Source organism: Grus americana, unplaced genomic scaffold, assembly GCF_028858705.1.
Source record: "Grus americana isolate bGruAme1 unplaced genomic scaffold, bGruAme1.mat scaffold_778, whole genome shotgun sequence".
Lineage (NCBI taxonomy): Eukaryota > Metazoa > Chordata > Aves > Gruiformes > Gruidae > Grus > Grus americana.
The window spans coordinates 2,157-65,834 of record NW_026561988.1 but is presented as its reverse complement, the minus strand read 5'-3'; the positions used below and the strand labels follow the sequence as shown (position 1 = coordinate 65,834).

The 63,678-nt window shown below is 51.9% G+C and overlaps 5 protein-coding genes and 1 pseudogene across 5 annotated transcripts; 1 reads left to right on the top strand and 5 right to left on the bottom strand.

Annotated features, from left to right (window-relative positions):
* Positions 1–12,441: 12,441 nt before the first annotated feature.
* Positions 12,442–12,903, bottom strand: LOC129201116 (olfactory receptor 14J1-like; the record flags this gene model as incomplete). The annotated part of the gene is made up of 1 exon (XM_054812279.1): positions 12,442–12,903. A coding segment is annotated over one exon (462 nt), but the record flags the coding sequence as incomplete, so codon positions are not given.
* Positions 12,904–20,436: 7,533 nt separating this feature from the next.
* LOC129201094 (olfactory receptor 14A16-like) lies at positions 20,437–21,381 on the bottom strand. The gene has a single exon (XM_054812260.1). The coding sequence runs from the start codon at positions 21,370–21,372 to the stop codon at positions 20,437–20,439; it is 936 nt and encodes a 311-aa protein (XP_054668235.1). The 5' UTR covers positions 21,373–21,381.
* Positions 21,382–27,430: 6,049 nt separating this feature from the next.
* Positions 27,431–31,939, bottom strand: LOC129201093 (olfactory receptor 10AG1-like). Its single transcript, XM_054812259.1, has 2 exons — positions 31,005–31,939; positions 27,431–27,536 (listed from the first exon to the last, which is right to left on the bottom strand). The coding sequence occupies exons 1-2, from the start codon at positions 31,937–31,939 to the stop codon at positions 27,431–27,433; spliced, it is 1,041 nt and encodes a 346-aa protein (XP_054668234.1).
* Positions 31,940–40,636: 8,697 nt separating this feature from the next.
* On the bottom strand, positions 40,637–41,578 carry LOC129201112 (olfactory receptor 14J1-like). The gene has a single exon (XM_054812275.1). The coding sequence runs from the start codon at positions 41,552–41,554 to the stop codon at positions 40,637–40,639; it is 918 nt and encodes a 305-aa protein (XP_054668250.1). The 5' UTR covers positions 41,555–41,578.
* A 2,450-nt stretch (positions 41,579–44,028) lies between these two features.
* LOC129201092 (olfactory receptor 10AG1-like) lies at positions 44,029–45,061 on the top strand (annotated as a pseudogene).
* Positions 45,062–59,759: 14,698 nt separating this feature from the next.
* On the bottom strand, positions 59,760–60,755 carry LOC129201121 (olfactory receptor 14A16-like). Its single transcript, XM_054812285.1, has one exon. The coding sequence runs from the start codon at positions 60,723–60,725 to the stop codon at positions 59,760–59,762; it is 966 nt and encodes a 321-aa protein (XP_054668260.1). The 5' UTR covers positions 60,726–60,755.
* Positions 60,756–63,678: the final 2,923 nt, after the last annotated feature.

Here is a 63,678-nt window from a genome sequence, read left to right as displayed (position 1 = left end):
ATAGAATCATAGAATGGTTAGGGTTCGAAGGGACCTTAAAGATCATCTAGTTCCAACCCCCCTGCCATGGGCAGGGACACCCTCCACTAAACCACATTGCCCAAAACCTCATCCAACCTGGCCTTAAACCCTTTCAGGGATGGGGCCTCCACAACCTCTCTAGGCAACCTGTTCCAGTGCCTCACCACTCTAACAGGAAAGAATTTCCTTCTAACATCTAATTGTCCTGGTTCTGGCAAGGACAGAGTTAATTTCACAAGGAGCCCGGACAGGTGACCCAAGCTGGCCGGGGGCTATTCCATACCATGTGACATCATGCTCATCATAAAAGGGGGTCTAGTCGGGCAGGGGAGGGGTGGCGCGGTTTTCGGCGTGGTTCCGGGACGGGCTGAGTGTCTGGTGGGTCGGTGGGTCGGTCGTTGGCTCGGTAAATTGTTCTCTGTTATTACCCATTGTTAATATCTGTTATCAGTACTGTTGTTGATTGTTTTCCCTCTCCCTTCTTGTCCCCGTAACCTGTCCTTATCCCAACCCTCGAGGCTTTGCCGTTGTTTTTCCATTCTCCTCCCCATCCCACTGGGGGAGGGGTGAGTGAGCAGCCGCGTGGTGCTCAGCTACCAGCTGGGGCTAAACCACGTCGGTCTTTTTGGCACCCAACGTGGGGCCTGAGGGGTTGTGATAAGGACAAGTCTGACCCAAGTGTGTTAAAGCAAAATTGTTATAAGCATTTATAATGTTATTGAAACAGTCACTGGTCATAATGATGTTCTGTTTGGTCACATGGCTCTGGTTTGTAAACCCATGTTTACTCTATGTAATCCCTGCGGCACTGTTTATCATCTCTGGGAGAGGGGTTCCTGTTGTACTGTGTGATAATGACTTATGATAAGATATCATCGACAGTCATGAGTCTGAGCTGGTACTTGTACGTAGCATTTCGGTCAGGCCCGTACCTCGGTCAATATCTTTCAGAATTGATTAATAATTGCACCCAATCTATGGGGAAGACAGGGGGGGATACCTTCTCCCACTCTTTCACCTCCCCTTTTCCCTTTTGGCTGGTTACAACAATTTTTGAGAATTTTGAATACCCTTGGAACGTTCAGGCCAGTATATTCCTATTGCTAGGTCTCCTGCATGCTTTCCAAGTCCTCTTCAGGGTTAGCAAAAATTGTTTCAAGAATACCACCCAGGGATCTTCCCCAAGGCTGAATGGTCAGGGCTGGCACGGCATGTGGGAGACTATGGGCGGGTATCTAGAGACCTTCTCACCCCCAATGGTTTGGAGCTTCACTCCCGAACAATTGCAAGCCCCTGATAAAATGGTAGAATATTTGAAAGGAAAATGCTGTGGGGATTCTAAGGAGACACAACTTACTGCACTGTGCTGGGCCCTGGCCACAATCTATCAAACACTGCTTGAGAGTAGACAGCACCACCCAGAGGGAGAGAGCAGACCCACAGGCCCTGCAGCTGCCCAAGCCCCCGCAACAGGCCCTGCAGCTACCCAAACCCCCGCAACAGGCCCTGCAGCCGAGCCAAAAGATCAACCCATACCAGGATCAGTCACCCCTATACACAAAAAGAAATACACAAGGAAATCCGTTCGCTTAGTGAGAGGTGATGATGAACCGGGACCATCATGAGAACAAGAAGAGCCAGAACCAGAAGTGATCACCCGATCTCTGTCCCTGAGTGAGCTGCGAGATATGCAGAAAGATTTCAGCTGCCTTCCAGGGGAGCACATAATTACCTGGCTGCTCCGCTGCTGGGATAACGGGGCCAGTAGCCTGGAACTGGAGGGCAGGGAGGCCAAGCAGCTGGGATCCTTGTCTAGGGAAGGGGGCACTGACAAGGCAATTGGGAGGAAGGCACAGGCCCTCAGCCTCTGGAGGCGACTCCTGTCGTCAAGTGTGAGGGAAAGGTATCCTCTTGAAGGGACTTCTAAGTCCTTTCTGCAAGAGATGAGTAGTGAATATGATGAGCAGGACTAGAGGGGCCCTGCCTCCAGCCAGGTGGAGGAAAGGGACAATAGAGTGTCTTGGGCTGTGTGGATCCGATGGCCTGGCACATCGGACCCACAGGAGTACAAGGCCCTAGTGGACACCGGTGCACAGTGTACCCTAATGCCATTGAACTGTGAAGGGGTGGAACCGATATCTATTTCTGGTGTGACGGGGGGATCCCAACAGTTGACTCTGTTGGAGGCTGAAGTAAGTCTAACTGGGAATGAGTGGCAAAAGCACCCCATTGTGACTGGGCCAGAGGCTCTGTGCATCCTGGGCATAGATTACCTCCGGAAAGGGTATTTCAAAGATCCAAAAGGCTACCGGTGGGCTTTTGGAATAGCTGCCTTGGAAGCGGAGGAAATTGAACCATTGTCTAGTTTGCCCGGCCTCTCAGAGGAACCTTCTGTTGTAGGGTTGCTGAGGGTTGAAGAGCAACAGGTGCAAATTGCTACCACAACTGTGCACCGGCGGCAATACCGCACCAACAGAGACTCCCTGGTTCCCATCCACGAGCTAATTCGTCAACTGGAGGGTCAGGGAATGATCAGCAGAACCCGCTCACCCTTTAACAGTCCCATATGGCCAGTGCGGAAGTCCAATGGAGAGTGGAGGCTGACGGTAGACTATTGTGGCCTGAATGAAGTCACACCACCGATGAGTGCTGCTGTGCCAGGCATGCTGGAGCTTCAATATGAACTGGAGTCAAAGGCGGCCAAATGGTATGCCACAACTGATATAGCTAATGCATTTTTCTGGATCCCTTTGGCAGCAGAGTGCAGGCCACAGTTTGCCTTCACTTGGAGGGGTGTCCAGTATACCTGGAATCGACTGCCCCAGGGGTGGAAACACAGTCCCACCATTTGCCATGGACGGATCCAGACTGCACTGGAAAAGGGTGAAGCCCCAGAGCACCTGCAATACATTGATGACATCATTGTATGGGGCAGCTCAGCAGAGGAAGTTTCTGAGAAAGGGAAGAAAATAATCCAAATCCTGCTGCAGGCTGGCTTTGCCATAAAACGAAGTAAGGTGAAGGGGCCTGCGCAGGAAATCCAGTTTTTAGGAATAAGGTGGCACGATGGGTGGCGTCAGATCCCAATGGATATTATCAACAAAATAGCAGCCATGTCTCCACCAACCAACAAAAAGGAGACACAGTGTTAGGCGTTGTGGGTTTCTGGAGAATGCACATTCCGAATTACAGTCTGATAGTAAGCCCCCTCTACCACGTAACCTGGAAGAAGAATGATTTCAAATGGGGCCCTGAGCAACGACAAGCTTTTGAACAAATTAAACAAGAAATAGTTCATGCCATAGCTCTTGGGCCAGTCCGGGCAGGACCAGATGTACAAAATGTGCTGTACACCGCAGCCGGGGAGAATGGCCCTACCTGGAGTCTCTGGCAGAAAGCACCAGGGGAGACTCGAGGTCGACCCCTGGGGTTTTGGAGTCGGGGATACAGAGGATCTGAGGCCCGCTACACTCCAACGGAAAAGGAGATATTGGCAGCCTATGAAGGGGTTCGAGCTGCTTCAGAGGTCATTGGCACTGAAGCACAGCTCCTCTTGGCACCCCGACTGCCAGTGCCGGGCTGGATGTTCAAAGAGAGGGCTCCTTCTACACACCATGCAACCGATGCTACGTGAACTGGGTTACATTGATTACACAGCGGGCTCGAATAGGAAACCCCAATCATCCAGGAATTCTGGAAGTGATCAGGGACTGGCCAGAAGGGAAAGATTTTGGAATGTCGCCAGAGGAGGAGGTGACACGTGCTGAAGAAGCCCCACCGTATAATAAACTAACAGAAGATGAGAAGCCATATGCCCTCTTCACTGATGGGTCCTGTCGCATTGTGGGAAAGCATCGAAGGTGGAAGGCCGCTGTATGGAGTCCTACACGGGGAGTTGCAGAAGCTGCTGAAGGAGAAGGTGAGTCGAGCCAGTTTGCAGAGGTGAAAGCCATCCAGCTGGCTTTAGATATTGCTGAAAGAGAAAAGTGGCCAACACTGTACCTCTCTACCGACTCATGGATGGTGGCCAATGCCCTGTGGGGGTGGGTACAGCAGTGGAAGCAGAGCAACTGGCAACGCAGAGGCAAACCCATCTGGGCTGCCCCACTGTGGCAAGATATCGCTGCCCGGCTAGAGAAGCTGGTTGTAAAGGTACGTCATGTAGATGCCCACGTACCCAAGAGTCGGGCCACTGAGGAACATCAGAACAGCCAGCAGGTGGATCAGGCTGCCAAGACTGAAGTGGCTCAGGTGGATTTGGACTGGCAGCGTAAGGGTGAATTATTTATAGCTCGGTGGGCCCATGACACCTCTGCCATCAAGGAAGAGATGCGACATATAGATGGGCCTGTGATCGAGGGGTGGACTTGAGCATGGACGCCATCTCACAGGTCATCCATCAATGAGAAGCATGTGCTGCAATCAGGTAAACCAAGTGGGTAAAGCCTCTGTGGTATGGAGGACAATGATTGAAATATAAATATGGGGAAGCATGGCAAATCGACTACATCACACTCCCACAAACCCGCCAAGGCAAGCGTTACATTCTTACAATGGTGGAAGCAACCACTGGATGGCTGGAAACATATCCTGTGCCCCATGCCACAAAGAGCATGGCATTGAGTGGGTGTATCACATCCCTTGCCATGCACCAGCCTCCAAGAAAACGGAAAGGTACAATGGACTGCCCGCAGCAGGGGGGTTGGAACTAGATGATCTTTAGGGTCCCTTCCAACCCAAACCATTCTATGATTCTATGACTGCTAAAAACTATCCTGAGAGCAACGGGTGGTGGGACCCTCAAACACTGGGACGCACATCTAGCAAAGGCCACCTGGTTGGTTAACACTAGGGGATCTGCCAATTGAGCTGGCCCTGCCCAATCAAAATTTCCACGCCCAGTGGAAGGGGATAAAGTTCCTATAGTGCCTATGAAAAATATGTTGGGAAAGACAGTTTGGGTTATCCCTGTTTCAGGCAAAGGCAAGCCCATCTGCGGGATTGCTTTTGCTCAGGGACCAGGGTGCACTTGGTGGGTGATGAGAAAGGATGGGGAAGTCCGATGTGTGCCCCAAGGGGATTCGATTTGGGGTGAAAATAGCCAATGAATTAAATTGCATGATGTTAATAGCTATATAGTGTATCAATGGTATGACCATAAGAATCACCCAAAACTAATGAAGGGTGGACTTTGAAACTGAACAAAGTGCCACGATGATGGAACTAGCACTGACTTCAACTGGTGCCCAGGAACTTCATTGAAAATCACATCTTTGACATCCAGACTGCGAGCATGGACCATACCAGATACACCAGCCGTGAAAACTCCAGATGCAGCGTGCAACAATCCAGCAGCACACACCATTGCTCCTGCCCTGAGAGACTGTAATGGCAGATGGAACCCAAAGCCATGGACTAAATGAACTCGACAGACATTTTAGAGCAATGGCCCGTAGAGTAAGGGAATGAGATCTGTGAAATAATCTGGTCATGACGTAGATGGTATGGAATAAGGGGTGGATAATGTCCTGGTTCTGGCGAGGATAGAGTTAATTTCACAAGGAGCCAGGACAGGTGAGCCAAGCTGGCCAGGGGCTATTCCATACCATGTGACATCACGCTCACCATAAAAAGGGGCTAGTCAGGGAGGGGCAGGTTCGTGGTGGCTCTGGGACGGGCTGAGCCTCCGGTTGGTTGGGTCGTTGGATCAGTAAATTGCTTTCTGTTATCACCCATTGTGAATATCTGTTATCACCCATTGTGAATATCTGTTATCAGTAGTGTTGTTGACTGTTTCCCTCTCCCTTGCCATCCCAGTAAACTGTCCTTATCCCAACCCACCAGGCTTTGCCTTTGTTTTTCCATTCTCCTCCCCATCCCGCCGAGGGAGGGGTGAGGTGCGGTGCTCAGCTGCCGGCTGGGGCTAAACCACGTCAGTAGCATACGCTTGCAGAGCATGTTCTGTTTATGAACGTTTCTCATGCTTTGCTTTGCTTGGCTCTTCCCTCCATTCTCCCGTTTCTTTTCCCCTTACACTTTGTTCATTCAGATTCCTGTCACCTCTCCAGTTGCTGCTTTGACATCAGGGAGTTAAAAGTTTGCCTGTCTTCCAGTAGTCTAATTGTCTCCTTGGCCAACTCTTTAATTATGTTTATATCTACCTTTTTGGATCTATCTATCTACAACATTTCTCATAAGATTATCCCTTGTGGAAAGGCAACCTCGTTAGAAGAACTTGTACGTAGCATATGCTTGCAGAGCGTGTTCTGTTTATGAACGTTTCTCACGCTTTGCTTGCAAACAGGAAAAATCCTTCTGGGCCAGTTCTCTAAGGAAAACAGGTGGGAGATGGTGCAAAGGAGCTGTAACACCCAGCTGCAGAGACTGCACTGTAGAAGTCTGATGTAAGGAAAAGTCACGCAAATCCCAGGGGGACAATGAGAGAAGCGGAGGGGTTGGGGAGATGAGGAACAAGGCTGTCCATACAGTGTCAGACCTCAAGGGACTGATTATCTTACGTGTCCAGACCTTATGAGGACACCATCTGGATCAATATCAATTGCAGAATGCTTCTATCACCTCTTCTCTAAACGGAAAAGTTATAAAATACAATCTTTAAAATAAAATGTATTTTTTATTAGGAGTGCTTTAGAATCTTCCTCCTTAACTACACAATTCCCTGTACAAGTCTTGAAGACTTGAAGAAAATTACAGGAGGATTATTGGCTTGCTAGGACTTTCTGTATTTTAATGAGTCCATGGTGTATTTGGGGTTGAGTCTGTGAACCTCAGATACTGAGAGGAGATTGAAGAGACTGCTCAAGAAGTCAAAGTCAGAAGCGAAACCCAAGGTACCTTGAAGCATTAATGGTCCCCACCGAGGGCCATTACTGACAAAGCCTCCCTGTGGACTCGTTAGAGCAGATAATTGGAGGCCATGACTGCAGGTAGGCAAAGGTAATGTGCAGGCAGCTGAGATGCAGAGAAAGCCCTGCTTTTGTTTGATGAAGCAGAAGGGCCAAGGCCTGACCCCCAGGCCCAGGGAAGGCAGATCCTGTCCCTCACACGTGGCTCAGGGCTCTTCCTGGGGGGAGTCGGGTGTGAGGGTGTCACCAAAATCTGGAATAAACCTCGTAACACCAATGTAGTGTTAAAAGGCAGGCATTCTTTATTGCAGCGCTGGATGCACGGGGGATAGCTCCACCCAACGTGCATGCCAGGTGATCACCAACACACAAGTCGTAGAGAATCAAAATATACATATTCATTATTTTTCCAAGAAAAGGCAGTCCTGTGATAATCATTTCTTAGAATCCATTTCCATATTCTCCTCCCCGTCACGCATGCTCAGTGATTTGAGTCGGTGGTCCTCAAGGGTCCCTGGTGGTCATCAGTGGTCTCGCACCCGTGTCCGCTGGGTGACCCTCTACTTGCAGGCATGCGCAGTATCCTTGTTGTAGGTGCACCTGTCCATAGCAACTTACTTCATAAGATTAATATCTCCAAACCTATTGTTTGGTTTGGTAGGGACTGTGCATGGAACATAGCAGCATTGTACCTTGCCACGGTCAGTTAGCTTCATTACCTATCACCTTGGTTACAAACTAATTATCTCAACCTGATCCTATAGTTTCTGTTTCACGGCCCCTATCCCACGGTTACAAGGGTGAGCAATGCCCAGTGTAGGAAAACTGTGCAACACCCCCAGGCCTCCCCAGGCAGGGGTGAGGAAGAGACAAAGTCCAGAGCATCAAAATAACGTTTTACCTGGTAGGCCCTGGTGACAGAGTGAGCTGCCACAGCCAGGAAGGCAAATACCTCGGTCCTGTTGGGCCTTTCAGCCGTGCCAGAGTCCTTGGCCATCTCTAATGCAGTCTGTCCTACACGTTCCATGCCTGCACCTCTTTCCCTTCAGGCTGCAGACACTCATCTTTATTTCCCACCAAGGTCTCACCTCAGCATTTCTGTTACCTTCACTGATGTCTCTCTAGCCTTGTTGGCTTTTCCTTGAAAGACAAAGCCATGGGCTGATCCAGACACCCTCTGGGTGATCTCTTGCACCCCAAGGCTACCCTTTGAGTGACATTTCTTTTTCAACACAACAAGTCTGAACCTTCCAAGCTGCACTTTGTGACGGTTTGCTTCTCTTCCCACTACCAAGAAAAGCTCCATCATCTCTGAAACCACCCTTCCAGCAGTTTTCAGCTGCTACTGTAGTGCCCTGAACCTCCACTCCACCCAAGTCTCTCAGCTTCTCCACGGAGGCCCCAACCCCCTTTCCTGGCAGATGTCCTCTGGGGCTGCTCCAGTTCTTGCCCACTCCTCCAGGCTGGCAACCCCATGCCCAGGCACACAAGTCCAGATGTGGCTACACCAGCGCTGCGTCAAGGGGGGTGATAACACCCTTGCCTGGGTGGCCACAGTCCTCCTAATACAGCCCTGTGTTCAGCTGGCCTCAGTCACTGTTTATAGTGTTTGCTCCATCAAATGGCATTTTAAATGATACTTCACCGAGTCTGCGTGCCTTTCTTACGGGGGACGTAACAAACCAGAACCTCCAGGTACAAAACAACGACCAAGTCATATGCCTGCTGCTGGCTGTCAGATTCTCAGGCAGAAGTGATGTCATAGGCAACACCACAGCCATGTGTCCGCTGATGGCCAGTCACCGCAAGTGACTGGAGGTTCCAGTGACCTCACACTCACCTCCATGACCATGTGTGTCCTGCTGGCATATGAGCTTCTCAGACATAATTGATGTCATAATGATAGCCAACCCATCAGCCTTCTCTTGGCCTAACAACTGACCAGACAAAAGGAACCTCACCATTATCTTCCAAGCCACATGCCTGATGCTGGCCTTTCAGCTTCTCCAGTAAATGCAGCCAAGCCATGTACCTGCTGCTGGCCCATCAGGTACTCAGGTGGAAAGGACATGACAACCCATATCCAAGCCCTCCTCCTGGATGGGCCTACCAGCAACTTAGGGAAAGGGATTTCCACAATCAACTTGCCAACCACGTGCCTTCTGCTGGCCTGCTGGGGATGCCAGCAGATGTGAGCCTAAAAGCAGATAACCCAGCCATGAGTCAGGGGCTGACCTATCAGCTACTGCAGAAAGAAGGGACCTCACGGTCCCTTTCCCAGCAATGTTCCTGCTGCTGCCCTATCAACTTCAGAGACAGAAGTGACCTCCCAGCTGTGACCTCACAGCCACCTTCACAGCCTTGTGCCTCCTGCTGGCCCCTGAGATCCTGGAGCACAGCTGGCCTCACCATAGCATTCCCACCCATCTCCTCTTTGTGGCCCATGAGCTCATCAGATACAGGTCACCTCGCACTCCTCCTCCAACACCAGGCGACTCTTCTGGGACCTCTCAATCCCTGCCCTGTCCAAGGGGCCAGTCAGAGCAAGTTAGGGTGAGGAGGGGCTGAAGGTGAGGGGCTTAGAGCACAGGAGCGAGGGCTGTGGGAGTCAGGTGTTGAGGTTCGGGCTTAGGGATTAGAGCTCACCTTTCAGTCCTGGGGATTAGGCAAAGGCTTAGGGAGAGGGTTTGGTGTTCTGCTGAAGGTGCCTGGTTCGCGTGAAGGCTGTGGGCTGGCTTTGTGGGTTAAGGTTTTGTTTAGGGCTAGGGTGAGGGCCAGGGTTAAGGCCAGCGTTTAAATGCTAAGGGTGGAGGCTAGGGGCTAGGGGAAGCAATAGGGTAAGGGTAAGGAGTTATGGGGTTTGGATTTGGCTTAGATGTTAGGTTTGAGGTTAGGGATAGCCTAAGCTCAGTTAGGTCAGTAAGAGTGGTTTACTATCAGGGTGAGGATTAGTATTTAGGGGTAGAGTTAGGGCTTAAGGTTACTGGTTAGACATAGTGGAAGGGCTTAACATGAATGTCTTCACCGTCAATGTTTTCACAGCAACATCTCCATAACCTATTTTAACTCTTTAGTGTCTACTGGCCAAGCATGTCTTCCTTCCCCCAAGTCTCCCATTTCTTTTGCCCAGGCTCCTCCTGTCCTCCCCAAATGCGTCATCTTGTTGGGGGCCTCTTTCTGATGAAACCCATGAGCTCAGAGTATCTGTCTCCCCGCTGCTGACCAGCCAGAAGTGACCTCACAGCCAGCATCCAAGGGGGCACATTGTGCTGCTGCGCTTGAGAGGCCTCTTCACTGCCCACCCAGCAGCACTGGGGGAAGGTGATGCCCTGCACCATCCCAGAGGTTCCCTGCCTGCAAACCCGCTCATGCATCCGAAGGGTTCCTGCGTCACTTTTCCCACAGGGGTGCTTCAGTTACCACAGGGCTTCTTGGCTGCAGTGGCCACCTCTGTGCGGACAACTGCATTAAGTGCGGAATGTAAATGTTAGACAAAAGTTGAAGGCTATGCAGAAAAAGAAATCTATGTAACAACTGACAAAGTCTTCATTTCCAGCTTTTAATGATTTGTTATGAAATTTTACTGATCGCTGACCAATGCTGCTAGTATCTGGCTCCTCCTCAGACTTTGTACCACTGACAGAATTTGTTCCTGATCCTGGCCAGTCAACTTCCCACCCACAACATCGTCCACTTCTTCAGTCCAGATGTTAACAACCTGCTCTAAGGAGACTATGGGAAAGCACATCCAAGGAGGTACAAAAGTTCAGGCACACAGCATGCCCTTTGCTCCCCTCCCACATGGGCTCAGCAATCCTCTTCTGTCCAACAAGTGATGGAGGTGGCTGTAAGTGCATGTGCCCTGTCACCTTCCCAGGAAGTGAGATGAAGCTGACCAACTTGCAACACTCCCAGTCCTCCTTCTTGCCCTTCTTGAAGATGGGTTTGATATTTGCCTTTTCTGAGGACCTTGGAACCTCCCTGATCTCTCTGCACCTTCCGAGATGCTTGAGAGGCCGCATGATGACACCTCTCTGCTCCTTCTCACACCAAAAGCCTTCTTCATAGCCAACACATCCGGGGAGCTCCCAGGACATGGCACACACCAGTCCAGGTCCTCTGGATGGGTTCAAAAGAGAACCAGAAGTGATTTCTTCCTAAAGGCCCACCACTCCAATGGGTTCTCTCTGCTGCTGACAGCTTTCCTGAGCGTTTTTCTCAGTGTTTCCCTCCTGCAACTTCTCTGGTCCACAGGCTGTAGATGAAGAGATTGACCAGGGATGTGAGGATGGTGTAGAAAAAGGGCTTTGTCAAACTGTCTCAGGAGGGCTGTTCTGGGCATCACACACCCAAGAAAGTGAGTGTTGTAGAAAGCAGTGGCACTATTGAGGTGAGAGGAACAGGTGCAGAAGGCTTTCTGGCTGCCCACGTTGGATGGGAGAGCTGCCCCAAGGTGGCAGCTCTGGTGCACACGGGAAGGGAAGGATGGGATCGAAAAAGCAGGCGATGAAAGCAAAGAGCATGAGTGTCGCAGTGTCACTGCGTGAGAGCTCCAGCAAGGGGGTGAAATCACAGCAGAAGTGGTCCGCGCCACTGCAGCCACAGAACTACATCTGGCACACAACTGAGCTGCTTGCTGTAGATGACAGAAGTCACCCTAGCGAAGGGGCAGCTGCCCTCTGCAGACAGACCTGCCAGTTCATGAGTCTTGTAGAGAGCAGGGGGTGGCACACAGCCCAGTACTGATGGTAGGATGTGCTCACCAGTAGTAAACACTCTGTACATGCAAAAGGTGCAGAAAACAGTACACTAACACCGTGATGAGCAGAGATGGTGCTGTGCCCAGTCATGAAGCTGGCTATCAGCTGGGGCAGGGGGGTGGTGCAGTAGCAGGTCTCCAGGGAAGACAGATGCCTCAAAAAGAAGCCCATGGGGGTGTGCAGATGCTGCTTTGCCACCATCCGCATGATGATGAGGGTTCTCCCAGGCACAAACACCTCGCAGGTCATGAGAGAGAGGAGGAAGACAGTTGTCTAAGGGCTGGGAACATTCCCCATTCCATAGGTATGAGGGACTCCATGACTGCCCCATTGCCCTTTCTCTGTGGAGGGTTTTTGGTCCTTCATTTGCTCTCTGACTTTGTAGGGAACTTGCAAGGAAGATCATTTGGTTTGGTTTTCATTGCCTGGGTCTCAAACAGACAAGTCCCTGCAAGTACATGTATTTTGTATAATTAAAGAAGGAGTAGAGCTCCTTGTTCAGACAGTTGCTGGGTCCCACGAGTGAGGTAGATAAGTAGAAGTGGGGTGTCCACGTTTCTTTGTGGACAACATGATCACAGTAAAAAAAGCAAGAAAAGAAAACAACTGACCCAACAACAATGACAACAACAAAAACTAATGCAGAAAGACTGGGCCTGTAATGAGTTACATTATGAGTCACATGCTGAAGAAGGTGGACTCTTTACAGCTTCTGGACAAAATTCAGTCCTCAGTTTCCACACAGCTTCCTTGAGCTCCTTGTTCCTCATGCTGTAGATGAGGGGGTTCATGGATGGAGGCACCACTGAGTACAGCACTGCCACGAAGAGATTCAGGGATGGAGAGGAGATGGATGGGGGCTTCAAGTATACAAATGTGGCAGTGCTGACAAACAGGGAGACCACGGCCAGGTGAGGGAGGCACGTGGAAAAGACTTTGTGCCGTCCCTGCTCAGAGGGGATCCTCAGCACAGCCCTGAAGATCTGCACATAGGACACCACAATGAAAACAAAACACCCAAATGCTAAACAGGCACTAACCACAAGAAGGCCAACTTCCCTGAGGTAGGCATCTGAGCAGGAGAGCTTGAGGATCTGGGGGATTTCACAGAAGAACTGGTCCACAGCATTGCCGTGGCAGAGGGGTAGGGAAAATGTATTGGCCGTGTGCAGCAGAGCAGTGAGAAACCCACTGCCCCAGGCAGCTGCTGCCATGTGGGCACAAGCTCTGCTGCCCAGGAGGGTCCCGTAGTGCAGGGGTTTGCAGATGGCAACGTAGCGGTCATAGGCCATGACGGTGAGGAGAAAATACTCTGCTGTAATGAAAAAAACAAACAGAAAGAGCTGTGCAGCACATCCTGAGTGGGAGATGACCCTGGCGTCCCAGAGGGAATTGGCCATGGCTTTGGGGAGAGTGGTGGAGATGGAGCCCAGGTCGAGGAGGGAGAGGTTGAGGAGGAAGAAGTACATGGGGGTGTGGAGGTGGTGGTCACAGGCTATGGCAGTGATGATGAGGCCGTTTCCCAGGAGGGCAGCCAGGTAGATGCCCAGGAAGAGCCCGAAGTGCAAGAGCTGCAGCTCCCGTGTGTCTGCGAATGCCAGGAGGAGGAACTCAGTGGTGATGGAGCTGCCGTTGGACATTAGCTTCCTCTGGGAATCGGGAACTGTTTAAAGAGGGAAAAGACAATGACAAGTTAGATGAGACTTCTCTGAGCAAAACCTAGTGCATTTCTCATAGAAAGCCCACTGAAACTGCCTCCCCTCCTTCAGGAAGACCTTTGGCAGGTCCCTCTCATCAGCTGTGGTTGGTGCTGGCTGAGGGTGCCGCAGGTAGCTGGGGGCTCTTCTGGGGTCTCTGCAGGAATCAGTTCATCCCTACAGCAATAGCTAAACAGGAACTCGGGGTCACATAAGATCAAATCCCCTCGTGATATCAAAGGACTTTTCGGTATTGTCCCTCCCAATTCACCTGACCGCAGAGCAGAGTTGAGGGGATTTTGCTTTGTGTATTTTGTTCTAGTTGCCCCACCACACCTGAGGAGCACCTGTGAGCACTGCCACTTCTGCTGCACTCCAGGTGCAATCTTGTGGGTCCTGGCAGGCAAAGGGACAGTGCCTTTGTGCAGAGTGAGGAGAGTCAGTCTGTCCATCAGCCCTGGTCTCTGCTGCCGTGTGCGGGCAGTTCTTTGAGCTGGGGGATGATTGCCCCCAGATGTTCCCCGGAGAAGGAACTGGATGTTGATGAGGACAGAGAATCCAGTTCCCAAGTGCAATCTCCAAACCCCTCACCCTGTCTCATTGTACCTGAGGAGGATCTCAGCTCTGCCCTCCCAGCCAGGGACACAGAGGGCTCAGTGCAGCTGCCCGTGCACAACCGCCCAGCAGCATTCCCATGGCCTTAGCACTGAGGTGTCTTCTCCATGGGGCTCCTTCATAACACAGACCTGCCACAGGAGAGCTGTGCCCTTGTTCAAGCACAGGATACCACCCAGCAGGGAAACAAGGAGGGAAACAAACCCTGAAGCTGGGGTGTCCTGAAGGGAGAGTTTTCCCTTTTGTATCACTGGGAGCCGGGGGATTAGGAGGGGATTGGGACACTGTACTCCCATGGACAAATCCGTGTGCCAAGACCCCCAGGGCTGGTCTCTGAGGTGCATCTGAATGCCACCCCCCATCCCAGTCCAGTGACAGGAACAAGAGGAGCAGAGAATGGAGGGGGAAAATGGACAAATGCCACAGTGCTGCTGCCGATGGAGGCAGGACAGGGACAGACGGTCGGGTATGTGATAATTTCTCTTCTTCAGGGCTGAGGTCATTGAGAAGATGACGGAGTCCCCATGGCTGTAAGGGCAGAGGCTATGCTGGGTGGGAGAGAAGAGCAAGGGTTTTCTCTGGTGAAGGCTTCTGCACTGCAGCGGATGGCAGGGAGGTGCCAGAATCCTCCCTCCCACGGTGTTTCTGGGAGCAGCTCCCTCTCCCTCCCTGCCCATTTCTCTGCTGCCTGGAGTAGTCCCTGCTGGGAGCTGCTTCTCTGCCTCCATGCTTCTCCCCTGTCAGTGCTCACAGTCCCCATGCCACCGGCTGTGTGCTCAGCTCTGCCCTGCAGACACCTCCTGGTAGCCAGGCACTGCCCAGGAGCATCCCTGTGTGTGCAGTTGTTAAAGAGCAGCTCAGGAAATGCTAACAAGAAGTGGGGTCTCAGTGCCCTCTCTAGAACAGAGAAATAATTCCAGGCTCCTGCTGCCCAACCAGGCTACCAAGCCCTGGGCACCCGTGGCTGCACATCTGGCTTCACACCCCTGCAGCCATCCCTAGGAGAAGGCAGCAATTACCCCCTGTCTCTCCGATGGAGCAGCAGGGAAGCCCTGCTCTGGAGCACAGCCTCCTCCTCTACATTAGAGAAACTGACAGAGTCCTCCTGACAGAGCCCATAAACTGTCAGATGTACCAGTTGTAGGAGATCCCTCCAGGAACTGAAGCTGCGTTGCCCTGCAGCCAGAGACTTACCACGTAGAGGGCTGTGAAGATTTCTCCCTCAGTGAGCTCTCAGCATCCTCCCGCTCCCAACTGCCTTGAAGCTCTCTCTGCCTCGCAGGTCTCCTCTTGGGGCCCGCAGGCAGTGCCCTCAGCCCTGCTCCTGGGCAGAGCTGTCTCTCTGCAGCGCTGCCCGCTTGCCATGAGCTCCCTCCATCCCAGGAGCCCAGCCCAGCTCAGCAGCAGAGGACCAGCCCAAGGCAGCACTTTCTCTGCCCCCTCTGGGCTCCCTCAGAGAATGTCCCTGGGGCTCCAGGGGAACCTGCTGTGAAACAGGCTGAAGCAATCTCTGATGTTCTCTCCTGCAGCAGGGGAGAGAGACTTCATTCCAGCAGTGTCATTTCTGCCATCTGAAAAAGAGTGATGTCCAAGCATCACCTGTTCATTGTCCCATCTTTGGACAGGACATCCAGGCAGGGACAGGGAATGATCTCGTTCACCACTGCCGAGGGAAGGGATTCAGTCCCCATTCCACGTTTCTAGTCCTGGGGCTAGAAGTGGACCCAGGTGCCCCCCACGCACAGCACAAACCCACCGGAGGTGGGATTCCTCTGGCCTCAGTTCAGGAGTGCACACAATAGGCACCTGCTTGTGAGCTCCTTGTCTCAGCTCCCGTGCTAATTAATGGGGACGGAGGCCAGGACTGACGTGTTCAGAGGCAAAGACCTGGTGACACTTGAAGTGCCAGAGGTGGTGCAAGACACGTGGAGCTGGCTGGAAGATCTAGTGGGGCCATGCTGAGAGACAGGGCAGCATCTCGGGTCATCATCATCATGGAGGCTGGAGGGGAATCTCTTTGGCCAAAGGAAATGACATCAGATGCCCACGTTTAGGATGATAGAACGTGTTTCTATTTGTTATGTCCTGGGCAGCCTACGCAGGGATTCCTCTGATGAGATGGAGTCATGTAGCATAGGGAGAGCCAAGTTCCTCTCTGCCTTTTCATCAGCCAGCTTTACTAGATCTCCACTGAGTATAATCATAGAATCATAGCATGGTTTGGGTTGGAAGGAACCTCAAAGATCATCTAGTTCCAACCCCCCTGCTGCAGGCAGGGACACCCTCCACTAGACCACATTGCCCAAAGCATCATCCAACCTGGTCTTAAACACTTCCAGGGATGGGGTATCCACAACCTCTCTGGGCAACCTGTTCCAGTGCCTCACCACTCTAACGGTAAAGAATTTCTTTCTAATATCTAATCTAAATCGACCCTCCTTCAGCTTAAACCCATTACCCCTTGTCCTGTCACTACACTCCCTCATAAACAGTCCCTCACCATCCTTCCTGTAGGCTCCCTTCAGAACCTGGTAAGCCACAATTAGATCTCCCCGGAGCCGCCTTTTCTCCAGGCTGAACAATCCCAACTCTCTCAGCCTGTCCTCATAGGAGAGGTGCTCCAGCCCTCTGATCAGCTTCATGGCCTCCTCTGGACTCACTCCAACAGCTCAATGTCTCTCCTGTACTGGGGCCCCCAGAGCTGGACGCAGTACTCCAGGTGGGGTCTCACAAGAGCGGAGTAGAAGGGCAGGATCACCTCCCTTGACCTGCTGGTCACGCTGCTGGTGATGCAGCCCAGGACACGGTTGGCTTTCTGGGCTGCAAGCGCACACTGCCAGCTCATGTTGAGCTTCTCATCAATCAACAACCCCAAGTCCTTCTCCTCAGGGCTGCTCTCAATCCATTCCTCGCCCAGCCTATAGTCATGCTTGGGATTGCACCAACCCACGTGCAGGACCTTAGCCTTGTTGAACTTCATGCGGTTCACACGGGCCCATCTCTCCAGCCTGTCAAGGTCCCTCTGGATGGCATCCCTTCCCTCCAGCGTGTCGACCACACCACACAGCTTGGTGTCGTCGGCAAACTTGTTGAGGGTGCACTCGATCCCACCGTCCATGTCACCGACAAAGATGTTGAACAGTGCCGGTCCCAGTACCGACCCCTGAGGAACACCACTCATCACCGTTCTCCACTTGGACATTGAGCCGTTGACCACAACTCTTTGAGTGCAACCATCCAGCCAATTCCTTATCCACCGAGTGGTCCATCCATCGAATCCGTGTCTCTCCAATGTAGAGACAAGGATGTCGTGTGGGACAGTGTCAAATGCCTTGCCCAAGTCCAGGCAGATGACGTCAGTTGCCCTTCCCTTATCCACGGACGCTGTAACCCCATCATAGAAGGTCACCAAGTTTGTCAGGCACAATTTGCCCCTAGTAAGGCCATGTTGGCTGTCACCAATCACCTCCTTGTTTTCCATGTGCCTGAGCATCGTCTCCAGGAGGGTCTGCTCCATGATCTTGCCAGGCATAGAGATGAGACTGACCAGCCTGTAGTTCTCTGGGTCTTCCTCTTTACCCTTCTTAAAAATGGGGGTTATGTTGCCCCTCTTCCAGTTGGCGGGAACTTCGCCAGACTGCCAGGACTTCTCAAACATGAGGGAGAGTGGCCTGGCCACTTCACCTGCCGGTTCCCTCAAGATGCAAGTCATCAGGTCCCATGGACTTGTGCACCTTCAGGTTCCTTAGATATTCTCGAACCTGATCTTCTCCTACAGTGGGTGGTTCTGCATTCTCCTAGTCCCTGCCTTCTGTGACCTGGGCAGTGTGGCTCAAGCATTTGCTAGTGAAGACTGAGGCAGAGAAGTCGTTGAGTACCTCAGCCTTCTCCATATCCTGGGTAACCAGTTCACCCATTTCATTCTGGAGGGGACCCACATTTTCCCTCGTCCTCCTCTTATCACTGACATACCTATAGAAGCTTTTCTTGTTGTCCTTGACGTCCCTGGCCAGACTAATTTCTATCAGGCCTTTGGCTTTCCTAACCTTTTCTGCGGTTCAGGGCTAAAGCATGTGCCCTGTGTGGCGAGGCTGAGGGATGTGGGTTTCTTCAACCTGGTGAACCTCCTCCAGTGAGGGTCATCATCCAAAAGGGGTAACCTCCCGAGAAATATTTTAGAGAGATAGATGCGAAATGAGAGATATAAAGAGAATGAAGGAGTGGGCTGAAGAGATAACTAGACTGCCGAAAGACAAGGGCAGGCCTCTAACTCCCTGAAGCTCAAAGCAGCACCTGGGTAGTTGAGAGGGATCTGACTGAGCAAGGAGTAAGGAGAGGGGGAGACTGGAGAGCAACAGGAAGGGCATAGGTCCAGATAGCCTGCTGAGAAATACCTTTAGACCTAGTCATTTTGTCAGCAGAGGTGGCAAGATTCAGGAGAGTAAATACACAGGATCACGGACAAAGTACTGGCAGTCCAAGTACAGGGGAAGATCAAGATTTCTTCTTCTGCAATTAATTCAAGGACTTTTCTGCTTCTCACACCAAACCACCAGAGGGTAGGCTAGGGGTGCAGAGGAATTTGGGAGGGGACACAGCCGGGACAGCTGACCCCAACTGACCAAAGTGATGGCAGGACCAGTGGGTGTCTCCAATGGCACAAAGGGCAGGGGAGGGCTGCACTAGATCCATCCCATGGGCTTTCCAAGAGAGTGTCCTGAACCACTCTCCAGTCCCATGTCCCTTTGGCTGCAAGCTCCTCACAGCCTCTCCTGGCATTGCAGGGCCCTTGTCATCCCATGGTCTCCTCAGGCTCACCTTTTCCAGTGGGACACATTACCTTGGATGGTCACTCATTTTATGAGTTGCCCACCCAGGCTCACGCACTGTCCCTGGAGATCCCCTGACTTCTGGCAGCTCCCGATTCCTCTCCAGGATGGCATCTGCCATCAGCCCCGCTGCAGGTGGGACAGTGCCCGGCAGATAAGTCAAAGACCAGTTGTTGTCTGCTTAGGCATGTGTGCCATGGTTTAACCCTGTCCGGCAACTGAGCCCCATACAGATGCTTGCTCCCTCCCCACCTCCCCCGGCGGGATGGGGGAGACAATATGAAGAGTAAAAGAGAAAACTCATGGGTTGAGATAAAGACAGTTTAGTAGGTAAAGCAAAAGCTGCACAATCCAGAAAAGCAAAACAAGGAATTAATTCACCGCTTCCCATCAGCAGGCAGGTGGTCAGCCATCTCCAGGAAAGCAGAGCCCCATCACGCAGAATGGTTACTTGGAAAGACAAACACTATCACTCCAAATGTCCCCTTCCTCCTTCTTCTTCCCCCAGTTTACATGTTGAGCATGGTGTCATACAATATGGAATATTCCTTTGGTCAGTCGGGGTCAGTTGTCCCGGCTGTCTTCCCTCCCAACATCTTATGCACCCCAACCTACTCGCTGGTGGGCTGGTGTGAGAAGCAGAAAAGGCCTTGACTCCATGTAAGCCCTGCTCAGCAATAACAAAACCATCCCTGTATTATCAACACTGTCTTCAGCACAAATCCAAACCACAGCCCCATCCTAGCTACTATGGAGAAAATTAACTCTACCCCAGGCAAAACCAGCACAATGTGCCACCAAGAAGGGAACTCTGGGTCCAGCCCTTGGTCCCTAACAGATCATCCTGGGACTCTAAGTTTGTCCTTGTGTATCTGTCAAGAAACCCAGAACATGAAGAGGCCTTTTCAGGGAACAGCTCCTTGGGTGTATTCCTGGAACCAGCTTTGGAACCTGCTCTTCCGACCCTGCCCTGAGGAGCCCCTCTGGTCACGGTGGGGATAGTAGGGACGCCAGCTCTGACACAGTGGTGCACATTACCTGCTCCTGCCTGCAGCCACAGGGATGCCCCTGAGGAGACAACAGGACTGTCTCTCCTTACACAAGACTCTAGGGCTAACACAAATACAAGGGCACAGCAGGACAACGTGGCAGTGAGGAGAGATCCGCACTGAAAAGATCACATCCTGCTGTTGTCCATGGCTGTGGCTCCAGGGAAGCAGCAGCCCTGACTGGCACCTGGCAGAAAGGGTCTGTGCACTGAGGCAGGGAGGAGCAGCCCCAAGGGCCACTGGGGCTGCTCTTCCATGAAGCAGCTGAGCTCCTGGCTCCAAAAGCCCTCCTGCATATTGGCGCTGCACCCCCAGCTCCAGAGGAGATAAAAGAGATGGGAGCTGAGACAAATCATTGTTCTGCTGATTTCTTTATTGAGTTTGCCTACACAGGGAGCCTGACACCACATGTACATGATGTCTTTGGGTCAGAAGAAAAGAAGTAGGAGGCCAGGAATGGAAGTCTTGAAAAGGAAACAATATTATCAGGAGTACAAACAAAGGAAAAAAATCCACAGCAAAAAACTACAGATATGAAGAAAATATAGTCATGGCTTTCCTTGAGATAGCCTGGAAGTCCTATGAAGACGATGGGCACCTTATGGATGCTGAAGGAGCATGTATTCAAACAGATTCCTCAAGGCATCCTTTAGTTCCTTGTTCCTCATGCTGTAGATGAGGGGGTTCACAGCTGGAGGTACAACCGAGTACAGAAGTGACACCACCAGGTCCAATGATGGGAAGGAGATGGAGGGGGGCTTCAGGTAGGCAAACGTGCCAGTTGTGACAAACAGGGAAACCACGGCCAGGTGAGGGAGGCACGTGGAAAAGGCTTTGTGCCGTCCCTGCTCAGAGGGGATCCTCAGCACGGCCCTGAAGATCTGCACATAGGACACCACAATGAAAACAAAACACCCAAATGCTAAACAGGCACTAACCACAAGAAGCCCAACTTCCCTGAGGTAGGCATCTGAGCAGGAGAGCTTGAGGATCTGGGGGATTTCACAGAAGAACTGGTCCACAGCATTGCCGTGGCAGAGGGGTAGGGAAAATGTATTGGCCGTGTGCAGCAGAGCATTGATAAACCCACTGCCCCAGGCAGCTGCTGCCATGTGGGCACAAGCTCTGCTGCCCAGGAGGGTCCCGTAGTGCAGGGGTTTGCAGATGGCCACGTAGCGGTCATAGGCCATGACAGTGAGAAGACAATACTCTGCTGAAACGAAAAAAACAAACAGAAAGAGCTGTGCAGCACATCCTGCGTAGGAGATGGCCCTGCTGTCCCAGAGGGAATTGGCCATGGCTTTGGGGAGAGTGGTGGAGATGGAGCCCAGGTCGAGGAGGGAGAGGTTGAGGAGGAAGAAGTACATGGGGGTGTGGAGGTGGTGGTCACAGGCTATGGCAGTGATGATGAGGCCGTTTCCCAGGAGGGCAGCCAGGTAGATGCCCAGGAAGAGCCCGAAGTGCAAGAGCTGCAGCTCCCGTGTGTCTGCGAATGCCAGGAGGAGGAACTGGGTGATGGAGCTGCTGTTGGACATTTGTTCACTCTGGGCTTGGGGAACTGTTGAAAGACGACATTGACAAGTTAGGGCAGACGACTTTGAGCCAGTTCTATGCTGTTTCTCAAAAAATCCCCTCAAAATTACTTCTCTTTTTTGGGAGGGATCTTTATTTAAATCCTCTTTATGAGCTCAGGTTTGTGCTGCTGAGTGAGGGCACTTTCTCTGAAGGGGCAGAAATCCTCATCTTTGACCTTGCTCTCAGCCTGGACACTGGTGAGCCCTCAGGGACAAAAGGGCTCCCTGATCCCTAATGCAGAGTCAGGAGAGCTGGTCTGTCTATGAGTGATCTGCTGCTCACCACACAGGTTCCCTGTGGTTATTACGCTTTTATTCATCAGAGGTGATCTCACGCACTATATACTTGAAGAAGAAACTGGATGTTTCTGAGCTCGGAAGAATTCAGTTTCAAAGTCCATTCCTCAAAAACTCTTCTCTCTTTCTCTAAGCAGCTGAGCAGAGAGTGATGCCGAGGGGTGGCCTGGCTCTCTGCTCCCTGGAGTTGTCCCTACTGGGAGCCGTTTCTCTGTCTCCAAGTCTCCTCCCTGTCAGTGCTCACAGACCCCATCCCACCTGCTCTGTGCTCAGCTCTGCCCTGAAGACACCTCCTGGCAGCAGGGCTCTGCCCAGGGCATCTCCCTGTTAGCAGCTCCGCAGGAGTAGGTCAGAGAAGCACTGATGCTGCAAGCAAAGGTGATGGTGGTGCTGTCTGCTGGTAGAGGAGTGGGTGAAGGCACTTAGGAGGCTTCTGGCAGCTGTGTTGATCCCTCAGTGTAAGGGTTCAGGAGTCTCGGTGACTTCTTCAAACTTGACAGCTCCTCTCCCCTTTCCCTTAGGAGACAGCTGAGAAGGTAGTCCCTGCCTTGACCTTCCTCTTGAAATGCTGCCTCCGCCATTTTCCTCGTGGTGATCTGGAGCACTAACCAGCCCTGCCTACACAGCACCCTCTCAATCAATATCAGAAGGCTCCTACCCTGCTGGGGGTCACTTCTTCCACCCACTCCTTCTCCATGGTGTGTAACGCCGTGGGGAGCTCCCTGGTCAGGCTGAGTGCTGACCCTGGCAGGTGGCAGAGTCCCTGTCATGGCACATGAGACCCCTGGGGCACAGAGACCCTGCTCTGAAGAACAGTCCTGGGCACCCCTGGGCTGTACACCCACCTTCACACCCTGCAGCCGTCCCTGTCCCTGTCATGCCCTGTCCCTCTGATGGTGCAGCAGGAAAACCCCGCTCTGGAGCACGTCCTCCTGCTCTGTAGAAGAGAGAGATCCCATAGTCTGTGGGTTATGCCAGCTTTAGGAGATCCCTCCATGAACTGCAGCTGCGTTGTCCTGCAGCCAGAGACTTACTGTGTCAAGGGCCGTGAAGATTTCTCCTCTTTTGACCTCTCAGCATCCTCCCAGGCCCATCTGCCGTTGGCCTTTCTCTTCCCCTCACTGCCTGCAGGCAGTGCCCTCAGCCCTGCTGCGCTTTGCAGAGGAGCTGCTCCTGGGCAGAGCTGTCTCTCTGCAGCGCTGCCCGCTTGCCATGAGCTCCCTCCATCCCAGGAGCCCAGCTCAGATCAGCAGCAGAGGACCAGCCCAAGGCATTTTAATGACCCCTCTGAGGGTGGGTTTGGTCCCTGAACCTCAGACACTGAGAGGAAATTGAAGAACCTCTCCAGAAGTCCAAGTCAGATGCAAACTCCAAAGTTTCTTGGAGTGTTAACAGGTCCCACCGAGGACCATTACTGACGAAGCCTCCCCAGGGGCTGGTTAGAGCAGAAAGCTGGAGGCAGAGATGACAGGTAGACAAAGGCAATGTAAAGGTGGAACAGATTCTGAGTAATCCTGGATGTCTTGTATCAAGTCAAAGGGACAAGCTGGACCCCCCAGCCCCTGGGAAGGGAGATCCTGTCCCTCACACATTGCTCAGGGCTCTTCCTGGGGCAGTCTGATGTGAGGATGGGCAATGTCAAGGGCAGGACCAGGGTCCAACACCTCCCAGTCTCCTGGGTGGGGAAGGGGAGGCCATGAGACTCTAGTGCTGTAAGGATGAGGTGCTCCCTCATAGGCACCAGTGGCAGAGACAACAGCCATTGCCAAGGGGAGAAAGAGCTCATCTCTGTTGGGGGCTTTTCAGACTTTCTTCATCCCTCTGTCCTCTTCACTGCAGGCCATTGTCCTTTGGTGTCCCACACCTGTACCTCCTCCTCCTCCTCGAATCATCATAGAATGGTTTGGGTTGGGAGGGAGCTCAAAGATCATCTAGTTACAACCCGCCCTGCTGCGGGCAGGGACACCCTCCACTAGACCACGTTGCCCAAAGCCTCATCCAACCTGGTCTTAAACACTTCCAGGGATGGGGCATCCATTCAGGAGGATCTGCTCCATGATCTTGCCAGGCACGGAGGTGCCTGGTGCCTCTTTCTCTGCAGGCTGTAGACATCCACCCTGCTACCACACCTTGCTCTCACCTCAGCATCTCCCTTCCTTTACTGATATCTCTCCACCCTCCCTGGCTGTTCCTTGAAACACAAAGCCTTGGGCTGATCCAGTTTCCCTCTGGGTGACTTCATACACCATGGCCCTACCCTTTGAGTGACGTTTCTTCATGTCCAGTCTAGGCCTCCTCAGCTGCACTTTGTGGCATTACTTCTTTCTCATGCTCTATCTCACTACAAAGGGAAGCTCTATCATCTCTGAAGCAACTCTTCAAGCACTCTCAGGCCACTCCTGTACTGCCTGGAGCCTCCACACTGCTGGGCCAAAGAACGCCCAGTCCCTTGACCACCCTACACAGGTCATGTGCACTAGGTCCCAAGCCTCACCTTGGCAGACCTCCACTTGACACTCTCCACTTCCTCCCTACTTCTCCAAAACGGGGAGCCACACCCTGGGACACACCCATGTGTGTAGGCCACACCAATGTGAGTTGAGGGGGATGATAAGGCAGGTTGTTTGAGGGGCCCATGTTCCTCCTAATGCAGCCCCGTGACGCAGCAATGCCCCTAATGCAACACTGTAGTTGGTGAATGTCTGCTGTGGACCTCCTGATGAGGCAGAGGAAGTAGATGAGGCCTTCTTCAGACACCTGGAAGAAGCCCCATGTTTGCAGGCCCTGATCCTCATGGCAGACCTGCACTATCCCAGTATTGACTGAAGGGGCAACACAGCAAGGTGAAAGCCATCCAGGAGGTTTCTGGAGTTCACTGACAACACCTTCCTGAGAACGGTGACTGAGGAGCCAGTGAGGGGGGCGGTCCTTCAGGACGTCATACGTCGAAACAAGGAAGAGCTGGTCAGGGATGGAATATCGGGCGCGAGAAAGTAGAGTTGAGGTTCCTGAGAGAAGGGAACAAGGCAAAGAGCAGGACTTGAGGAGAGACAGCTTTGGCATGCGGACGAACCTGCTTGGAAGAATCCCATGGTTTAGGGTCCTGCAGAGAAGAGGGAAGAGCTGTTTGCTAGACAAGGATCTCCTCTTCAAGCTTCATAACAGTACACCCAGACATGCAGGAAGTCAAGCAACATTGCAGGAGGCTGGACTGGGTGAGAAAGGAGCCCCTGACAAAAATCAAGCATGAAGAGGAAGCCCAGAGAAGGTGGAAGCTGGCTGCCTTCCAGCCTCAATGGTTCTGTGATTTGGCGATGGAGAGAGCCGTTGTGGTGGGTTGACCCCAGCTGGATGCCGAGTTCCCACCAAAGCCTCTCTATCACTCCCCCTCCTCAACTGCACAGGGGAGAGAAAAGATAACAAAAGGCTTGTGGGTTGAGATAAGGACAGGGAGAGATCGTTCACCATTTACCATCATGGGCAAAACAGACGCAACTTAGAAAAAAATAATCCAATTTATTACCAAGTGAAACAGAGTAATAAGAAATAAAACCAAATCTCAAAACACCTTTCCCCCACACCTCCCTTCTTGCCGGGCTCAACTTCACTCCCGATTTCTCTACCTCCTCCCCCTCAGCGGAACAGGGGGACGGAGAATGGGGGTTCTGGTCAGTTCATCACACATTGTCTCTGCCCCTCCTTTCTCCTCACGGAGGACTCCTCATGCTTCCCCCGCTCCAGCGTGGGGTCCCTCTCCCAGGAGACAGTCCTCCGTGAACTTCTCCAGCTTGAGTCCTTCCCACAGGCTACATTTCTTCATGACCTGCTCCAGCGTGGGTCCCTTCCACGAGGTACAATCCTTCAGGAACAGACTGCTCCAGCATGGGTCCCCCAGCGGAGTCACAAGTCCTGACAGAATAACCGCTCCAGCGCTGGCTCCTCTCTTCATGGGTCCACAGGTCCTGCCAGGAGCCTGCTCCAGCGCTGGCTTCCCACAGGGTCACAGCCTCCTTCAGGTGTCTCCACCTGCCCCAGTGTGGGGTTGTCCGTGGGCTGCAGGTGGATATCTGCTCCACCATCAACCTCCATGGGCTGCAAAGGAATCTGCTCTGGCGCCTGGAGCACCTCCTCCCCCTCCTTCTGCACTGACCTTGGTGTCTGCAGAGTTGTTCCTCTCAAATAGTCTCAGTCGCTCTCTTTTTCTTCCTTCTTAAATATGTTATCACAGGGGCACTGCCACAGTTGCTGATAGGATTGGCCTTGGCCAGCATTGGGTCCGTCTTGGAGCCGGCTGGCATCAGCTCTATTGGACACAGGGGAAGCTTCTAGCAGCTTCTTGCAGATCCACCCCCTGTAGCCCTCCCGCTACCAAATACATGACTCTGTGTGTGTGTGTGTGTGTTTGTCTGTGTGTATGTGTTTCTCCATGGGGTAACTGGAGGGATGAGGGAATCCCAGGGCCAGCTCCTGGATAGATGGAGAGTTTAAGATCAGCTCCTGGAGACATCACTACTGTACGTATGGGCTTTCCCATAGCCCCTGCAGAAACTGTGATACATGTTCATACCCGCATCTTCCAAAAGCCTTCAAAATCGTGTGAATCCTGGTGAATTTTGAATGTGTGCTTGCTTTCATCCTAGGACTGCTGACTCCCCAAAAGCCTCACAATCATTGCACCAGAAATTGCATTAAGTTTTCTGATAGGTGTCCAGAGGGAAAGGCAGCTCGAGGAGAGTGGCATGACTACTGCATGCAGGGAAGGGAATACAGTGATTTGGCTAGCAGGCAAGGATTTGGGTCCTCTGTGCTGTAGGCACTACGAGGGACACCATACAAGGCAGTGGTGCGTGCTCAGCGTGAACAAGGTCAACTGCATCTGAGGCCGTGGTAGAAGTAGCTCTGCCACCCCAGACATCTTGAGTTTTCATCCCCCTGCAGTGAGCCGTGGTGTGGTGACATCTGGACCGGTGTGTCCCTCTGTGGGAATTGCTGCTGTAGAGAGGTGGGGAGGAACTGGAGAGTGCCCCGAGGAGGTCTGCACATGTCCTGTACTTTAGGCCTCAACCCCATCTTTGCCGACCTCTTCCATACCCACTCAACCCTGGGAACATGCCGCTCCTGGAGAACCACTGCGCCCTCCAGGCAGCTCCAGATTCCTCTCCTAGACGATGGGTGTCCTTAATGTCACCTGTGTGAGAGCCCTGGGTACACCCCTCAGTTACACTCACCATCTTACCTGTCATCAGACACCGACTGGTGACGCATAAATCCCGTCCGACGTCTCGTCTCTAAAAGGTCACAAACAGACGCTGAGCTTTTTGCTCCCAAACACATGGAGGAAGAGGAATTTCAGTGGGGCGGTTCCTCATGCCTCTTTGGAGAAAGAGCCCAGACAGAAAGCACTGCACCGGGGAGATCCCACTGTATTATCAAGATGCTACGAGTCACGCTAACTCTGAGCAGTGTTGAACATACTTTTATAAAGGCAGCCAGGCTCACTTATAGATGCAAAGTTGGTACATGACTCAGATACAGTGACGTAAATGCAAATATTTGTGAAGAAAGAAACATAAAAACCGTGAATGAAAAATATCAACAGCATGATAATTATAATGATATTATAATGATATTTAAACCAAATGAAACCAAACCAAAAAAAACCCCAAAAACCCAACCTCACAACAAACAAACAAACAAAAGCTGGAATCAGATACACTGGGAATCATTTGTGGACAGAGGTGGTAATTCTGTCAGTGTAGCAAAATGTCCTTGGAATCATTTTCTCAAGGGCATCCTTGAGCTCCCGGTTCCTCATGCTGTAAATAGTGTGTCACTACTGGAGGTACCACAGAGTACAGAACAACTACCACCAGATCCAGAGATGGGGAGGAGATTGGGGGGACTTCAGGTGGGCAAACACGGTACTGCTGCTAAACAGGGAGACCACGGCCAGGTGAGGGAGGCTCGTGGAAAAGGCTTTGTGCCGTCCCTGCTCAGAGGGGATCCTCAGCACAGCCCTGAAGATCTGCACACAGGACACCACAATGAAAACAAAACACCAAATGCTAAACAGGCACTAACCACAATAAACCCAGCCTCACTGAGGTGGACATCTGAGCAGGGGAGCCTGAGGATCTGGGTGATTTCATGTCGGAACAGGTCCAGGGCATTGCCCTGGCAGAGGAATAGGGAACAATTATTGATACTTGGCAGGAGAGAAATCCCCATATTGCTATGCTGCTGGAGGCATTGACCCACAAATCTCGAATGCTGACATGTGGGAGTTTCAGGCCAGAGGGACCTTCACACCCTCGCGCCTTTGGCCAACAGAAAGGCAAGGTCTGCATCTGGAGCAGAATAAACCGCATGCATGAGGACCATGACGTGCCTGGCTGAGGAGTGTCCTGAGGAGAAGGGCATGGAGTTATGATGGATGCCATATGAGCCAGTGGGTTTCCCATTTTGAAAGGTGGATGGAGAAACTGGAGAATGTCCAGAGGCAGTTTGTCGTGATGAGAGTTGGGGCCTAAAGCACGAGCCGTGTGGAGAGGCAGAAGGAACTGGGTCTCTTTAGTCTGCTGAAGGTGAGGAGCAGGGCACTCAAAGGCAGCTGAATCCTGGCAGAGGCAACAGCCACAAGTTTCCTCCTGGGACCTTCACACTGGGCCTTCAGAAAGAGTGAACAGAGGGTGCTGCTGATGGCAGCAGGACACCCAGAACTCTCTGTGATCTCCATCTTTGGAGGTCTTCAGTTTCCAGCCAAGCTGACTGTGGGACTGGCGATACCCCACCCTTTGCTGGGAGGCTGGACCAGAGATCCCAGCGCTCCCTTTCCCAACAACCCTTCCATAAGCCTGTGCCTTGCAGTGTGCCCCAGGAGAAAGGATTCAGCTGGAGGTGGGGGTGTCTGCAGCAGGGGGTCATAGGACGATTCAGGGTGGAATGCTCCTGTACTCAGGAGGTCTCTAGTTCTACCTTTGGTTCCAAGCAGGGCCAGCTTGGAGGTCGGAGCAGGTTGCTCCATAGACATCAGCATCCCAGTACAGAGGCTGCACGTGTGCCAGGCATTGAATCCACCGTTATGGAAATGGACACAAAGCCTTTGAGCGGCTCCTTGAACCCAGGAATCGGTATGCCATGCCTCCCAAGATTCCCAGGAACACCTAAGCTTTCTGTGCAGAGGAATGCGAGTCCACTTTCCCTGTCCTGGCCAGTCTCCTGGCAAATGTGGTGCTGTAGGTTCTGAAGAGAACCAGAAGAATCTCTTTGAGGAGGTTAGTTTCATTTTACATGCTGAATTGCAGGGCAGATGAAGGGAGCTCAGAGCTTCCAGGCTCCCTGCCGCACAGTTAGGACATCAGAGACTGGAAATGCAGGTAGCGGTGTTGTGTTAGCGTACACCACGTGGAAATGTTGTCTTCCTTTGTGCTTTTGCATAAGCTGGGGTCTGTCCCTTGGCCGCCTGTGGCTAAAAAAGCAACAGCTCCCCTCTTCCACCTCCCTCTCCTCCACACAACAGGGAGGAGAGAGATGAAGCAGGGATAATTTAAGGGCAATACTGTCTAAGAAGTGTAATATTGAAATGGTAACAGTGAGAGAAGCAGCACTGCGTTTTAAGAACTTCATGCCAGAGGCTAACTGCTGAGAACTTATGGCTCTTTTGTAAAGTAGAAATGAATGTTGGGAATGAAATTGAAGTGCTTTGATTAATCCTAATGAAGAAAAAGAAGGAATTCCATTAGAGCACTGTGCTGTTCGTGTTATTAGTGACAGGACCACTAATTCCTTAAACAACCTTGAGAGCGTTTTTATTTTCCTCCTTTCCAAAGCTTAGTCTACTCAGATTGCCAGAGGACTACCTCCAATCTCTGCAACCCAAAGCTCTCCAGCCTTCTCTCATCAAAGGTCTTTTACCCCGGGACATATCTCACCATCACTTCAATACGCTGCCCGGGGTCTATTTTTCAGGTGGGTGAGGTCAGGCTATTCCTTTGCAAAGCCTTCCCTACAAAAGTCTTGTCTAGGTACTGATCCCACTGTAGCACCTCATGCTGGGCACCACTCCAGCCTCCTTCTGCAGAGCTCCAGTGGATGGGCAATTTTCCTGTTTCTGTCCTACCCATTCACCTTCCCAATCTTTTTGTATTGTTTGCTTATCGAATATTGTCTCAGGAAACACATTTGTCCTCCACAGCATCAGCCATTTGCAATTGCAGGCTGAGATATTTCCCCTCGTGGAGCAGACATTGTGCAAAGCTGCTCCATTTGGGGAAACCCACTTCATGCTGCACAGGCATTTGGGCTACAACCCCCCACTGGCTCATTTTTTAAAGAGACAGTTTCAGACTGGCAAAGCAGATTCAGTACATAAATGCGTGTGCTGGTTTTGGCTGGGACGGAGTTAATTTTCTCCATAGTAGCTTGCATGGGGCTGTGTTTTGGATGTGTGCTGACAACAGTGTTGATAACACAGGGATGGTTTAGTTACTGCTGAGAAGTGCTTGCACGATGTCAAGGCCTTTTCTGCTCCTCACACCATCCCACCAGCGAGAAGTTTGGAGGGGACACGGCTGGGACAGCTGACCTCACCTGACCAAGGGATATTCCATACCATATGACATCGTGTTGAGCCATAAAAGCTGGTGGAAAAAGAAGGAAGGAGAGGGCATTGGGAGTGACGGTGTGTGTCTTCCCAAGTAACCATTGTGCGTGATGGAGCCCTGCTTTCCTGGAGATGGCTGAACACCTGCCTGCTGATGGGAAGTGATGGAGGAATTCCTTGTTTTGCTTTGCTTGTGTGCACGGCTTTTGCTTTACCTAATAAACTGCCTTTATCTCAGCCCCCCAGTTTTTTTTTTTTTTTATGTTTTTAGGCTGATTCCATGCAGTGACACTCTAGACAGTCCATGGGGTCTAGCAAGTGATTTCTCAAACCTGAGGGTAGTCATCTCTTCATCGGTTGTGTCACCTTTGGGCCTCCTTGACTGCTGACCACGATTCGGCTATTTCCCTTTAACTTTACATTGGTCAGACAGAGCTTGAAGGAGCTGTTTGCATTAATCATGGTGGGGCATGACATACCAGGAATGCCTCAGGCCACCTTCCCCCTTCTTGAGGAGGATGGAAGCCAAGCTGGACATGTGGGGTTTTTTGGGGCAAATGTGGGATGCCTTTTTTCAGACAACCACGTACCCCAGTGGGGCATTTGGGACTATTTGGGGCTATTTTACATACTCTGTAGTATCACTTTGTCCATAGGAGTCTCTTCAAGGCAATTCTCACTTCCTTGTTCCTCAGGCTTAAACATGGGGGTCACAATTGTGTAGAACAGGGCAAGGTACTTGTCAGGGTCTACAGAATCCCTTGACCATCGCTTTAAGTAGATGATTGTGGCTGAGCCATAGAAGAGCGTCACCACCCCGAGGTGTGAAGAGCAGGTGGAAAAGGCTTTGTGTCTGCCCAGAACTGAAGGTATTCTCAGAATTGCCCTGATAATTTTAATGTAAGAAATAACTATGAAGGAGAAGGGAAGGATCGCAAAGACCAGGATGATGGTGTACAGCATCACTTGGTTCCAGAAAGTGTCTGCACAGGCCAGTTCCAGCAGAGGGGGGACATCCCAGAAAAAGTGGCGAAGGTCCCGGGATGCACAGAAGGGCAAAGTGAACACCTGGTAGGTCTGTCCTACTTGCACTGGTACGACGACCACCCACGACCCCACCAGCAGTCTGATGCAGACACCCCTGCTCATGATGAGGGTGTAGTGCAGGGGGTCACAGATGGCTATGTAGCGGTCGTAGGCCATGGCAGCCAGGAGAAGGCATTCGATGCTGCCCAGCAAAACCAGGAAATAGAGCTGGGCAGCACAGCCAAGCAAGGAGATCCTGCCGTCTTCCATCAGGAAACCCACCAGCATTTTTGGCAGAGTGACTGACGTGGAGCAGATCTCCAGGAAGGACAGGTTCCTCAGGAAGAAATACATGGGGCTGTGGAGGCTTGAGTCCAGCACTGTGATGAGTGCAATCAGGCTGTTCCCTGTGAGAGCCACGAGGTAGATGAGCAGGAATATGGTGAAGCACAGGCCCTGCAGGCTGGAGTGCTCAGAAGGTCCCAGGAGAATGAATCCAGATCCAACGGTGTGGTTCTCCAAGCCTTTTCTTTGGGGCATTTTCCCTATGCAGAGCAAGCCAAACCACAGCCTCTTAGAGGATGCTGATGGCTTGTCCACCATCACGTACACTCCAAGCCTGGAGAAAGATTACAAACATCAGCAGACACGTGATTGCAGGGTTAGGCAAGCTTGACCAAGATATGCATGAACGTTTGGCAATCTAACATGGGTTGCTTGCTGCAGGGAGGTTTGTAAAGGGAGGAGAGAACAGAATCCTTGAGCCTGAATGTCTGGGTTTTGTCACATGGATAACAGAAATTTGACTTTCTTTTTTTAGAGGTGATTTTATTACCTAGAATATCTGGTGAGAGATGAGAGAAAAGGAAGAGAATGGATCAATACTAGCCCCTTTAAGAACAGTCTTGCTTACGTTCCTTGTCCAGATCTTGTAGGAGCTGCACTGAATGTAAGAACATTAAGAAGACATTGGGTGAAAAGGAGGAGAGGGACGAAAAAGGGGAAGAGAAAGCAAGGCTGGGCTGGGCACGGAGAGGCAATCAAAACAAAGCAAGGCAAGGCATGGCTTGATTCTTAGACCTTAGTGAGAGACATTAATCCCAGCTTTCCTCATGTGTAAGAGCTCATCTCTTGATACTGTGTCCACACACAAAGATCTGGGAGAATATATTTAGATCCGAATCATTCATTTTTACATGGCAAAGGGTGAATCCCATCAAAATTAAAACAGGCTTCTGTCCGTCAAGGAATCGAGTAATACTGATGCATCCATGGGACTTCTTAACAAGACAGATGAGCAGCAGTCTCTGCATCAACCACAAGATTTCAGGGTGCTAAAAGACACGTTTATGCAAGCAATCAAACGGCTTCATGCAGTTTTCAGTCATACAGAGAAGAAGGTGATTAAAATTGGGTCATGTCCTGACGATACCCACTTTTTCTGAACAGGTCAGACTTTTGTAACTTCTCCATGAGTCCTGAATTATTCAGCTTTCCTAAGTTTCCTGCTCTGTCACTTGGATTTCTGACAGCTTACAAATCCAGCCGAGGGCCCATTTGCTCTGATCCCAGCCCTGCAATGCTTCCCTCTCCCCTGCAAGCCCTCGCAGAAGCAGAGCAATGCTCTTGCTGCCTGGGGAACTGAGCCTTCCCTTTGCATTTCCCACCTTCCCAGAGCATCAAGACTTCTTGCGGGGCGCACTTGCAGGATGTGAGCTCCAAGCAAGCAGCACTGCAGTAGCAGGTGTCTTCCTATGAAGAAGAGACTCAGCTGAAAGATGTTTAAGAAGCTCAGTTTGACATGGGGAAGGAATATGCTCTTCCAGGCAGAGGACTGAGGATGCTGGCGGTGTCTCCCCAGCCATCGCTAACTCCCTTTGCAAAGTCTTCTTAAACTCTGATGCATTACTGAGGAGAACAGCAGGTCATAAAACATGTAATTAAAGCATTCAGATTAGCCAAATGAAAAACACAGAAGGGTTTTCTCACGAGAAAAATCTGGATTCACAAAAACATGTGGTCCTAGTAGTTTGATTCTTTTTCCAAGGCATTCCTGCCTTTTTCCTGTGAGTTTTATGTATCTCACAGAGGTTTGTTCCTTTGTTACCTTTGTTTCCAAGACAACATTGGGGTTGGTGTGAGGGAAAAGTCACCATGATTGTTTTCTAATCTACCTACTGATTCATGTAAGTGTACCGAAAAAAAGAAATACCTTTGTTTTCTGAAAAAACTGTGAGATACCCACATGTATGTTAAATTAAGGCTTTAACTCAAAGCACCCATTTGTATGCAGGTTATCCACATGCCAGCATTTCCTGGTCATTTCAAAATGCCCTCAGACATACAGCCAATTCTTTGTAACTCTCCGATGTCTCAGCGCTTCGCAAGATCACAGGTAGAGCAGAGTTCCGGCCAGCTTTGCTGACGGGAAACTGCCAGAGAACTTCTCATACGGTGACTGTCTCACAGGCGGCATTTCTCAGAGCTGAAGGAAGCCCGTTCCAGTGAGCCCGGCCAAGCTGGACAGATGCCTGCAGCTGCTGCTGGCGGTGTCTGTGCTGCCACACTATCTCCGCATTTCAGGGCAGGCCAAAAGGCACTTACCGTTGTCAGGAGCCAAGAGGCAGGAGCACACTCCTCAGTCCCTGATGCTGCAGGAGGCAGCGGTGACCTCTTTTTCTCTCCGTCATTGCCCTGGAAACCACCTGGGATTTCAGGAGGTCTCTGCTCTGGCGTCCTGCTCACAACAGAATCAGGTATGGAGTCAGACAGTGTTGCTCAAGGCTTTATCCAGTTGGGGCTGGAAAACACCCAAGGTGTGAAACCAGTTCCAATGCTTGGATACCCTCGTGGAGAAAAAGATTTTCCTTATCTCTGCGCTGAACCTGCCTTATTCCATCATCTAACTCTTGTCTGTTTTCCCCCTGCCAAGCACCATGGTGACCAGACTGGCTCCATCTTCCCGAAGAAGTCTCCGTAGGGACTGGCAGGCTGCTACGAGGTTCCTGAGGCCGCCTCTTCTGCAGGCTGAACAAGGTTCTTCCCCTCAGTTTCTCCTCCCAGGCATGTGCTCCAGCCCCTGAGCATCTCGGAGGCCTCCCACTGCGCTCGCTCCCAGTTATCAACATCTTCCTCCATGGGGTGGCTTGACTGGCCAACAGCCCAGCAGGCACACAGCTGCTCACTCCCTCCTCCTCCTCCCCCTCCCCAGGGGGGGCCCCAAACTTGACACAGCAGCGTACAGGTGGTCTACAGAGCGATAAGCAGGGGGACACAGTCGCTTCCCTCACTCTCCTGCTGACACTCCAGTTCACACACTCCAGGACACCGCTGGTGGCCTTTGCTAGCAGGTCGCACGGTGGGATTGATCGTTGTCGTTTGTCCCCCAGCACCACCAGGGCCTTTGAGGCAGGGCTGATCCCCAGCCAGGCATTCCTCAGCCCCGGCCACTGCTGGTGTCAGTCTGTCCCAGGTGCAGGACCTGGCCTTTGTCTGTCTTCTCTGTCATGAAGTTCCTGACAGGACAGTCCTTCTGCCTGGCACGTTTCCCCTGAACAGCTTCGCTAAGGCACAGGAACGATCCCCCCCCCCCATTTAGTGTCATTGACACACGTGGTGAGAGTTGCCTCCTCCAGGTCATGGATGCAGGTGATAAACTGCACAGGGCCCAGGAGCATCCCCTGTGCTGCCCCACGATGCCCCAGGATGTCTCACTGGCCTCCACGTAGGGTATGACCCCTTCACCACTGCGCTCCCAGCCTGATCATCCAGCTGGTGTTTTACCCATCTGTTTGTCTACCCCTCCAGACTGTAATGGCCTAACGTGGGAGCAAGAATAGTGAGGGAGATCATGCCATGTGTCTTGCTGAAGCTGACGTAAACGATGGCCCCTCTTCTCGCCTCATGCATAACTGCAGTTAGTTTGTCATGAAGGCAACCAGGTTGGTGAGGCATGATATACCCTTGGGAAGTCCATGCTGACGGCTTGTGGACACGTTCTTCTCATCTGGGTGCCCAGATATGTCACCTGAGAAGACTCTACCTGATGGCACACTCCTCACCAAAGTGAGCTGGTGCAGCCTGGGGTTCCCTGCGTCGCAATGTTGGCCACTTTCCAAGACGGGTGCAGTTTTTGCACGTCCTCACTCACAAGAGACCTCTACCAAGCCTGTGAACTTTGAAAAGGGATATTCAAAAGAAATATTGATCTTCCCCTGTACCTTCATCATCACTACTCTGCCCATTATATGGAGTTTTTAATTTCCCTGATCTTTCCTATATTTTCACCTCTCCTGATAACAACAACCATTTCTAAAGTCATCTTTCCAGCAGACTGTCTAGACAAAGGCCTTTTCCATTATGCTCCAGTTTTCGCCTCCCCTTACTCTTTGTTCCTTCACATTCCTGTCACCCACCCCAAGCTGCTGTTTTGACATCAGGGAGTTAAATGCTTGCCCTGTGATTAAGTAGCTGTCCTGGTTTCAGCAGGGATAGAGTTAATTTTCTTCCTAGCAGTTGGGATAGTGCTGTGTTTTGGAGAGTATTGTTGATAACACACTGATGGTTTTAGTTGTTGCCAAGCAGTCAAGGACTTTTCATCTTCTCATATGGCCTGCCAGCGAGAAGTTGGGGGGCACCAAGAAGCTGGGAGGGGAGACAGCCAGGACAGCTGACCCAAACTGACCAAAGGGATATTCCATACCTTATGACATCATTCTCCATATAGAACTGGGGGCTTGCCAGGAGACGGGGCAGGTTGGGATCTTGCTGAGCATCGACTTCAGGTGGTGAGAAACTGTGCTGTTCATCACTTGTTTTGTATAGTCTATTATTATTATTGTTGTTATTACTAACATCATCATCATCCTTTTCTGTCCTATTAAACTGTCTTTATCTCAACCCATAGAGATTTCCTTTTTTCCATTTTCAGTCCTCTCCCCCATCCCAGGAAGGGGAGTTAGAGAACAGCTGTGGGGTTGGTTTAGGTGCCGACCAGATTAAATCACGACACTAGTCCAATTTGCTCTTTAGCCAACTCTTTAGCTGTGTTTATATCTAGCTTTTGGCACCTACCTGTCTAAAACATTCCTCATATGATTATCCCTTGGAGAAATGCAACATCATTAGAGGCAGCTTGTAGTAAGCATATGGTGCAGAGTGTGTTTTAATGTCGATGAAACTTTATCGTGCTTGACTTTTCTTTGCTTGCAAATAGGAAAAAAAAAATATACGTGCAGCCATTTCTCTAAGGAAAGCAAGTGCGGGTTGGTACAAAGGAGCTGTAACATCTAGCTGCAGAATTCAGTGGAGAAGTCTGATGTAAGGAAAAGTCCCCGGTGGCCAATGAGAGAAATGGTGGGGCTGGGGAGCTGAGGTGAAGGTTGTCCATGCTGTGTCAGACCTCAAGGGAGTGCTTTTCCTCCTGTCCAGGCGTCCTTAGGAGAGACCCTGGAGCAATATCTACTGAGGAATGCTGCCATCACCTCTTCTCTAAACTGAAAAGTGGTAAAATACACCCTTGGAAATAAAACCTCCTCTTTGTTAGAAGTTCTTTGAAATCTTTCTCCACAACTACACTAGGAAACAACTCCAATTATCTGTACAACTCTTGAAGACTTGAAGAAAATCACAGGGAGAGAGATGGCTCGTTAGGGCTTACTTTATTTTAATGAGTCCCATGGTGTATTTGGTGCTGAGTAACAAACCTCAGGTACTGAGAGGAGATTGCACAAACCTCTCAAAGACTCAGTGTAAAAGGAAAAAACCCAGAGTACCTTGAAGCATTGAGTCCCACTGAGCACCATGACCAGCAAAGGCTCCCCGAGGACTCGTTAGAAGGGATAATTGGAGGCCATGATTGCAGGCAGGCAAAGGTAATGTACAGGCAGCTGAGATGCAGAGGAAGCCCTGCTTTTGTTTGATGAAGCAGAAGGGCCAAGGCCTGACCCCCAGCCCCTGGGAAGGCAGATCCTGTCCTTCACGCCTTGCTCAGGGCTCTTCCTGGGGCAGTGGGATGTGGGGGGTGTTGTGCTGAGTGAAGGACAACGGGATGGCAGTTCCCAGCCTTACTGGGGGTGTGCAAGGAGGCAACGAGGCCCCCCCAGTGCCTTAGGACAACATGTCTCCTCACAGGCCTTGGTGGCAGAGACGATTGCCAAGGGGACACAGACTTGGGTTCTCTTGGCTACTTCCAGCCTTGCCAGCGCCCTTTGCCATCTCCACCACACGTTGTCCTACGCTGTCCCACAGCTGCTTCTTTTCCCTGCACACTGTAGACACCCATCTCACTTCCTCACCTTGCTCTCACCCTGGCATTTCCATACATTCACGGACATCTGTCCACCCTCACGCTCTGTTCCTTGAAACACACAGAGATGGACTGATCTCACACTCCTTCGGGATGACTTCTTGTACCACAGCACTACCCTTGGAGTGACAGTTCTTCCTCCTCATGTCCAGTCTCCACCTTCCACGCTGCACTGTGTGGCAGCGTTTCTCTCTCCTGTTGTTTCCTACCTCCAAGGAAAGCTCCACCATCTGAGAAACAACCCTTCAGGCAGGCATCCCAACCCACCAGTCTTCTTGAGGCCTTTCACCTGACCAGGCAGAAGTAACCTCACCATGATCTCCCAAGGCTGCTAGCCTTTCAGCTTCTCAGATGATAGACACGACCAAGCCGTGTGCCTGCTGCTGTCCCATCATGTTCTCAGGCAGAACAGACATGACCACCAAGATATAAGCCCCCTTCCTGGACTAAGCCTAGGTCCTTTGGCAGATGGGATCTCACAGACAATGTGCCAACCAGGTGCCTTCTGCTGGCCTGTCAGAGATGCTGGCAGATGTGAGCTTTAAAGCACATATCCCAGCCATGGGCCAAGGTCTGGCCTATCAGCTATTTCAGAGTGAAGTGACCTCAGAGTCCCTTTCTCAGCCACGTTCCTGCTGCTGGCCTATCACCTCCAGAGGCAGAACTGACCTCACCTCCCCATTTGCTTCCTACTGGATTATGAGGTACTTATACACAATTGACCACATCATACCATACCCAACCATCACCCTCTTTGTGGCCCAGTACCTGAGCAGGTAAAAGTAAGCTGCTTTCATCAAATTTATCCAGTAGATTTCCTACCAACAATTTGAGTGGAGAAATGTTCCTCAGAGGAACTGCTGTATTTCTACTGCTGCATTTTCTATCTCTACTTCGGCCTCTTTGTTTTGTCTTCTTCCTCTGTCGATTCTGTCTCCAAAAGCTCTCCAAGGGAGAGACTCATGGAATCATCAAATAACTCAGGTTGGAAGAGAGCCCTGAAGTTCATCTTGTCTGGCTATCCTGCTCAAGGCAGGGTTAACCTGATGAGGTCGCTCAGAGGCTCTGCCCAGTTTGGCATCATCCACAAAGGAGCTGAAAATGCCCTCTGTCACATTGTACAGGGAGTTAATAAAGACATTCAACAGGGTTGGCCCAATCCGACTACATGGAGACTATGGAGACCATGTCAAAGCCCTTGCTAAGGTCCAGGTACGAAACATGCCCTTCTTGTCCCTACCCATGTGGGTTCGGCAGTCCCTTCCTTCTCTTTCAAGTGCCTGTAAATCCCTGCAGGTGTATTTGGCCCATCACCTTCTCAGGGACTAAGGTGAGGTTGACCAGCCTTTAATTCTCCCAGTCCTCCTCCTTGCCCTTCTTGAAGAAATGTTTGATGTCTGCCTTTTCTGAGGATCCCAGAACCTCTCTGATTGCTCTGACACGTTTGAGGGCACAATCCAGAAAGGGTGACGCGAGCAGACAGGAGTATTTGCAATGAGCCTGTCCAAGGCGGGTGAGAGGAATCTCAAGGGGAAGTTGGGGGTTGTTCCTGCAGTCACAAATAGAAACGTCAAGGCCCTGTGAGATGTCCGCACCTGAGCTGGCCTCATTGACTCCTCATATACACAGGGGTGTTCAGAGCCACGAGTCCTTCCCTTGCAGACACAGAGGCAGTGCATCGCAGCAGTCACAGTGTCTCTCTGGCCTCTTGTTGCCACTCCGGGAGGAGGCTGGGAGGCACCTCAGCCCTGCAGTGTGTCGCCCTGCCCTGCACTCATCTGAGATGCCCCACGGCATGAGGAATGGACACCGGGACTTAGGTCCAAGGAAGCCCATCCCAGTGCTGCATTCAGGTGGTTTCCCAGGGGAAGTTACTCTCCCAGTGAAGTGACCTCAAGACACTGTCTGTCCCACAAGCCTTTTGTGGCACCTCTGAGGAACAGCTGATGGCATTCATGCTCACTCAGGTTCATGTCCCCACATGCACATGATGTGCATGCTTCTATCTCGTCTGTAAAATGTAGACGTGGACTTCTGACCTAGTCATGCAGTGTCCTCCTTCTGAACAGGAGGGACAAACCACCTCTCTGAGCTGGAGTGAGAAGCCAGTGTTGGGAATGGTGGTTGCAAGGGGCTGGCCTGTGATGATTGCCCTGGGGCACTTTCCTTGGGGTGTCCAGTGACCACAGGCACAGACCAGACCCTGCTCTGCTGGTCCTTCAAGGCTATCCCAGGAGGACTGGCTGTGCGAGGACACTGCTGCGTGCGTTCCCCCACCCTGCACATTCAAACACTTGGTCTGTTCACTGGTGTTTTCCTCACCAGGGCACTTTCTTGAGCTTGTTCTGGACAGCCACTTTGAAGGAAGACCTATGCCTTCAGGCACTGCCTCAGGAGGTCCCCTTGTCTGATGGAAACACTGTTATGGGGGCAAACTCTGTCAAAGTAGTGCCCATTGCCTGTCCCTGCCTATGATCACAGGACTGCCACGCAGCAGGACTCTGACCAAGCTGCCAGTGCTCTCAGGCCTTGCACCAAAACAAGAGCTCAGAAAGAGAGTGTGGAAGTGAAAAGAGAGCAGCTCAGGAAAGACCAAGCGCTGGTGCTGCTTGGCAGTGCTCCTGTGCTGGGACTCTTTTCCCCTCCACCTGTGCACACAGGCACTGACCTGCAGCTCCAGAAAGGTCTCTCAGGAAGGATCTCAAACAAACCAGTCACTGCAGGGTCCTTTGATTTCTTTAAATGTACAGACAGCCTTGCTTCTCATTAACACACTCTCTGGATCACACAGGAAAGGTAGATCCTGATGCAGAAGTGGCATGAATAATGACATTGCTTTGTGGACCACATTATCATCAGTAAAACAAAAGAAAAAAACCGAAATCCCCCCCAAAACAAAAGCAACAAAAACTTCAGAAGACAGGTTGGGGCTGCAATGAGTTATATTATGAGTGATATGGAGATGATGATGAACAGTTTATTGCTTCTGAAAATCATCCCGTCCTCAGTTTCCACACTGCATCCTTGAGCTCCTGGTTCCTCATGCTGTAGATGAGAGGATTCACGGCTGGAGGTACCACCGAGTAAAGAACTGCCATTACCAGATCCAGGGATGGGGAGGACATGGAGGGGGTCTTCAGGTAGGCAAATATGCCAGTGCTGATAAACAGGGAGACCACGGCCAGGTGAGGGAGGCATGTGGAAAAGGCTTTGTGCCGTCCCTGCTCAGAGGGGATCCTCAGCACGGCCCTGAAGATCTGCACATAGGACACCACAATGAAAACAAAACACCCAAATCCTAAACAGACACTAACCACAATTAGCCCAACTTCCCTGAGGTAGGCATCTGAGCAGGAGAGCTTGAGGATCTGGGGGATTTCACAGAAGAACTGGCCCACAGCATTGCCATGGCAGAGGGGTAGGGAAAATGTATTGGCCGTGTGCAGCAGAGCAGTGAGAAACCCACTGCCCCAGGCAGCTGCTGCCATGTGGGCACAAGCTCTGCTGCCCAGGAGGGTCCCGTAGTGCAGGGGTTTGCAGATGGCAACGTAGCGGTCGTAGGCCATGATGGTGAGAAGACAATACTCCCCTACAATAAAGAAGAGAAAGAAAAAGAGCTGGGCAGCACATCCTGAGTAGGAGATGGATCTGTTGTCCCAGAGTGAGCTGGCCATGGCTTTGGGGAGAGTGGTGGAGATGAAGCCCAGGTCTAGAAGGGAGAGGTTGAGGAGGAAGAAGTACATGGGGGTGTGGAGGTGGTGGTCACAGGCTATGACAGTGATGATGAGGCCGTTTCCCAGGAGGGCAGCCAGGTAGATGCCCAGGAAGAGCCCGAAGTGCAAGAGCTGCAGCTCCCGTGTGTCTGCGAATGCCAGGAGGAGGAACTGGGTGATGGAGCTGTCATTGGACATTTGCTGTCTCTGGGCATTGGGACCTGTCAAAGGAGGAAGAAGTAGTGACAAGTTAGGGTAGACATCTCAGAGAAGTATTTCTTCCAATTCTCATGGAAACCCCCCAAACCGCCTCTTTCCTTTCAGAAAGACCTTTTGCTGGTCCATTTAGTGAATTCGGGTGGGAGCTGGCTGAGGATCCCCCAAGTGGCACTTCTGCTTGTCGCTGAGAGAAACCTTGTGGGTCCTGTGTGGCAAAGGGACTGTCCCTTTGTGCCGAGGGACAGTCTGTCCGTCAGACCCGGTCTCAGTTACCCTAGGCTGTCACCTCCTTGAGCTGGAGGGCGATTGCACCCAGACCCCCCTGAGAAGAAAATGGACAATGGGGTGAATGCAGTTCCCAAGTGCCCATCTCCAAACTCCTCACATTGTCTCAGCTCAGCCCTCCCCTCCCAGCCAGGGACGCAGGGGGCTCATCACAGGTGCTTGCATACACCCTGCCAGCAGCATTTCCATGGCCTTAGTACTGAGGGGCTGCTACGTAACACACAGACGGAACGGGAAGGCTGTGCCCTTCTGGAAGACAGCCTGCAGCACAGCAGGATGGCCCAGGGAAATAACCAAATGTCCTCAAGATCACCTGTCCGGAACAGTGAGTTGGCTCACTGAGCCCTGCAAGCAGCATTGCCCGGAGCTCCCACCTTAGGTGGGAAGAAAGGCAGCATGAAGAGGAGGGGGGAACTGGAGAAATTCCCCAGTGCCCCTGTTGATGGAGGCAGTACGGGGACAAACGGATGAGCACTTGGGAGATTCCCCTCATCAGGGGTCCATCTGCCGAGGAGGTAACTCATGCCGTGGAGCACATGGCCTTCAAGGTGAAGGCCCTGCTGTGTGGCAGAACAGATCAGGGGCTTGGTCCGGGGAAGGCGTCGGCGCTGTAGCAAATGGCACAGAGGTGCCTGAATTCCCCCCCCCTCCCCTGGCATTTCTGGCAGCAGCTTCTTCTCACTCCCTGCCCATATCTCTGCAGCCTGGAGCTGTTCCTGCCGGGATTTGTTTCTCTGTCCCCACATCTCCTCCCTGTCAGTGCTCACAGACCCCATCGCACCCACTGTGTGCTCAGCTCTGCCCTGCAGACCCCTCCTGGAAGCAGGGACATCTCTGTGTGTGCGGGGGCTCAGCAGCAGTTCAGAGAAGTCTGAATTAGAACTGGGGTCTCCGTGCCTTCACCAGAGCAGAAAAATAAATTCCCATCTCCCACTGCCCCCCAGCTAATGAAGAGCGGAAAACTGAAAGCACAGGTTCCTGCACTTTCAGGTACATGTTGCCTTGATGTCCTGCTTCAAAAGGACCCTCTGCAAATGCCCTGGCGGGGGATCTGAACCTGTGAGCACCTCTGACCCATGCAACACCCTCTTGACTCCAGAAGGCCTCTGCCCTGCCAGGCATCACCCCTTCCACCCAGAGCTTATCCCCAGGTGCTGTGGGGAGCTCCCCAGGCAGGCTGAGTGCTGACCCTGGCAGGCAGCAGAGTCCCTGCTCCAGCACACAGCCCCTGGGGTGCAGGGACCCCACTCTGAAAGACAGCCCTGGGCACCCCTGGCTGCACACCTGGCTGCACACCCTTGCAGCCAGCCCCAGGAGAAGGGAAACTTCGTGTGCTGTCCCTCTGATGGTGCTACGCAGAAGCCCTGCTCTGGAGCATGTCCTTCTCCACAGTAAAGAAACTCTGATTGCCGTCCTGCCAGATCTTAGCTGCAGCAAGATGTGTGAGCTCTAGGAAGCCCCTCCAGGACATTTGTGTATCGACCTGGAGCCAGACACTTACCGTGTCAAGGCCTGTGTAGATTTCTCCAACAGCGAACTCTCAGCATTAGCCCACTCCACAGTGCCTGTAATATCTCTGCCGTTTCCCCCTCTGCCCTCGCTGCCTGCAGGCAGTGCCCTCAGCCCTGCTGCGCTTTGCAGAGGAGCTGCTCCTGGGCAGAGCTGTCTCTCTGCAGCGCTGCCCGCTTGCCATGAGCTCCCTCCATCCCAGGAGCCCAGCCCAGCTCAGGAGCAGAGGACCAGCCCAAGGCAGCACTTTCTCTGCCCCCTCTGGGCTCCCTCCAGGTGTCCCTGGGGCTCTGGGGGAACCTGCTGTGAAACAGGCTGAAGCAATCACTGATGTTCCCTCCCTCCGCTGGGGAAGGACACTTCTTTCCAGTAGAGTCATTTCTCCAAACAGACTGAGTCATGTCCAAGATTCACCTTTTCATGTCCCATCATTAGAGACAGGAAACCAAGACAGTGACCAGGAGGGATCTCCTTTACCTCTGCTGAGGGAAGGGATGCACCCGAGTCATTAGACGCATCTTAGTTGTAGTTTTATAGTCCTGGGGCTGGAAGGGGACTCAGCTCCCTGCCACAAACCCTCAGGATGTCGGCTTCCTCTTGCCTCAGTTAAGGTGGGCACAAAACAGGCACCTGCATGTGAGCTGCTTGTCCCAGCTCGCATGGTAATTCATGAAGATAAAGGCCATGAGTGAGCTGCTGAGACACAACACCTGGTTATCTTTGAGATGCCAGAGGTGACCAAGATGTGTGCTGGTAACTGCAAGATCTAATGGAGCACTTCCTAGAGACAGGGCAGCATCTGGGGCCACCACCTTGGAGGCTGGTGGGAAATTTCTTTGGCCAGGTGAAATGACAGCAGATGCCCACGTTTATGACAACTGAAACTGTAACTATACCTTAGCTCCAGGGCATCCTATAGAGGTCTTCAACTGACCAAAAGGAGTGCCTTCCTGAGGAACCTGTCCTTCCTGGAGATCTGCTACACGTCAGTCACTCTGCCAAAAATGCTGGTGGGTTTCCTGATGGAAGACGGCAGGATCTCCTTCCTTGGCTGTGCTGCCCAGCTCTATTTCCTGGTTTTGTTGGGCAGCATCGAATGCCTTCTCCTGGCTGCCATGGCCTACGACCGCTACATAGCCATCTGTGACCCCCCTGCACTACACCCTCATCATGAGCAGGGGTGTCTGCATCAGACTGCTGGTGGGGTCGTGGGTGGTCGTCGTACCAGTGCAAGTAGGACAGACCTACCAGGTGTTCACTTTGCCCTTCTGTGCATCCCTGGACCTTCGCCACTTTTTCTGGGATGTCCCCCCTCTGCTGGAACTGGCCTGTGCAGACACTTTCTGGAACCAAGTGATGCTGTACACCATCATCCTGGTCTTTGCGATCCTTCCCTTCTCCTTCATAGTTATTTCTTACATTAAAATTATCAGGGCAATTCTGAGAATACCTTCAGTTCTGGGCAGACACAAAGCCTTTTCCACCTGCTCTTCACACCTCGGGGTGGTGACACTCTTCTATGGCTCAGCCACAATCGTCTACTTAAAGCGACGGTCAAGGGATTCTGTAGACCCTGACAAGTACCTTGCCCTGTTCTACACAATTGTGACCCCCATGTTTAACCCTGTCATCTATAGCCTGAGGAACAAGGAAGTGAGAATTGCCTTGAAGAGACTCCTATGGACAAAGTGATACTACAGAGTATGTAAAATAGCCCCAAATAGTCCCAAATGCCCCACTGGGGTACGTGGTTGTCTGAAAAAAGGCATCGCACATTTGCCCCAAAAAACCCCACATGTCCAGCCTGGCTTCCATCCTCCTCAAGAAGGGGGAAGGTGGCCTGAGGCATTCCTGGTATGTCATGCCCCACCATGATTAATGCAAACAGCTCCTTCAAGCTCTGTCTGACCAATGTAAAGTTAAAGGGAAATAGTCGAATCGTGGTCAGTAGTCAATGAGGCCCAAAGGTGACACAACCGATGAAGAGATGACTACCCTCAGGTTTGAGAAATCACTTGCTAGACCCCATGGACTGTCTAGAGTGTCACCGCATGGAATCAACCTAAAAACATTAAAAGTCATGAAGGTCATCTTCCCCTGCTATGATGTCTTGCACTGAGTTGTGTAATGCTTCACTAACTTGACAGAAAGAATAAACAAAAAAAGTCACCGGGGGGAAAGTCCAGCACTGGGATAGAGTCCCAGGGACCCGTGGAGTGTCTTTTTGCCATGGTTTAATACCAGTCGGCAACTAAGCACCACACAGCAGCTTGCTCACTCCCCACCCTGGTGGGACAGGAGAGACTCGGAAGGGTAAAAGTGAGAAAACTGGGGGGCTGAGATAAAGGCAGTTTATTAGGTAAAGCAAAAGCCGTGCACACAAGCAAAGCAAAACAAGGAATTCCTCCATCACTTCCCATCAGCAGGCAGGTGTTCAGCCATCTCCAGGAAAGCAGGGCTCCATCACGCGCAATGGTTACTTGGGAAGACACACACCGTCACTCCCAATGCCCTCTCCTTCCTTCTTTTTCCACCAGCTTTTATGGCTCAACACGATGTCATATGGTATGGAATATCCCTTGGTCAGGTGAGGTCAGCTGTCCCAGCCGTGTCCCCTCCAAACTTCTCGCTGGTGGGATGGTGTGAGGAGCAGAAAAGGCCTTGACATCGTGCAAGCACTTCTCAGCAGTAACTAAACCATCCCTGTGTTATCAACACTGTTGTCAGCACACATCCAAAACACAGCCCCATGCAAGCTACTATGGAGAAAATTAACTCCGTCCCAGCCAAAACCAGCACACGCATTTATGTACTGAATCTGCTTTGCCAGTCTGAAACTGTCTCTTTAAAAAATGAGCCAGTGGGGGGTTGTAGCCCAAATGCCTATGCAGCATGAAGTGGGTTTCCCCAAATGGAGCAGCTTTGCACAATGTCTGCTCCACGAAGGGGAAATATCTCAGCCTGCAATTGCAAATGGCTGATGCTGTGGAGGACAAATGTGTTTCCTGAGACAATATTCGATAAGCAAACAATACAAAAAGATTGGGAAGGTGAATGGGTAGGACAGAAACAGGAAAATTGCCCATCCACTGGAGCTCTGCAGAAGGAGGCTGGAGTGGTGCCCAGCATGAGGTGGTACAGTGGGATCAGTACCTAGACAAGACTTTTGTAGGGAAGGCTTTGCAAAGGAATAGCCTGACCTCACCCACCTGAAAAATAGACCCCGGGCAGCGTATTGAAGTGATGGTGAGATATGTCCCGGGGTAAAAGACCTTTGATGAGAGAAGGCTGGAGAGCTTTGGGTTGCAGAGATTGGAGGTAGTCCTCTGGCAATCTGAGTAGACTAAGCTTTGGAAAGGAGGAAAATAAAAACGCTCTCAAGGTTGTTTAAGGAATTAGTGGTCCTGTCACTAATAACACGAACAGCACAGTGCTCTAATGGAATTCCTTCTTTTTCTTCATTAGGATTAATCAAAGCACTTCAATTTCATTCCCAACATTCATTTCTACTTTACAAAAGAGCCATAAGTTCTCAGCAGTTAGCCTCTGGCATGAAGTTCTTAAAACGCAGTGCTGCTTCTCTCACTGTTACCATTTCAATATTACACTTCTTAGACAGTATTGCCCTTAAATTATCCCTGCTTCATCTCTCTCCTCCCTGTTGTGTGGAGGAGAGGGAGGTGGAAGAGGGAGCTGTTGCTTTTTTAGCCACAGGCGGCCAAGGGACAGACCCCAGCTTATGCAAAAGCACAAAGGAAGACAACATTTCCATGTGGTGTACACTAACACAACACCGCTACCTGCATTTCCAGTCTCTGATGTGCTAACTGTGCGGCAGGGAGCCTGGAAGCTCTGAGCTCCCTTCATCTGCCCTGCAATTCAGCATGTAAAATGAAACTAACCTCCTCAAAGAGATTCTTCTGGTTCTCTTCAGAACCTACAGCACCACATTTGCCAGGAGACGGGCCAGGACAGGGAAAGTGGACTCGCATTCCTCTGCACAGAAAGCTTAGGTGTTCCTGGGAAGCTCGGGAGGCATGGCATACCGATTCCTGGGTTCAAGGAGCCGCTCAAAGGCTTTGTGTCCATTTCCATAACGGTGGATTCAATGCCTGGCACACGTGCAGCCTCTGTACTGGGATGCTGATGTCTATGGAGCAACCTGCTCCGACCTCCGAGCTGGCCCTGCTTGGAACCAAAGGTAGAACTAGAGACCTCCTGAGTACAGGAGCATTCCACCCTGAATCGTCCTATGACCCCCTGCTGCAGAGACCCCCACCTCCAGCTGAATCCTTTCTCCTGGGGCACACTGCAAGGCACAGGCTTATGGAAGGGTTGTTGGGAAAGGGAGCGCTGGGATCTCTGGTCCAGCCTCCCAGCAAAGGGTGGGGTATCGCCAGTCCCACAGTCAGCTTGGCTGGAAACTGAAGACCTCCAAAGATGGAGATCACAGAGAGTTCTGGGTGTCCTGCTGCCATCAGCAGCACCCTCTGTTCACTCTTTCTGAAGGCCCAGTGTGAAGGTCCCAGGAGGAAACTTGTGGCTGTTGCCTCTGCCAGGATTCAGCTGCCTTTGAGTGTCCTGCTCCTCACCTTCAGCAGACTAAAGAGACCCAGTTCCTTCTGCCTCTCCACACGGCTCATGCTTTAGGCCCCAACTCTCATCATGACAAACTGCCTCTGGACATTCTCCAGTTTCTCCATCCACCTTTCAAAATGGGAAACCCACTGGCTCATATGGCATCCATCATAACTCCCATGCCCTTCTCCTCAGGACACTCCTCAGCCAGGCACGTCATGGTCCTCATGCATGCGGTTTATTCTGCTCCAGATGCAGACCTTGCCTTTCTGTTGGCCAAAGGCACGAGGGTGTGAAGGTCCCTCTGGCCTGAAACTCCCACATGTCAGCATTCGAGTTTTGTGGGTCAATGCCTCCAGCAGCATAGCAATATGGGGATTTCTCTCCTGCCAAGTATCAATAATTGTTCCCTATTCCTCTGCCAGGGCAATGCCCTGGACCTGTTCCGACATGAAATCACCCAGATCCTCAGGCTCCCCTGCTCAGATGTCCACCTCAGTGAGGCTGGGTTTATTGTGGTTAGTGTCTGTTTAGCATTTGGTGTTTTGTTTTCATTGTGGTGTCCTATGTGCAGATCTTCAGGGCCGTGCTGAGGATCCCCTCTGAGCAGGGACGGCACAAAGCCTTTTCCACGTGCCTCCCTCACCTGGCCGTGGTCTCCCTGTTTAGCAGCAGTACCGTGTTTGCCCACCTGAAGTCCCCCCAATCTCCTCCCCGTCTCTGGATCTGGTGGTAGCTGTTCTGTACTCTGTGGTACCTCCAGTAGTGACACACTATTTACAGCATGAGGAACCGGGAGCTCAAGGATGCCCTTGAGAAAATGATTCCAAGGACATTTTGCTGTAGTGACAGAATTACCACCTCTGTCCACAAATGATTCCCAGTGTATCTGATTCCAGCTTTTGTTTGTTTGTTTGTTGTGAGGTTGGGTTTTTTGGGGTTTTTTTTGGTTTGGTTTCATTTGGTTTAAATATCATTATAATATCATTATAATTATCATGCTGTTGATATTTTTCATTCATGGTTTTTATGTTTCTTTCTTCACAAATATTTGCATTTACGTCACTGTATCTGAGTCATGTACCAACTTTGCATGTATAAGTGAGCCTGGCTGCCTTTATAAAAGTATGTTCAACACTGCTCAGAGTTAGCGTGACTCGTAGCATCTCGATAATACCGTGGGATCTCCCCGGTGCAGTGCTTTCTCTCTGGGCTCTTTCTCCAAAGAGGCATGAGGAACCGCCCCACTGAAATTCCTCTTCCTCCATGTGTTTGGGAGCAAAAAGCTCAGCGTCTGTTTGTGACCTTTTAGAGACGAGACGTCGGACGGGATTTATGCGTCACCAGTCGGTGTCTGATGACAGGTAAGATGGTGAGTGTAACTGAGGGGTGTGCCCAGGGCTCTCACACAGGTGACATTAAGGACACCCATCGTCTAGGAGAGGAATCTGGAGCTGCCTGGAGGGCGCAGTGGTTCTCCAGGAGCGGCATGTTCCCAGGGTTGAGTGGGTATGGAAGAGGTCGGCAAAGATGGGGTTGAGGCCTAAAGTACAGGACATGTGCAGACCTCCTCGGGGCACTCTCCAGTTCCTCCCCACCTCTCTGCAGCAGCAATCCCCACAGAGGGACACACCGGTCCAGATGTCACCACACCACGGCTCACTGCAGGGGGATGAAAACTCAAGATGTCTGGGGTGGCAGAGCTTCTCCTACCACGGCCTCAGATGCAGTTGACCTTGTTCACGCTGAGCACGCACCACTGCCTTGTATGGTGTCCCTTGTAGTGCCTACAGCACAGAGGACCCAAATCCTTGCCTGCTAGCCAAATCATTGTATTCCCTTCCCTGCATGCAGTAGTCATGCCACTCTCCTTGAGCTGCATTTCCCTCTGGACACCTATCAGACAACTTAATGCAATTTCTGGTGCAATGATTGTGAGGCTTTTGGGGAGTCAGCAGTCCTAGGATGAAAGCAAGCACACATTCAAAATTCACCAGGATTCACACGATTTTGAAGGCTTTTGGAAGATGCGGGTATGAACATGTATCACAGTTTCTGCAGGGGCTATGGGAAAGCCCATACGTACAGTAGTGATGTCTCCAGGAGCTGATCTTAAACTCTCCATCTATCCAGGAGCTGGCCCTGGGATTCCCTCATCCTTCCAGTTACCCCATGGAGAAACACATACACACAGACACACACACACAAACACACACACACAGACAAACACACACACACAGAGTCATGTATTTGGTAGCAGGAGGGCTACAGGGGTGGCTTCTGCAAGAAGCTGCTAGAAGCTTCCCCTGTGTCCGATAGAGCTGATGCCAGCCGGCTCCAAGATGGACCCAACGCTGGCCAAGGCCAAGTCTATCAGCAACTGTGGCAGTGCCTCTGTGATAACATATTTAAGAAGGAAGAAAAAGAGAGCGACTGAGAGGAACAACTCTGCAGACACCAAGGTCAGTGCAGAAGGAGGGGGAGGAGGTGCTCCAGGCGCCAGAGCAGATTCCTTTGCAGCCCATGGAGGTTGATGGTGGAGCAGATATCCACCTGCAGCCCACGGACGACCCCACGCCGGAGCAGGTGGAGACACCTGAAGGAGGCTGTGACCCTGTGGGAAGCCAGCGCTGGAGCAGGCTCCTGGCAGGACCTGTGGACCCATGAAGAGAGGAGCCAGCGCTGGAGCGGTTATTCTGTCAGGACTTGTGACTCCGCTGGGGGACCCATGCTGGAGCAGTCTGTTCCTGAAGGATTGTACCTCGTGGAAGGGACCCACGCTGGAGCAGGTCATGAAGAAATGTAGCCTGTGGGAAGGACTCAAGCTGGAGAAGTTCACGGAGGATTGTCTCCTAGGAGAGGGACCCCACGCTGGAGCGGGGGAAGCGTGAGGAGTCCTCCGTGAGGAGGAAGGAGGGGCAGAGACAATGTGTGATGAACTGACCACAACCCCCATTCTCCGTCCCCCCATTCTGCTAGAGGGGGAGGAGGTAGAGAAATCGGGTCACTGAGTCTTTGAGAGGTTTGTGCAATCTCCTCTCAGTACCTGAGGTTTGTTACTCAGCACCAAATACACCATGGGACTCATTAAAATCAAGCAAGCCCTAACGAGCCATCTCTCTCCCTGTGATTTTCTTCAAGTCTTCAAGAGTTGTACAGATAATTGGAGCTGTTTCCTAGTGTAGTTATGGAGAAAGATTTCAAGGAACTTCTAACAAAGAGGAGGTTTTATTTCCAAGGGTGTATTTTACTACTTTTCAGTTTAGAGAAGAGGTGATGGCAGCATTCCCCAGTAGATCTTGCTCCAGGGTCTCTCCTAAGGATGCCTGGACAGGAGGAAAAGCACTCCCTTGAGGTCTGACACAGCATGGACAACCTTCACCTCAGCTCCCCAGCCCCACCATTTCTCTCATTGGCCACCGGGGACTTTCCCTTACATCAGACTTCTCCACTGAATGCTGCAGCTGGATGTTACAGCTCCTTTGTACCAACTCGCACTTGCTTTCCTTAGAGAAATGGCTGCACACAGGCACAGATTTTTTTTGCCTATTTGCAAGCAAAGAAAAGTCAAGCACGATAAAGTTTCATCGTGCAATAAAACACACTCTGCACCATATGCTTACTACAAGCTGCCTCTAATGACGTTGCATTTCTACAAGGGATAATCTTATGAGAAATGTTTTAGACAGGTAGGTAGGTAGGTCAGTAGATATATAGATATATAGATATAAACATAACTAAAGAGTTGGCTAAAGAGACAATTAGACTACTTAATGACAGGGCAAGCTTTTAACTCCCTGATATCAAAGCAGCAGCTTGGGGTGGGTGACAGGAATGTGAATGAACAAAGAGCAGGGAGAGGAGAAAACTGGAGCGCAATGGAAAGGGCCTTTGTCTATACAGTCTGCTGAAAAGATGACTTTAGAAAGGGTCATTGTATAATAGACAATAGTTAGATGATGAAATAAGGAAGGTTCAACACAGAGATAAGTAAAATCTTTTTCTCCATGAGGGCATCCAAGCATTGGAACAGGTTTCACAGAGACGTTGTGCCGTCTCTGCCCTTGGGTGTTTTCCAGCCCCCAATGGATAAAGCCTCGAGCAAAGTGGCCTGACTCCACATCTGATTCTGCTGCGAGCAGAAGGCCAGAATAGACACCTCCTGAAATCCCATTTAAGAAAGTCGAAACCAAAATGATGCAGCAGTTTCTTGTCCTCAAGGTCTGCATTTGATGACAGCAGGGAAAGTTCTCAGGTTCCCTGTGACCATGGAAGTAAGTCAGGTCCTTAGTTTAGTCAGAGCAGCTGCAGCTCTCATGCCTTGCTCCAGGCACTGCTGCTCAGGTGCAGGCCTGCTTGACAGGTATCCCCAAACTGTCCTGACCATTTCCTTTGCTTCACCATTCATTCCCTTGTCACTCCCTTCCCACCTCTCCAGTCCTACTCCTTATCCCCTCCCATGCAAAAAGACAACCCCTTTTATCCATTTCCTCACAGGCCCTGCACATTCTCCCTTTGAACCCTTATTTGGTGTTTCTGAGGTGGTTAAACGTTGCTTTCTGCCTTGATTAGCAACTACACTACACTAGTACTCTTTTTCTCATCTGTAGTGTCCTGTAGCTACCTAAGTTATCACCTTGTTAGAGGCACCATGGCTCAGGATGAACATCAGCACAGGTACTTTCAATGTTGGAGGTTCATTCCAGAGGGACCTTGACACACCTGGGGATTTGGCCAGCCGAAACTTGAAGATTTAGAAGGAAAAGCTGCAGAACAACTCCGTGCAGCAGCATGGGCAGTGACCACGCAGGCCAAGGAGTGCCTGGAGGAGAAGGGCCTGTGAGTCATGATGGCTGCCGTAGGAGCCAGTGGGCTTCGCATTCCAAAAGGAAAATGGAGAAAATGGAGAGTGTCCGGGGGAGGTCTGCCAAAATGGAGTGAGGAGCCTAAAGCCTGAGCTGTAGGAGAGTCTGAGGGAACTGGGCCTCTCTAGCTGGCTGAAGGGAAGGCATTGGGCAACCTCATAAGAGCCTGCACCTACCTACCTTGAGAGATGAGGGAGCTGAGCTCTCTTCTGCAGTGGCCAATGAACTGACAGAGGAAACAGCCACAAAGTGCCTCTTGGGAGTTTTGGGCTGAGCCTTAGAAAAAATAACATGGACTAGAAGGAGCACTGCTGTGACCTCCACCTTTGGAGCTCTTCAGGTTTCAGCTCCGCAAAGTCACAGCTACGTGGAGGATGGACTAGAGTCCCCCAGCAGTCTCCTCCTGCCAAGCCTTCCAAGAGCTTGTTCCTTGGCACGTGCTGTACAGGAAGAGATTAAGCTGGAGGTGAGGCTCTCTACATCATAGGATAATTCAGGGTGGAAGGGAGCTCTGGAGGTCTCAAGTGCAATGCCCAGCTCAAAGCAGGGCCAGCTCTGAGATCAGACCAGGTTGCTCAGGAAATGTCAGCATCCACAGAGAGAATTTACACACAAACCAGGTCACCATCACAGAACTGGAGACGAGGCATCTCACCAGCTCCCTGAACACCGCTATCGGTAGGCCATGCCTCCTGAGATTCCTGGGAACACGCACCTTCTTTTCCAAGGAGTGGGTTCCTTATGCAAGTTCCCTGGCATATCTCCAGCCCATGGAGTGCTTTAGACTGTAAACAGAATTGAAAGAAAGCCTCTGACTTGGGTACTATCAACCTCATTGCTCAAAGAGAGGGATATGGAGGCATCTCAGAGCTTCCACGTTCCTGCTACAGATTCAATGCCTCATAGGAAGGAGCTGAAGAAAACACTTTTGAACTGGTATAGGCTTTAGATCATTTCACATGTGAAGGCTCTGCTCTCTGCTTTCAATCGTTGGCACCCTGCTTTTCCTCACCTGCTTTTCCTTGCTCTCCTGCCAAAACCTGACCAAGTGATGAGAAGAAAGGCAGCAGAAAGGCCCTAGGCCTCCATGAATCAGCTGTGGTGTGGCAGCTGGAGGGTGATGGTGTCATTTCATTGTACACCCCACAAAGAATCCAGCTAGGAAGTGAATCTGCAAGTCTGAATCGACAAGGTCCATGGACAGCCCAGGCTGTGTCTATGGCTGTGACTGGAGACCCATACACCTGCAGTGCAGATCAAGCTGGGGCTGAAAGTGGGCTTCAATGGGCTCCTGGGCCCATGGACAGGGATGCAGGTGGAGGCTGCAGGTTATGCTGGTCAGGGCCATGAAGGCCGATGGATGCTCTCAGGGCCCTGACACTGCCCCCGTGGCATCCCACCTGCCAGTGCCCGCAGGAGGCCAAAGTCTCATTCCCTCATGTGCAGGATCTGTGCTCTGCTAATCTCCTTCCCCTCGTCCCTGGGGATGTGGGAGACCACATGGTCACTGCAGACCAGGCTGACACTGGTCTTCACAGCCCTGACCAGTTCTTCCTCTTTTGGGAGTACCCCATCCAGGTGAGCAGAAGACTGGATGGCCCATTTAGAAGCTGACACACACCCCCCCACGCCTCCATTTAACCTGTTGCGTGTTCCATAGAGAATGTCCATTTATCTGAGCTGCCCTGACATCCCACAGGGCATCCCCCACTTCTCATCTTCCCTGCTGGTCTCTCCTAAATATGTTCTATCTCCACCTACCACAAAAGCCCTGGGAGGTGTCCATCCCCACCTCGGCTCTTCTTCCATTGACATCACATCTCTGTGAAAAAGTGTGACGAAGAAGGAGTGGCAGAGAGGTTCTGTGCTGACTGTAACCCCTCATTCACCATCCCCCCTGCACCTCTCAGGGTTGGGGCAGGTAGAAGAATTGGGAATGAAGGAGTAATCTGAGCCTGGGGAAAAGGAGTGTGGTGGGGGAATGGTCTTTCATATTTTTGTCATATCAAAAGTCTATTTTAATTGACAATAAATTAAATTGATTTTCCCCAAGTCAGCTCTTCTTTGCCAATGACAGTAATTAGTAAGTGGTCTTCCGGTCTTTATCTTGACCTGTGAGCTAATCTATCTTATTGTCTCCCTTTGTCTTTTTGAGTTGGGGCTGTGAATGAGCATCTGAGTGGGTGTCTGGCCAAGGCTAACCCCCTGCAGAACCACCACATCAGGAGTGCTGTGTCCAGTTTGCAGCTCCCCGGCACAAGAAAGACCCTGACAGATTGGAGCAAGTCCTGCAAAGGCAAGAAGGATGGTTGGGGCCTGGAGACCATTATGGACAAGGAAAGGTGGAGAGAGTTGGGGTTTTTTTTGAGAAATCCCTCAGAGTCAAACACTAGAAGAAAGACCCAGGCCAGTTGGTGGGATCTCAAACAATGGATTTTTTTCAATATCTCTTGAGACAAGACCATGAACCCCTGATCTAGCTGGACCTGCCTGAGAATGGGCTTGGCTGAGAGACCAGCTGTGGCAAGAGCTATGGGACTCGGATTGTAATGAGTGTCAGTAGGAAACTCGTTTTCTTTTTATTAATAATGGCAGTGGAGTTGGGTATCATGAAGGCCCGGAGGAGGACAGAGGTGGCCATGCAGCAAAGGTCCCTCCTCAGGACTGAGGTGTATGGCCAGAGATGGAAATGGCCAGTGTGTGGGGCGGTCAGGGAAAATTGCCCTGCCGGGGCAGCGTCCCTAGGGCGTCCAGGGAAAAAGGCACAGACTGGGCCCCTCTCTTCTGCACCTTTGCTCCTTGCTTCCTTCACCATGACCCTTGGCTCTGCACCGTGATCTGCACCCTGCCGCGTGCCCCCACCCTGCACACTCACACAGCTTAGCTCTACGCTGTGTTTGTTCTCTCCTGGGCACATTTCAACCCAGCCCAACCCCTCCCCAGCAATCCCTAATTCTCCTCGCCTCTTCCCAGTACAGTGGCCAAGTCTGGGCTGGCCCACGGCAGTGCCCACGGCAGGGTGCTGCAGAGCTCTGGGCACTCAGCCCACAGCCCCAGCCCCTCTGAAGGGCACAGCAGGTCCTGGGGGGCAGAGCAGGGGGTTCCGGCTCCCCATCGGTCCCAGGGCTTGACCTGGCCGCAAGGGCATGAGGAAACAGAGGCCACTCACCCTCTGGCTCTCCTCTGTTCCTACTGTAGGTGACCCTCCATGCTGACTGCATTTGCCCCCTTCTCTGCCCCCACCAGCCCCACTCTCCAGGACAGCATGGCAATCCTGGCGCTGGAGCTCCTCAGCTAACAGCTCTCCAGTCTCCCTTCCCTGTGCCAGTGGGGCTCCCGCTGCCTCTCCTGTGATCGCAGAGTCCTCGTTTTCCTGTGAATGCCTGGAATTAACACTTTACTTTAAAAGGTAGAAGGGGACGTTCAGATTGATGGCATTTGTCTTCCCAAGTAACCGTTACACGTGATGGAGCTCTGCTTTCCTGCAGATGGCTGAACACCTGCCTGCTGATAGGAAATGGTGAAGGAGTTCCTTATTTTACTTTGCTTGCATGCACGACTTTTACCTATTAAACTGTCTTTATCTCAACCCACAAGTCTTTGCACTTTTACCCTTATGATTTTCTCCCCCATGCTGCCGTGGTTGGAGTGAGCGAACGGCTGTGTAGGGCTTGGTTGCTGCTTGGGATTAAACCACGGGACAAAAGTGCTTTTATTTCTCATTCATTCCTGCCCCCCTAAGGGTTGACTTCAGACAAAAAGATGCTGCTGGTTAATTTATTTTGCTTAAATGCAGAGAGAGTCTGGCTCCTCATTTACACAGACACTGTGGGTCACACAAGACAGGTGGATACCTAGGACGGAGGGGATGAATAAAGACATTTCTTTGCAGACAGCATCATCAAAAGTGGAAAAGGAAAAAAAGAAAGAAAATAAAAAAGAATAAAAGAAGAGAAGGAAAGACAGGCTTAGACTGTCAAGATATATATATTGGGATTGATTTGCAGAGGAAGGTACACAGTCTCTGGCTGTTAAAAAACATCTAATCAGTTTCCTCAGGGCATCCTTGAGCTCCAGGTTCCTCATGCTGTACATGAGGGGGTTCACTGTTGGATGTAGAACCATGAACAGAACTGCCATCACCAGATACAGGAATGGGGAGGAGATAGAATGGGGCTCCAGGTAGGCAAACATGGCAGTGCTGAAAAACAGGGAGACCATGGCCAGGTGAGGGAGGCACGTGGAAAAGGCTTTGTGCCGTCCCTGCTCAGAGGGGATCCTCAGCACGGCCCTGAAGATCTGCACATAGGACACCACAATGAAAACAAAACATCCCCAAACAAGAAAACCACTAACCACAAGAAGGCCAACTTCCCTGAGGTAGGCATCTGAGCAGGAGAGCTTGAGGATCTGGGGGATTTCACAGAAGAACTGGTCCAGGGTATATCCTTGGCAGAGAGGTATTAAAAATGTATTGGCCGTGTGCACACTGGCATAGAGAAACCCACTGCCCCAGGCAGCTGCTGCCATGTGGGCACAAGCTCTGCTGCCCAGGAGGGTCCCGTAGTGCAGGGGTTTGCAGATGGCAATGTAGCGGTCATAGGCCATGACAGTGAGAAGAAAACACTGCTACAACTAAAAAGAGAAACCAACATATCTGAGCAGCGCATCCCAAGAAAGAAATTGCACTCTTGTCTCAGAGGTAATTGGCCATGGATTGATGATGCCATGATGGAAGAGCAGTGGAGACAGAGCCCAGGCCGAGGAGGAAGAAGTACATGGGGGTCTGAAGGCACTGGTTGCAGGCTATGGTGGTGATGGTGAGGCCATTGGAATAGCTGATGGCATTTGTGCTCACTTGGGTTCATCTCCCCACACGCACACACTGTGCATGCTTATGTCTCATCTGAAGCATGCAAACTTGGACTTCTGACCTTGTCATTCAATGTCCCTCTGGGGAGGGAAGAACAGCCTCTCTGAGCTGGGCTGAGAGGCCAGTGCTGGAAATGGTGCTTGTTATTGGCTGCTCTGTGATGGCTGCCCTGGGGCAACTTCCCCGGGATGTCCAGCGAATAAGGGCCCAGAGCAGACTCTGCTCTGCCGGTCCTCCTTCTCTCTCTCAGGAGGCCTGGCTGTGCAAGGACACTGCCGTGTGCCCCCAACCTCCGCACTCACGCACTGTAGCTGATCACTGGTGTTTTCCTCTCCCTGGCACTTCCCAGCCCAGCCCCTCCCCAGCTCTCCCCATCTGCCTGCCCTTGCCCCAGCACAGCAGCCCAGGTTGGGACTGGCCCCACACCAGGAAATGGAGGTCGGTGACTGTGTCTCTGGCTGGCATGCTGACAAGATCCCCACCCCAGACAGCCTGCAGCCCCCCGTGCCAGTCCCACTCCCCAGGACAGCACAGAGTCCTGGCCCTGCGGCTCCTCAGGCAGCTCCTGCTGCGGCCCTAAGGATAGGGCAGCCTGCCCGGTCGAAGGATTTCTCTTGCCTTGCACACACGTGGTGCCCTGCTCTTCTCCCAGGACTTTCCATTTCCCCACAGAGCCTTTCCCCAGGTGAGCATGTCTGTGTTGGCCTGGCCGGCCATTCCCGCACCCTCTCCTCATGCTCCCCGCAGCCCCTGAGCTGGTGGTGCTGCTCTGCAGAGCGCGTGGGCTGCGGTGCCCGGCGCCACGGGCTGACTCTGCAGGGCCGGTGCCGGTCGGGCTGCGTGGCAGACCTAGCTCAGGGCTGTCACTGCCATTGACTGCCTCCCACACAAGTTCTTCTGAGGCCGTGGAGGGTGCGCAGAGGTACCCTGCCTCACTTCCAAGGCCATGAGATGCATTTTGGTGCTGCAATGCATCCAGCCTATGACATTTCACTGAGGGTGATAACGCATCACTCACCAGACTGCTTTCCTTGTGCCTGTTGTGTCTCCTGCGTTGCAGAGCTCGGACTTTCCTGTTCACACCCAGATTTGGCACTTTACCTCTGGTCTCCACCTTGGACAGGCTCACGCTCAGTGGGGCTCCATCCACCGCTGACTCCCCGGCACACGCTGTCCCTGCAGATCCCCTGTGCTCTTCTGGCAGCTCCTGAGTCCCTCCAGAAAAACATTCACTTGCCAGCAGCTCTGTGAACTGCTGTAGAGCCCCAGGCAGGTGAGTTGGGAACCATTCCCCATCCGCATGGGTGTTGGCCACCAACAAGCAACACCGGTACCAGACCTCAGTCCCTAGCAGACCACACTGGGACCTTGATCTCATCCTACGGAGCCCACAGAGAAACAAGCAAAGCAACAAGCCTCTCTGCAGAGTCTATTCTTTGGGCATGTTCTTGAGACCAGCTTCTGAACACCTAAGCCTTCGGGCACTGCCCTGAGAAGACTTCCTTGTATGATGGAAATGCTGCTATGGAGGCCAGCTCTGTATCAGAAGTGCCCGTTGCCTGTCCCTGCCTGCGGTCACAGGACCGCCACACAGCACGACTGTAACCAAGCTTCATGAGCCCCCAGGCCTTCCACCAAAAAAGGGCTCAGGAGAGCATGGAAATGGAAGGAGAACAGCTTGGGAAAGACCAAGTGCTGGTGCTCCCTGGCAGTGCGGCTGTGCTGACACTCTTTTCTTCTTCCCCTCTGCACACAGGCTCCCCGCAGCTGCAGAGCAGGTCTTGGAGGAAGGACCTCAGAAAAAAGAGTCAATGCAGGGCACTTTATTTTGTTTAAACACCCAGAGGGTATGACTCCTCATTTGCACAGCCTCCAGGTCACACAAAAGCTGGATAGATTGTGAATTAGAAATGGGTCAAATAAAGACATTTCTTTGTGGAAAGCATTCAGATAAGTAAAACAAAAAACAAATAACCCAAACTTCACACGCCCCCCCACAAACCCCCTTCCCCCAAGACCAAAATGATCATTAAAAAAACTTCCAGAAGACTGGCTGGGCCTGTAATGAGATATATTATGAATATTCTGAAGAAGAAAACAGGCAGTTTATTGTTTCTGGAAAGCATCCAGTCATTAGTTTCCTGAGGGCATCCTTGATCTCATGGTTCCTCATGCTGTAGATGAGGGGGTTCATGGCTGGAGGCACCACTGAGTACAGAAATGATACGACGAGATTCAGGGTTGCAGAGGAATTAGACAGGGGCTTCAGGTAGGCCACCATGGCAGTGCTGATAAACAGGGAGACCACGGCCAGGTGAGGGAGGCACATGGAAAAGGATTTGTGCTGTCCCTGCTCAGAGGGGATCCTCAGCACGGCCCTGAAGATCTGCACATAGGACACCACAATGAAAACAAAACACCCAAAGGCTAAACAGGCACTGACCACAAGAAGGCCAGCTTCCCTGAGGTAGGCATCTGAGCAGGAGAGCTTGAGGATCTGGGGGATTTCACAGAAGAACTGGTCCACAGCATTGCCGTGGCAGAGGGGTAGGGAAAATGTATTGGCCGTGTGCAGCAGAGCATAGAGAAACCCACTGCCCCAGGCAGCTGCTGCCATGTGGGCACAAGCTCTGCTGCCCAGGAGGGTCCCGTAGTGCAGTGGTTTGCAGATGGCAATGTAGCGGTCATAGGACATGACGGTGAGGAGAAAATACTCTGCTGAAATGAAAAAAACAAACAGAAAGAGCTGTGCAGCACATCCTGCGTAGGAAATTGCCCTGGTGTCCCAGAGGGAATTGGCCATGGCTTTGGGGAGAGTGGTGGAGATGGAGCCCAGGTCGAGGAGGGAGAGGTTGAGGAGGAAGAAGTACATGGGGGTGTGGAGGTGGTGGTCACAGGCTATGGCAGTGATGATGAGGCCGTTTCCCAGGAGGGCAGCCAGGTAGATGCCCAGGAAGAGCCCGAAGTGCAAGAGCTGCAGCTCCCGTGTGTCTGCGAATGCCAGGAGGAGGAACTGGGTCATGGAGCTGCTGTTGGCCATCTGCGGCTGCTGCTCACAGAGGTCTGTGCATGGAGGAAAAGACAGGGAGGAGTTAGAGTAGAGCTTAACCTACTGCATTTCTCATGGAAACCTCCCAAAGCGCTTTTCCCTTTTCAGGAAGACCTTTGGCAGGTGTCTTTGCTACATTCAGGTTGGTGCTGTTTGTGGGTGCCATAGGAGCAGGGAGCTCTTCTGGGGGCTCTGGAGGACTTTGTCCCGCTTACAGCAAGAGCTAAACAGGAACATAGGGTGATATCAGGTTAAGTCCAGTCATAATTGCAAAGAGCTTTTCAGGATTGTTGGTCCCACTACACCCGACTGCAGAGTAGAGCTGTGGGCATTTCGGTTTGCTTACTTTGTTCTGTTTGCCTATCCACACCCGAGGGATTTTTTAAAGGCATAAACCCTTGGCATTTCTTCTGCGCTCCAGGGGAAACCTTGTGGGTTCTGAGAGACAAAGGAACTGCTCCTCAATACAGAGTGAAGAGAGTCGATCTGTCCATCAGCCCTGGTCTCGGCTGGCCTGCGCTGGCACCTCTTTGAGCTGGAGGACGATTGCACCCAGATGTTCCTCTGAGAAGAAACTGGACACTGGAGGATCTCAGCTCTCCCCTCCTAGGCAGGGACACAGAGGGCTCATTGCAGCTGCCTGTCTTCTCCATGGGACTGCTAGGTGACACAGAGATGCCCTGGGAGAGCTAGGCCCTTTTAGAGGGCAGCCTGCAGCCAAGCAGGACCCACTCCCACCCATTCCCCCCAAGAAAATATCTGAATGTCATAAATATGAGGGGTCCTGCAGGAAGAGTAAGCTCACTCCCAGCCCCATACACTGCAGTGCCCAGAGCCCCAAACATTAGGAGAGGACGCGGATGCTTTTCCTCCATGGATCCATCTGCATGAGACAACATGCAGCACTGGTGTCTGAGCTGCACCCTAGTCCTCGCCCCTCACACCAGCGATTAACGGGGAAGAACAAGGGCAGCAGGGACAAGAGGGGAAAATGCCAAAGTACTCCTGCCAAGGGAGTCAGGAGAGGGAGACACAGCTGGACGCTTGAGTGTTTCTCCTCTTTGGTGGTTGGGCCGCTGGGAAGGAAACGCATGATCAAGTCCCTGTGACATTAAGGGTGGGAATATCTGCTGGGTGGGAGAGGAGACCAGGGAGTTGCTCTGGGGAAAGTGTCTGCACTGCAGGGCATGGCAGGGAGATGCCAAATGCCCCCTCCGTGGCATTTCTGGGAGCAGCTCCCTCTCACTCCCTGCCCATGTCACCACTGCCTGGAGCTGTCCCTGCTGGGACCCGTTTCTCTGCCCCCAAGTCTCCTCCCTGCCAGTGCTCACAGCTCTCATGCCACCCGCTGTGTGCTCGGCTCTTCCCTACAGACCCCTCCTGGCAGCAGGGCACCGGCCAGAGAAATCTCTGTGTGTGCAGGGGCTAAGGAGCAGCTCAGACAAGTGCTGAAGTGATCCCGGAGTCGCTCTGGGGGACGCATCTGCCCCCGTGGGTTCGAAGGGGGCTGGGGCACCTCACTCCCATGCAGACCCCTGCCTGGCAGGGCTTCAAGGGTCACTGTCTGAAACTCCCCCAACCCCACAGAGCCCACGAGCAGGAGCAGGAGCAGCACAGACAGGCGGGAAGAGGAGGAGCAGCACCACAAACAGAAGGAAAGGCACTTAAGACAGTCGTCACCTTCACCAGCCGTGCAGGCAGCCTCCCAGACAGCGATGCTGCAAGGCAGTCACGCTCAGCCCCTGTGCTGCGCAGAGAAAAATGGGCACAGGGCTGGAGAGAGGCACCGCTGCTCTGCTGGAGCTCTGGCTGCAGAGGGGGCAGCTGATGCCTTGTGCCCCACGGCCACGAGGGCAGAGACTTTGCTGGGTCAGACAGGAGGCAAGGGGGCTTGCTCAGAGGAAGGGGTCTGCACTGGAGGGGGTGACAGGGAACTTTCCCAATTCTCCTTCCCATGACATTGCCTTCTCAGTTTCATCTTCTTCCCTGCCCACCCCTCGGCTTCCTGGTCCTTTTCAACCTGCTGCTTTGCCCCACAATGTTTTCCTCACAGGAAATTCTGAGAGACCCCATCCCACCGTTGGTGTACTCAGTGTTGTCCTACAGAAAACTCTCCCTGGGAGGGCACCGCCTAGAGACATCTCCCTGCTTCCGACGGGTAAAGAGCAGGTCAGACGAACCGTGATGTTGCCAGCCAAGGTGATGCTGGTGATGCCTGCAGGCTGAGGGGTAGGCGAAGGCATTTTCTGAGGTTCCTAGAAGACCTTCTGATCATGCCACGTAATGGTTAAGAATCTCAGTCACTTCTCAAATGTGAGCAGCTCCGTTTCCCTTCATACCCCCAAAGCATGAAATTGAAGCCTGAGGGAAGCACCTTTGTTTCCAGATAGCCCCTGCCTAGACCCTCCAGCCCTGGGAGGATCTGGAGCTGTGAGCGGCCCTGATCCATGCAGCAGCCTCTGAACAGCAGAAGGACCCTGCCCTGTCATGCCCTGCCGGGTGTCGCTCCTTGCACCCAGACCTTCTCCCCACAGCACCGTGGGGAGCTCCCCAGAAAACCTGAGTGCTGCTCCTCACAGGCAGCACAGTCCCTGTCCTGGCACAGAGCCCCCTTGGGCTGCAAGGACCCTGCCTGGAGCCCAGGGCAGCCCCACACCCAGCCTGGCACCCCTGCAGCCATCGCTGGGAGGAGGGACCCATCATGCCCTGTCCCTCTGAGGATGCAGCAGGGAAGCCCTGCTCTGGAGCAGATCCTTCTCCTCCACACCTGAAATGCCAGGAGAGCCATCCTGACAGGTCCTATCAGTTGTGGCATGGGCCAGGTCTAGGAGACACTTCCAGGCACTCGTCTGCATTGCCCTGCAGCCAGAGACTTACCGTGTCAAGGGCTGGGAAGATTTCTTTCCCCGGTGAGCTCCCACACCAGAAGTCTTTCACCTTCTCT

What these genes read in the sequence shown, in the direction of transcription:
- LOC129201094 (XM_054812260.1), bottom strand. Translation starts at nt 21,372, where the DNA reads ATGTCCAACAGCAGCTCCATCACCCAGTTCCTCCTCCTGGCATTCGCA.
- LOC129201093 (XM_054812259.1), bottom strand. Translation starts at nt 31,939, where the DNA reads ATGGTGGACAAGCCATCAGCATCCTCTAAGAGGCTGTGGTTTGGCTTG. An exon ending in GTGACCCCCATGTTTAAGCC is followed by an intron (nt 27,537 to 31,004) that starts TGAGGAACAAGG and finishes CCAGTAGTGACA; the next exon opens with CACTATTTACAGCATGAGGA.
- LOC129201112 (XM_054812275.1), bottom strand. Translation starts at nt 41,554, where the DNA reads ATGTCCAATGACAGCTCCATCACCCAGTTCCTCCTCCTGGCATTCGCA.
- LOC129201121 (XM_054812285.1), bottom strand. Translation starts at nt 60,725, where the DNA reads ATGGCCAACAGCAGCTCCATGACCCAGTTCCTCCTCCTGGCATTCGCA.